Source organism: Vigna umbellata, chromosome 4 (assembly GCF_029865625.1).
Source record: "Vigna umbellata cultivar VRB3 chromosome 4, Vumbellata_1.0, whole genome shotgun sequence".
NCBI classification, from domain to species: Eukaryota; Viridiplantae; Streptophyta; class Magnoliopsida; order Fabales; family Fabaceae; genus Vigna; species Vigna umbellata.
The window spans coordinates 28218845-28290933 of record NC_142168.1 but is presented as its reverse complement, the minus strand read 5'-3'; the positions used below and the strand labels follow the sequence as shown (position 1 = coordinate 28290933).

Sequence of the window (72089 nt, the reverse complement as noted above, 5' to 3'; positions counted from 1 at the left end):
CAGTCTGAGAGTGTTGGAGCTGCAAGAGAATTACTTACATGGTCAAATTCCACCCTTTGATCAACCATCATTGACAAGTTTCAATGTGTCATATAATCATCTGTCAGGGCCTATTCCTGAAACTTCTGTGCTGATGAGGTTCCCAGAGAGTTCTTATGAAAATAATTCAGATCTTTGTGGAGAGCCTTTGGATAAGTTATGTCCTATTCAACCTCCTGCCCCATCTCCAGCACCATTTTCTGCACCACCTCCTTTTGCTATGCCTCCAATTCCAGCAGTGAAGCCAAATAACAGGTTTCAAGCATGGACTGTTGCTGTGATTGGTGCTGCAGCTGCACTGATTCTTCTTTCTCTGATCATTTTTATTGCTTTCTTGTTTCGTAAAAGACAAACAAGTGGAAAAGAAGTAAGAAGAGATGATTCAGCTGGTAAGATATATCTTATGCATATCAACTCTACCATTCACTTTATTAGCAGCTTATTGCAATGCTATTTTGCAAACTTAGAATTTCCTGTAGTAAAATGCAATTTCAGGCTGATTCAGGATTTCTAAAGGTTTTGAATTGAACTCATAAATGTTTTGAATTTTCTAATATAGGGCATGTTTTTGGGGCATGGGCAAAGAAGATGGTGGCTTCTGCTGGGGGCAGTGATGTTTCTGAGAGATTAGGCAGATTGGAATTTTCTAACAAGAAACTACCAGTTTTTGACTTGGATGATTTACTAAGGGCATCAGCAGAAATTCTAGGAAGAGGGAACTTAGGTATTACGTACAAAGCAACACTTGAAACTGGAACTGTTGTTGCAGTGAAGAGACTTAACCACATGAATGAACTGAGCAAGAAGGAATTTCTCCAGCAGATCCAATTGCTAGGACAGATGAAGCATGAAAATATAGCAGAAATAATCTCCTTTTATTATTCAGAGGAGCAAAAGTTGGTCATATATGAATTTACCTCTGATGGCACTTTGTTTGAACTACTACATGGTTAGTTTTGATTCTTTCCTTCCTTAACACAAAAGAATTAACTTAAAAGTTAATACTCTAACATTCATAATCTGCTGGTGCTAGAGGGTAGAGGAATTGGAAGAATGCCACTTGATTGGACCACAAGACTTTCTATCATCAAAGACATAGCAAAGGGTCTTCTTTTCCTTCATCATTCCTTGCCTTCTCAAAAGGTTCCTCATGCCAACCTCAAGTCATCCAATGTCCTAATCCATCAAGATAGTAAAGGGTACCATTCCAAGCTCACGGACTATGGTTTCTTGCCTCTACTCCCAGCCAAACAGAATGCAGAAAAACTAGCCATAAGGAGGTCACCAGAATTTGTTCAAGGGAAGAAGGTAACACGCAGTGCTGATGTTTATTGCTTTGGCATCATTGTGCTAGAGATTGTAACCGGCAAAATCCCTGGCCATATCATAGGTGAAATTGAAGAAACTACCAATGATCTTTCAGATTGGGTAAGAACTGTGGTGAACAATGATTGGTCCACAGATATATTGGATTTAGAAATACTTGCAGAAAAAGAAGGCCATGATGAAATGTTAAAGCTAACAGAGTTAGCTCTAGAGTGTACTGATATGACACCAGAGAAGAGACCTAAAATGAGTGTAGTGTTGATGAGAATAGAAGAGATAGAGAAAATGAAAAAGGAGAGTGACTAAAGTTTAAGCACACTGCACGAAGTGCATCTCAAGAATGTCATTGTATTAATCTGAACACTCAATTCATTTGATAGAAACAAAGTTAGAAATGGCTTAACAACTGCATATAAGAATGTGAGAGAACATTTTTTCCACAAGAGATAAAATCTCTTCTATTATGTCCTTTTGTTTTTTTTATGATTTTACTTTAGAAGACAGCAAAAAAAAAAAACTTTGTAAAAAGGGACATTCTTTTAGCTAGATAGAATTTGTTAAAAACTAAAATTTTTGTTATCACGTTTTAAGATATAAAGTATCAGTTGTTCAAAATCACTTGGTATCACCATTCTGGATGTACTATTTTTTGTGCCGTTTGCTTCGGTTATGCCAGGATTTTGCGGAATATCAGAGTTTGAGCTGTTTATTGAATGAGAGTATGATTATTCTCTCCATTAGATAGATTCATTTGAGAGAAGGATAAGGATTATAATCAAGCATTTTGAGTTTGAAGATAGAATGACACTTTTTAAATATTTTTGTACCTCCTATGTTATTTCTTTATTTATCTCTATCTATTATTTCTCTATCAGATTAAATTATACAAGTTTTTTTTTTTTTTTGTGGAGAACTTGTCACTATGAGTTAATATGAGGAACTTGAACTGGGCCAAAAATATTTGGGCTAATCAAGCTTCTTCACATGGGGTACCTGCTACAGGCACAGTTACGTCCACTTCTTACACAAATAATTTGCATGTAAGCACTGCTTTTGACAAGCAGAGTAAGATGCAACCAAAATGCAGGAGAATACAGGAGGCAACTTCTGGAAATTACATATATACTACTTCCAAATTTTTACAGTTTTGACTTAAAAAGATAATTTGTCAATGTTTTTAATTTTAACCAAATATTATTTCTTAGAATTGATTATTCTCTTTATCACAATAAAATAATAAATTTATTAGAGTGGTATGCTAAAAGAAAGATCTATCAGGTTAGATTTGATCACTAGCACAAAATTTAATCATTGATCAATTAATGTCATGTGTTAACCATGTTAAAGATGAAGGTAATTTTCACTTGTCCCAAGGGGTGCAAGTATCGAGTATCATGATATTATAATTTTAGGGAGATTTTCTAGGCTAAAAAATTGAATTGCATAAGTGTAATATTGTCTCCTTTGTTCACTTAAATGAATTCGGGTGATTAAGTGAATTTGAAGATAATTTTTTGTTGTTGTTTATTTGAGTGAATTTAGAGGTAAGTGAGAGTGAATTTGAAAACAAGAATTCGTGTAAGATTTTGATTGACGTGACAGATTAAAAAAATTTACTTCCAAATTCACTCTCACCTACCTCCAAATCTACTCAAATAAACAACAACAAAATTTATTTCCAAATTCTCTCAAATTCTTCGTTCATTTTCTCCCAAATCCATGCAAGTGAACAAAACCTGAAAGAAAATTAAGTGAGACAAAGGTGGTAGTTAATAAGTTAAATTTATGAAATTCTACATGTAATATAATGTTTAGATTCTGTTCGGTAAAAAGTTGGGTGTTCTAAACAGGAAAATAAATATAGAGATTGAATAATTTAATTTAAAATTAATAGAAAAAGAAAACTCACTTCAATGCACGAGTCAGCCAAACCTCTGAAACCGCAACCGCAAGGCTTAGCTGGTGGCTGCACTTTGGTTTTTGTCCTGTTCAGAAAATGTGGATTGACGTAACACTGCATCACATTGATGTTGATATGTGTAGCAAATAAAGAATGACTCATATTGTAAGAAGCAGCCAACTCATACCAATAAAACCACGTGTAAACCATGTAGCATTTCACGTACCTAGGTGTCTCTCGACTAAGTTCTACTCTGAGTTTCCCCTTATAAGCACGATCACTCCACCTTTTTCATACATGCACCATAGTTTCTCACCTTCCAAATCTCCATTCTGCAAAGAGAAAAAACCCTTTTCAGAAAAACGTAATACAGTCTCAGCTGGCCAAGGATCTTTGATCTTGAAAGGCTAGGTGTGTGACAACCTTAGTTGGTAGTCCTAAGGAGTTGTGCAAGAGTGATCTTAATTTGCTGATGGCAACCCGCAGATATGTTTTTGGAAGGGCTGATGAGGCCACTCATCCTGACTCCATGAGGGCCACTTTGGCTGAATTTGCCTCCACTTTCATCTTTGTCTTTGCTGGAGAAGGCTCTGGCCTTGCTTTGGGTTTGTACATATTCTAAATCTTGGTTCATTCTTGGCATACAAATGTTTCTGAATTGTTTATTTTATGTTTACATGGGCTGACATTTCATGACATAACCTAATCTTCCTTAGCTGACACCTTTTCAGCTTAGCTAAAGGTGCTACTTAACCTTGGATTACCTTATACATGGATGCTAAGAATACACACACACATATATGTGTGCTGGTTTTTTATTGTGTGCTTGTGGAGGTGATTTGTGTGACTTCTCTTTGTTGCAGTTAAGATTTACCAGGATTCAGCTTTCTCAGCTGGTGAACTGTTAGCACTTGCACTTGCCCATGCATTTGCTCTATTTGCTGCTGTATCTGCTAGCATGCATGTATCAGGTGGCCATGTCAACCCAGCTGTGACATTCGGTGCTCTCGTTGGGGGGAGGATCTCTGTTGTTCGTGCAGTATACTACTGGGTTGCTCAACTTCTGGGTTCTATTGTGGCTGCTCTTGTGCTCAGGCTTGTCACTAATAACATGGTAAACTATTTTCTTTTACAAAATTATTTGTATATATCAACGATGATGTATATAACGATGTTACTGTAGATGTTTGTTGTAATGATATCTTCTAACTAGAAGATTGCAAAACTATGGCTTAACCTTAATAATTATTTATATATAAACTATATTTTGATTTGAAGTTTAAGGATTTTAAAAACTTGAGAAAAGTCAATAATCATGTAGGTTCAGCATAATCATTTGAATTTTATGAGCGACATGATAAAAATTGGATTTTTAACTGAAACTGATATGTTTGCGGTTGCTTGTTGTAGAGACCATCAGGGTTCCACATAGCACCAGGTGTTGGAGTAGGACACATGTTTATACTTGAGATTGTGATGACATTTGGGCTGATGTATACTGTATATGCTACTGCAATAGATCCCAAAAGGGGCGCTGTTAGCAATATCGCACCCTTGGCAATTGGGCTCATTGTTGGAGCAAACATCCTTGTTGGTGGGCCATTTGATGGAGCATGCATGAACCCTGCTCTGGCTTTTGGACCTTCCCTAGTGGGCTGGAGATGGCACCAGCACTGGATCTTCTGGGTGGGTCCATTGATTGGGGCAGCACTGGCAGCACTGGTGTATGAATATGCTGTGATCCCAATTGAACCTCCCCCACACCACCACCAGCCCTTGCCTTCTGAAGATTACTAAGTTGTTTCTACCAGTTGTTGCATTTGTGCATCAAAATGTGTTATCAGTTGCTTTTTGTCATCTAAATATAATGGTATGCTTGTGTTTTCCTGTGTTTTTTCAGCCAGCCTTCTACTTGAGTGGTTACTAGGCTTCTGCATGTGCATGTTTATTTTCTTGTTTTGGGGTCACAACTTCCAAAAACCCAGTTGAGTGTGTAGCTGTTGTATTTACACACTGAATAAAATGTGCGAAACCGTATGTTGTGTAGCGATGCTGCATCAGATTATATCACTCTTTCATGTAGATTACTATTACTCTAAAAGTAACTAACAGACATTTAAGTAGGGAATACTAATAAAAGGACTGCAAAAGATAACAGTGGAACCATTCAAGATTTTAGATTTGGCTTGTGTTACAGCAACTTTCACCTTGCAGAGGACTTATATATTGATTTAATCCAATAAAAACAATACAAAAGAGGAATATATAATCAACAAATATATCCAGCTTACTAAAGTCAGTAGTGAAGACTATACATCTATGGTTTCTGTTTGCTTATAAAATCTGGCGACCCAAGGGGCAAGTTGAGTATTATGAGGTGTCCTGGGGTTTGCAGAGTAATAATCAGACCAATAGCAAGGGCTGAGTCTATCAGCAAATTTGTTGTCAGCATAAAGGCAAAACGGTAGCCAATTTTCACCTCCATTCATTCTTCTCTTCCTTTCCCTTGGATAAGCTAAGGGTGCCTGAACATACCTGCAATTGTGTCAAAACCATTTAGCAACACAGCAAGTTTACTCATTTCCACTCCAACCAACAATTATAATTTAAAAATAATAGGCTAAAACACATTTTTGGTTCTTCCTCTCCTTCTCCTTTGATTTTCATTTTGATGTTTCTGTTATCTTGTTGATTAAATTCATCTTTCTTTCATCTTTTTGAAATATTTACTTTAACACAATTGAAACTTATAAGTTTAAGAGACTAAACCGCAAAAAAATAATGGACAGGTGGTATTTTAAACCAAAATACAACTACTAACAGAACACACCTGATACCATCAACAACAGCATCCCAGCAGAAGTGAGTATGACCGAACACATGACAAGAAGACGCATCCTTCTTTCCCTTAGCTCCATGTATGGATCTTATTCGATCCTCAAGAGAGTCTGAGCCAATTATCTTTGGAAGGTTGGGATAGAATAACATCCTCTTCTCGGGACAAAGTTCCTGCCTGTGAACGTGCAGCCATTACCACAATAAATCAATATACTCATCTTTAGAAGTAACACAATCACAAAAGTGTTATTGTTTAAGCAGCTCCTCAGGCACCAAGAGACGTGTATGATAAACTAATATCACGCATGTTTGTGTTTATGAGGAATTATGTAAAGAAAAGTCACAATTTGTACTTTGACATCATGCATTCAAGCATTATAGGCCACTTCTTATTAGTTTAGTTTTGGTGACCACAAGAGCCATGTAACTGAGTGGATTCTAGACTCATTTGGGAATTAGGAACGTAAGCACCATTACACTGACATAAACATCATCTACATAGCAATAAGGACAAAAAAACTTGCAATGCAGATAAAACAAGTGATGTGGCTAAGCAGAAGAACAGTTTTACGTAGTTGGCACTGACAACAACATAGCTACAAGCTTACATCTAAAAAATGAGCGAGGGAGACTAAAAGGGACTTTAGAGAAAATTACCAAGAGGGTTCTCACGGTGAATATCTGAGAATTGGTTTTTTAGCCGAATCCTATAGCGTCGAGTGATTCATGCAATAAATAAGGTTAATTGTTCTTACGGTAGTTGTTATTACCTACATCTTTTCACAAGTGTCAAATCATATATCTTCAGCACAGAATTGGAAGGTTACCTAGCACAACCTTGTGAGTTTTTAGGAATGAGCTATCCTTTACATAATGCAGGGCGAAATTAAACAAGAATAGATGGCTACGGTCAAGCAAAATATCAAATAATCGGTTCTATAGTGTGAGCTATCCTTTACATAATGCAGGGCAAAATATACAAAATTTCCAAGTCAATCATCTGAATTGTTCAACACAATAAGCAGTATCGTGTAACGAGATCATGTGTGATAAATCTATGAACACTAATCAATTTCTCCGGAAAACCTAAGTTCTATAGTGAAAAAAAAAATACTACAAAAGAGAATTAATTAAAGTTTTTCAGGTTGTCAATTAACCACCACAGTGCCACAACATAATCGGTTCCCAGAGATGATTAGGAAAGAACAGCAAAGGAGTAAAGGACTACTGCATCATTTTCGTAACATGATTAGATAGATTGTCAGACCATGTCAGTTCAAACAGCACATCATACATGCATAGAAACAAATGAGTAAACCAGACCAATAAAGCTGCAATTTAAATGATAGATTTAACCACCTGGGAACAAAATGGGAAAAGGTAATGATGTGATCACAGGTCATCTGAACGTCCTTTATTACTTCCATTTGTTTATCATTCATGGCATCAAAATATGAAGCGAGGGTCATATCACCACTTGAAAGGCCCTCTGGCCACTTGCACGCATAGAAGTCTTTACATGCCTAAGAAAAGGGTATAGATTGCCATCAATATCTATCATATTGGAAACTACTTGAAAGTTAGAACAAAACTATAGCAATAGACATATTTGAATACTAAAATGCTATTCAAGAAGAATCTTCCTACCATTATCTGAGCACCTAACTTTGCCCAAAAGCAGGCACAAGGAACTGTAAAAAATAATTTTTTATGTCCGGAGCTAAGTCGTGTATTAGAGTGACACTTTTAACACAGTTAGTTCTATTCATTTCATTAAGGCCAAATTGATGGTATCCCTAATAACCAAAAAAACCAACAGCATTATCTATATTTTTTTACAACTTACTACTTCCCCACTGTGAAGAACAACCTCCAAAAAATGTACTGAATGTCAACGAAGCACGGTCCATTTTAACATATGCTGAAATGTAAGTCTTGATTTTAAAGAATGGTAGCGGCAAGAATCAAACTCTCAAAAGCTAGATCTTTTAGGTGAAGGTTTAAAATTGATTTTACATCTCTAACAACTTTGCATGAAGCTTGCATCACGACAACCAACCTACATTATCTTGGATATATATCATCAATCTAGCGTAATACAGCCCTTACAAAACTGTTGAGAGATATCTTCCGGCTGCGATTCTCTGATTTAGTGCTTTATCTTACGAAAAGAGTGAATAGTGCATTGACTTGGGCAGCCTTTCCACACAATATCAAAAGCTGAGCTACTCGGTTTCTTCTTATCTTATCTACCACTAAAATCTTTGCCTTTACCATGGTCTATATCATGCTTGACTTTCTTCTTGGTTATCGTTTGCTCCTTGCTATTTTGCATTTTTTCTTAAAAAAAAGATATATAGATAATGTCAACCTTAAGAGTGACTCAGCATATTGTTTTATCAGGACTTGATTGGAAATTTCTAGATTCTACCAACTAGCTAATCTTGTTAATCTGATGACCTTAGCATGACTGATATATTTCAGCTCAATTGATTGGCTTAAGTGAAATTGTCCAACAAATATATAAACAATCCAAGAATTGAGACAGGTGATGTGAAATTTTCCAACATATTTACACAATAATTACCAAACCATCACAAGCATGGTATTTCAACACCAGGGAACAATTTCAGGGATCGTGATTATATTATATTTTGTACACTAGTAACACCATATCCATATACTTAAATCACATACATGTTTATCACACAAGACAGAAATTGGCCTCATCCATTATGCAGATAGTCCTTCTCAATCAAGCACTGTAGGAAATCAAGCGCATGATCAGACCATCAACTATTTTTTGCCAAATGGCTTACTAGGAGTTAAGGAGAATAGTCACCATCTCCAAAGACGGGATGCGAAAGCCTGTTATGTCCTTCTCTTTGTCAAAGCTCTGTCAAAGAAGCAGGTTGAGCATTCAAATAAATTGTCAGTAAGGAAAACATTGGATCCAGTCCGGCACATGGTATATAAGATTGAGGAGCTAAAAACTGTCACTATATAAGTAATCACCTCATGATACCAAGAGAACAAAGGAATGATTCCTATTTCATCTATAACCTTTGGGTTTGTCTCCACTCCAATTCTATTACATGCATCAAGCAATTTACTCAGCTTTTCAAGAGAATCAACCTGAAAAAAAAAATAGAAGGAACTGCGTCATACCAAAACTATTACAACAAAGATAGAAGGATTCAACACGTATAAACCCCCGAAATAATGTTCATGGAATAAATGGAATGACATTCCAAAACAAAGTAACAAATCCTGTCCCATTAATTGTTTTCATTTTGGTGTGGAAAGCTCAAAGGGAAACTACGATCGACCGACCCAGAGTAGAAAAACAAGTCACTAATCTAGAACTCATTCAGATATTTAGACCGCAGGAATGTTATGGTTCATTCTGTGATCAAGTATAGGGATAACAGTTCATTGTTTACACTAAAGCATGGCCAAAACCAAATTTAACAAAGAAGCTATAATTCATGATACATAATATTTAACAAAGTCAAACTAAAAGCATACTTTCAAATAATGGTTGGTTGCATAGCTAATTAAGTTGTCAAACAAACAAGTCCCTTTAGAATTGTGACACAGCTTTCTCCTGAAGCAAGTAACATGTGTCTATGGTGTCTCAAATCATAAGCATAGTCACGGACCATGAGAAAAAAAAATCACACATTCAAAGTAAATAATGTCACAAATAGCATCAAGAACCAAACATCCTTGCCTGACAACAAAAACCAGTCATTCAACCCAAAATTCTCAGTAGTTAGTCTGATAGAGGAATAGAATAATTTTCATCTGTAACAAATAGGAGTGTCAATCAAACATCACGTACAATGCACAAACGTGAACCTTGCAATCAAAACCTTACATAATTCTGTCCATCACGGCGGCACCAAAGATCATGGTTTCCAGGAACATAGAAGACATGTTTAAACCTCTCTTTCAAAAGAGACATTGTCAAAACAAACTTGGAATATGTCTCAGCTACATCACCGGCCACAAGAAGCACATCATTTCTGTGCTTCACATTAGACAAGCACTCTACCCACTTCAAATTCTCAGCATAGTCAGTGTGCAAGTCAGACACCACAAACACACTCACCCCCTCACTGTTACTGTTCCCCAAAACTGAAGGCACTATCTGAGGCCGTCCAAGGCCACCCCTTTTCATGTGTTTCCCATAACTGCACCTAACTCTCACTTGCTTGGAGAAATATGCAGTGTGGTGAGGATTGTGATAGAGGGTGAGACATGAAGGGTTAAACCTCACCAACATAGGCACAAGAAGCTGACAAAAAAAAAATGAAAAAAAGAAAAAACCCTTTGATATGATTAAGATCCAAATTCACCAGGGTAAACGAATGAAAAGGGATAGTAGTCAACTAGCTCAGAATAGAAAAATCAAGATCAAATTTGGAACACGAAAAAATACATAGGAAACATCGAACAAAATACCCCAAATCCAAAAGATCATGAGAAACTCACAAAAGGGTGGGAAAGCAATTTCATGATGAACTGACAGCCACGTGTAAGATGTGATTATTTAGGATATTTCTTACTTTCATTGTACTAGATTAATGTTGATTTACACTACTTTTTCTGGGAGGAATTCTTTAAAAGCTATCTTTTTTTTTTCTTATATTTGTTTAAAGTTGTTGTACAGGTTAAGTGTTATTACTAATTCATTTATTTAACTTTAACCGATTAATTAATCTTGATTCTTTAAAGAAAAAACATTTCATAGATTTTATTTTTTTTTGTTAGTTCATCTGTTAATTCTTATGATTCTCATTTTTAAAGATTAGGCATCTCTTCCTATGGAAACTTTCATGAGCAAAGATTAAAACTTTCTATATTTCTTATCAATCAATTCGGGAAATTCTCAAAATTTCTGCCTCTAGATAGAAATTTACAAAAGTCTTTAATTGTATTAAAATTAGTATCTTTTGCTTGTATTGTATCTGATTTCTTTCTATGAATCCAGAACAATGCATATTATATATATATATATATATATATATATGTATATATATGTATATATATGTATATATATGTATATATATGTATATATATGTATATATATGTATATATATGTATATATATGTATATATATGTATATATATGTATATATATATATGTATATATATGTATATATATATATGTATGTGTATGTATATATATATATGTATATGTATGTATATATATATATGTATGTGTATGTATATATATATATGTATGTGTATGTATATATATATATGTATGTGTATGTATATATATATATGTATGTGTATGTATATATATATATGTATGTGTATGTATATATATATATGTATGTGTATGTATATATATATATGTATGTGTATGTATATATATATATGTATGTGTATGTATATATATATATGTATGTGTATGTATATATATATATGTATGTGTATGTATATATATATATGTATGTGTATGTATATATATATATGTATGTGTATGTATATATATATATGTATGTGTATGTATATATATATATGTATGTGTATGTATATATATATATGTATGTGTATGTATATATATATATGTATGTGTATGTATATATATATATGTATGTGTATGTATATATATATATGTATGTGTATGTATATATATATATGTATGTGTATGTATATATATATATGTATGTGTATGTATATATATATATGTATGTGTATGTATATATATATATGTATGTGTATGTATATATATATATGTATGTGTATGTATATATATATATGTATGTGTATGTATATATATATATGTATGTGTATGTATATATATATATGTATGTGTATGTATATATATATATGTATGTGTATGTATATATATATATGTATGTGTATGTATATATATATATGTATGTGTATGTATATATATATATGTATGTGTATGTATATATATATATGTATGTGTATGTATATATATATATGTATGTGTATGTATATATATATATGTATGTGTATGTATATATATATATGTATGTGTATGTATATATATATATGTATGTGTATGTATATATATATATGTATGTGTATGTATATATATATATGTATGTGTATGTATATATATATATGTATGTGTATGTATATATATATGTATGTGTATGTATATATATATATGTATGTGTATGTATATATATATATGTATGTGTATGTATATATATATATGTATGTGTATGTATATATATATATGTATGTGTATGTATATATATATATGTATGTGTATGTATATATATATATGTATGTGTATGTATATATATATATGTATGTGTATGTATATATATATATGTATGTGTATGTATATATATATATGTATGTGTATGTATATATATATATGTATGTGTATGTATATATATATATGTATGTGTATGTATATATATATATGTATGTGTATGTATATATATATATGTATGTGTATGTATATATATATATGTATGTGTATGTATATATATATATGTATGTGTATGTATATATATATATGTATGTGTATGTATATATATATATGTATGTGTATGTATATATATATATGTATGTGTATGTATATATATATATGTATGTGTATGTATATATATATATGTATGTGTATGTATATATATATATATGTATGTGTATGTATATATATATATGTATGTGTATGTATATATATATATGTATGTGTATGTATATATATATATGTATGTGTATGTATATATATATATGTATGTGTATGTATATATATATATGTATGTGTATGTATATATATATATGTATGTGTATGTATATATATATATGTATGTGTATGTATATATATATATGTATGTGTATGTATATATATATATGTATGTGTATGTATATATATATATGTATGTGTATGTATATATATATATGTATGTGTATGTATATATATATATGTATGTGTATGTATATATATATATGTATGTGTATGTATATATATATATGTATGTGTATGTATATATATATATGTATGTGTATGTATATATATATATGTATGTGTATGTATATATATATATGTATGTGTATGTATATATATATATGTATGTGTATGTATATATATATATGTATGTGTATGTATATATATATATGTATGTGTATGTATATATATATATGTATGTGTATGTATATATATATATGTATGTGTATGTATATATATATATGTATGTGTATGTATATATATATATGTATGTGTATGTATATATATATATGTATGTGTATGTATATATATATATGTATGTGTATGTATATATATATATGTATGTGTATGTATATATATATATGTATGTGTATGTATATATATATATGTATGTGTATGTATATATATATATGTATGTGTATGTATATATATATATGTATGTGTATGTATATATATATATGTATGTGTATGTATATATATATATGTATGTGTATGTATATATATATATGTATGTGTATGTATATATATATATGTATATGTATATATATATATGTATATGTATATATATATATATATATATGGGTTTGCTAACGCGCGTACGCCTGTTTTTCAGTTGGTACATTTTAGCAATGTGTACCGGATTTTAGTAGACAAAAATATCCTTATATATTATGGATTCTAAGTTTTAAGGTTAAGGGTATTTTAATAATTTTCATTCTCAAAACTAAAAAAAAAACAAAAGAAACCCCCCAAACCCTTACTCACCTCTCTCATTCCTCTCAACCCTTTCTCTTTCCTCTTTCTCACTCCAATCTTTTCTCTGTCATCCCTCTCATTCCTCTCAATCCTTTCTCTTTCCTCTTTCTCACTCCAATCTTTTCTCTGTCATCCCTACTGTAGCTCCAATTGAAAAAATCAGAAACACTGTTAAACAATCTTACAAAAAAATGATTTTATAATGAGTTTTCATCTTATAATTTTTGTCTTATCTAATTTTATCCAATTTTCACAAGCATAAAGGAATTGGTAATTGACCTGGAAATAATTCAGAAATACTCGTTGTTAAACAATTTCTTACAAAAAATGATTTTATAATGAGTTTTTAGTTTATAATTTTTGTCTTATCTAATTTTATCTAATTTTCACAAGCATAATGACATCAAAGGAATTGGTAATTGGCCTGAAAAAAAATCAGAAACACTCAGTTGTTAAACAATTTCTTACAAAAAAATGACTTTATAATGAGTTTTCATTTTATAATTTTTGTCGTATATAATTTTATCTAATTTTCACAAGCATAATGACATCAGAAAGAATTGGTAATTGGCCTGTAGGGTTTTTTTAGAGATGATGATTCAACAAATACAGATGATGAAATTAGAGAGGTTAGTGAAGATGGTGAGATTGAAGAGATCTTGAATGAACCTTTGCCTTAAAGGTGAATATGTCAATGACTCAACTCTTTACAAAGGAAAATTTTTTAAAGGCATGTGTTTCTGATTTTTTTCAATTGGGGCTACAGTAGGGATGACAGAGAAAAGGTTGGAGTGAGAGAGATGAAAGAGAAAGGATTGAGAGGAATGAGAGAGGTGAGTAAGGGTTTGGGGGTTTCTTTTTTTTTTCTTAAGTTTTGAAAATGAAAATTATTAAAATACCCTTAACCTTAAAACTTGGAATCCATACTATATAAGGATATTTTTGTCTACTAAAATCTGGTACACATCGCGCATTAGCAAACCCCATATATATATATATATATATATATATATATATATATATATTGTTTTGGATGTGAAGGGCTGTGTTCGTCCAACGTCTTCACCTGCTCACGCTCCGTACATCGGATTCTCCGTATTCGCTCCTCAATTTTCTCTTCAGTCCGCGGGTGGGAGACCAGCGAAAGATTCTCCGATGCCAAAGTCAGTTGAGAGCTATGGCGTTTTTCTTAGACAATAATAAATGTGCAGTAAATGCAACCTATCTACCACTCACCCTGAATCTGTATTTATAGTTTTCGCTATGGGTTTGGGATTAGTGAAAAGTTAATCACGGCCCAAATCAGCCCAATAGCTTTTAAACCCCTACTTACCTTAAGCTAAGTTGATTAGTAACGCGGGCGACCGTCCTCGCGGGAATTATCCTCATGACCGGCCGCCCTTAACGGGTCCCCGGCCTGGGCGGCCGACTTTGGGCGAGTTGCTTTTTCCCCAAGTGTCAAGCGGTAAGGTTGCATGGTCATGGGCATATGGGCGTCTGGCCTACCATGCCCAACAGTAAGTAGAAGGGTAGTCTCCTGGGTCCCATACGGTGATGTGGGCGTCCGGTCCGTTTGATGGTCCAATGACGTTGGTGTCCGTCCCGTACGACACTCGGTCCCTGCTGGTATATATATATATATATATATATATATATATATATATATATATATATATATATATATATATATATATATATAATGTATTAAAAGGAGGTAACCTTTTGTAACCCTAAAGAGTAACCAAAGTTTAAAACTAAGAAAGGACCTAAACTTTACCTTCCCAACACACTCATACAATGCTTATAAAATCTATGAAGTTCTATATTTCACCATTCATTATAAAAAGTTAGCAAGAAATAAATATAAGTTGAGGTATGATTTCGAACTAAAATGAATGTAACTTTAAAGGTTTTCTTTTTATATCCAATAAATATTGAGTAAACTGATGGGGTTCAGGAAGTAAATGTGACTCAACAAGAATTTAAGGCTTTAATTTTTCACCAATAACATAATTTCTAATTGCACCTCTTTTTCTATATATATATAAATTTTTTTTATGTAATATATAATTATATCTTGAACAAGACTGTGTCCAATGGATGTAAAAAACCTTTTAATTTACTGTGCTCATGAAAACTTTTCGTTAGTAAATTATTTTATATTTTATGTGATTATAGAGTCTCTTACACTTTCGGATTTCCTAATGAGAATGTAATTATTATGCTATGTCTAACTTTTAAATTCTTTTTGTTCCACCAAATTATTTGAGTGTGTTTTTCTTTATTTTATGTTTAAGCTTTTTCTTTCCTTTTCAAAGCTATAACTTTTTTTTGTATGTATCAGATCAAATTTTACTCACAAAAATTAATTTGTCAACAAATTCAAATTTGTTGACGAATTTTAAAATTTAAATTATTGATGAATACGTCAATATAATTTTATTAGTAATGAATTTAATGATAAATTTTTTTGATAAATTTCATTAATAATTTGTGATTCTTATTAATGATGAATATTTTTATTGATAAAATAAATAATACGTTTTCCACCAAATTTAATGATTCTTTTTAGTATATTAAGAGGAGATAGGTGAGATGAATAATAGAATAAGGAGGAGAGGAAAAGAAAGAATGAGAAAAAAGGAGGAGAAAGATGAGGAATAACTAAAGGTAACAATAATGATAATGAAGTGTAAGAAGGTGGAGAAAAAGTTGAAAATGACAGTGAGATAATCACAATGAAGTAAGAAAAGGAAGGGAGGGTGAAAATGAGAGGACGAGAAAAGAAAAAGAAAAAAAAAGAAAAAATTAAAGATTTTATTGACAACTAAAATTCATTGGTAATTATTGATAAATTTGCGATTATTAATAATTACTAAAAAAATTTGTGATTGTTCAAATTTTTGTTATCTAACAAATTATCAACAAAAATTTTTGTTATTACCAACAAGTTATAACTATTAATATTATGTAATTTTCCTTAGTGCAATTTATTATTTATGAAAATATTTATTTTTTAATTAATTTATAAAATAGACATCTAAAATTATATAAAAGAGATATCTTACTTGTTTAAATAAAAAAATAAATAAAAAATTATATCTTTTCAAATATGGATATTATTTTGAGAATATATAAACACATTGATAACATATGATAAGTTGTATATGTTTTTAATAAATATATATGATAACTTGTGAATTTTCTACTATTGTGTACGGTAATTTTTCTTTATATATGAATTTATCCAACATATATCTAATGTTGTATAACAAGTCCCTTTAAAAAAATGTATAAATAAATATATTTTTTCAGAAAAGAAAATAAATAAAACCAACAATTTAAAAATCTAAAATTATATGCTGGTTATGTCTCTATATTAAAAAAGAAAAGGTTTAATGTCTCAATAGGTCCCTATTTTTGTTCAAAATTTGAAATAGGTCTCTTTATTTTTTGGCGTCTCAATTGGGTCCTTATTTTTGTTAATTTGATGCAAATAAATCTTTTCCGTCAATTTCATCAAACGGCGTTAATGAATGTGTGACGTGACCTTACACGTGTCAATACTATCCTCAGGCCACGTCACACATTCATTAACGCCGTTTGATGAAATTGACGGAAATGATTTATTTGCATCAAATTAACAAAGATAAGGATCCAATTGAGACGCCAAAAAATAAAGGGACCTATTCAAATTCTGAACAAAAATAGGGACCTATTGAGACATTAAACCAAAAGAAAACTATATTTAGAATATAACTTACTATATGGTTTTTTTAAGGTTTAAATACTTTTGATTATTATTTTCATTCACTTTGTTTAATGTAAGATTTTTTTTGTGTATTTAATATGGTGTCTATTTTGATATATTATGTTCAATTTAGTCATTTCTAATGATATCATCTCAATTGTAAAAGAAAGACTAATAATGTGTCTGTGTGTGATTTTTTTAATATTTTTTTAATTTGTTCATAATTTGAAAAAAGTTATCAAGTCAATATTGTGTCAATGATATGACAATGTTAGTATCACATGACAAGTCAATGTCAATTATGTATCAGTATCAATTTCTTATATTCAATTCAGTTAAATTTGGTTAATTTTGTTCAATTTAATCTCAACTTTTTTAATTTTATTCAATTCAGTTTCAATTTTTTTCCTCTACAAACTTAGACCAGATTTATTTATTTTTCTAAAATTCACATTTTATTAAATAATTATTTTTAAACTAACTCTAACTATATTATTGGAATATAATTTTTATATTTATGTTTAATCTTTTTACATGTAAAAAATAGGGTTAAATTAGATTTATAAATAACGAATAATTTTTATTCTATTTTAAAAATAACATAAAATTTTCCTTCTATTTTTAAAAATAAACTAGAATTTTCCTTATAATTTTAGAAATAAATTAAAATTTTACTTTTCATTTTAAAAATAATGAAGAATTTTTCTTACAATTTTTAAAATAATGAAGAAGTTACCTTTTAATTTTAGAAATAATAAAAAAATTTCTTTCTAATTTTAAAAGTAATGGAGAGTTTGCCTTCTAATTCAAAAGTAACGAAGAATTTTTCTTCTAATTTGTAAAATAATAAAGATTTTTTTTCTAATTCTAAAAATAATGAAAAAAATTTCCCTCTAACTCTAAAAATAAAGAAGAATTTTTCTTCTAATTTTAAAATTAATAAAGAATTGTTCTCTAATTTTAAATATAAACTAGAATTTTCTTTCTAATTTTAGAAATAAATTAGAATTTTCCTTACAATTTAAAAAAAAATAAAATTCCTTTCTAGTTTTAAAAATAATGAAGATTTATTCTTATAATTTTTAAAATAACGTAAAATTTTCCTTATAATTTTTAAAATAGTGAAGAGTAATACACTTTGACATTATATTGATAAAATAATGACTGTTTTAAAATTTAAAAATATCATGAAGTGACTCATGACACATACATTTAGATAACATTATCAAAAGTGACTAAATTAAAAGTAATTTACCAAAATAAATACTACATTAAATATAAATGAGTTTCGCATTAAATAAAGTCGAAAAAATAAAAGCATATTGAATTTTTTTTAGTTAATATAAAAAATTTGGAACGTTTCAATTTTTTTGTGTGTTGATATTAATTTTTTCTTTTTTCTTTTTTAAAACAAATTTAATACTTCTATCGAATTATACTTTTAGGAAACTATAATAAAATCTATAAAAATGGTAAAGTTTAATTTTTTATTTTCATAATCGAAAGAAATATTTAAATAGTTATAAAAAGTTAAGTTTAACTTTTGTATTTTCATTATCAAAAGAATATATTTTAATAGTTAAGTTTAATTCTTCCACCTTAGTAAAGTTAACCATATTTTGTTAGTTTATTAATTATTGTCTTCAGCTAAATTGAAAAACCTCATTGCTAATTTAATTAGAAAAACTTACCTATCGTATTTCTTTTGTTAAATTAAAATTTATATACCAAACTTACCGAAAAACAGTAAGTAAAAAAGGGAATGTAGCAATTGTATTAGTAATTATTGGAAAGTCAAGTCAAACAACTTTAATAGCTTACTGGTTTTCAGTTTAGACAGTTTTATTGTTTTCTGATATACTATTTTCTCATACACTTTGTATATAAACATTGCGTTACACTTCAGTTCAATAACAGACTCTCTATTCTTCATTTTTCTCTTCCAAATTCTCCAACAGAATTGGTATCCAGAGCGTAGGTTACGAAGAAACCTGAGGCGTACTTTAAGAAGACCAAGAACACAATGCAGTTTTTTTTTGGATCTTGAAGCAAGAAGAATGGCAGGGAGTGATCTTTCCATAACAAACCTTCCGATACTCACATAAAAGAATTGGACGAGATGGAGCACACAGATGAGGGTGCTGTTCAAGTTTCAAGACGTAAGTGATGTTATTGAAGGTGATGACCGAGAGATTGGTCTTGGTGCAACGATTGACCAGAAAGTCGCGTTCAAGAAGAAGGATAACAAGGCCCTTTTCATCATTCACCAGTGCGTTGATGACACCCATTTTGAGAAGATTCAGAATGCTAGTACTGCTAAAGAAGCCTGGAGCATTCTAGTACGTTGTCACACAGGAGGGGAGAAGATCAAGAAGGTGAAGCTTCAAACCCTCAGAAGGCAGTATGAGTTACTGCAGATGGAAGACAGCGATAGGGTTGGTGAATATTTCAACAAAATACTCACCATTACGAATCAGATGAAAGGATGCGGGGAAGTCGTCAATGATACCATGATCATTGAGAAGATCATGAGATCACTACCAAGGAAGTTCGACTATATAGTAGTCGCGATAGAAGAATCGAAGGATCTTTCGATGATGAAAGTCGAAGAGCTCCAAAGCTCGCTGGAAGCCCATGAAATGAGATTGATGGACAGAAACCTAGTCAAGAACGAAGAACAGGCCTTGAAAGTGCACCACTCTAAGCATGATGAGAAGAAGAAGTGGAAAGGAAAACGATCAAAAGGGAATTGGAAATCTGATAAGGACAAGGCTGATCATGGGTCTGCATCAGTGGAGAAAGATGGGAAGCCAGAGAAGAGCCATTATTCAAGGAAGGATAAAAGAAACATCAAATGCTTCAACTGCAACAAGTATGGACACTTTGCGTCTGAGTGTCACGCGGAAGAAGGAAAACAAAAGCGACATCAAGGCACAGAAGCGCATATCGCTCAAGAGGATTCAGACTTTGAACCTCTAACCTTGATGGTGACCACTTTAGGAAAAGGCTCAAGCTCTCATGCTAACATGTGGTATCTGGACTCCGGGTGTTCGAACCACATGACGTGTCATCAAGATTGGCTGATCAACTTTAATGCCACGAAGAAGAGTAAAGTCAAGTTTGCTGACGACAGTACTCTGAGAGTGGAGGGCATTGGAGATGTAGTGATACGGAGAAAGAATGGTTCGCATGCAATGGTCACGGGTGTGCTTCTTGTTCCAGATATGAGATGCAATCTGCTAAGTGTAGGACAATTGATCCAACGAGGATTTAAGGTGGTGATGGAAGACAATAAGATTGAGCTATTCGATAGCGACAAAAATCTGATCTTGAGAAGCAAGATTTCCAATAACAGAACCTTTCAGGTTAGCCTGGAAGCAGTGGAAAACTTTGACTGCATGACTTCAATAAAGGTCAATGAAGAAAGTTGGCTGTGACACTTGCGATATGGCCATCTGAACTTCAAAAGCTTACAGCAGCTCAGCGCAAAGGAGATGGTTTATGGCCTGCCCAAGATTGCATTACCAGGAAAGGAATGTGAAACATGTATTGCTGGAAACAGACAAGGAAGCCTTTCAAAGCTGAGTTGGGTAAGAGGGCAAAGGCTTGCCTAGGAGTTGTACATTCGGACATTTGTGGTCCAATTGAAGTACCTACAGTTGCTGGAAACAGGTACTTCATCTCGTTCATCGATGAATTCAGCAGAATGACTTGGGTATATTTGATTAAGGCGAAAAGTGATGCACTGGAAACCTTCATTCGTTTCCAGACACTTGCTGAAAGGGAAAGCGGACAACTGCTAAAGATATTAAGGACAGACGGAGGAGGAGAGTACACGTCTGATGCCTTCAAGAGCCACTGTTAGTTGAGTGGGATTACACACGAGATCACCGCCCATACACTCCTCAGCATAATGGGCTTGCGGAGAGGAGGAATCGAACAATCTTTAACATGGCGAGAAGCATGTTGAAGGAGAAAGCACTACCACGGAAGTTATGGGGCGAGGCAGTATCCACAGTTGTCCACCTGCTCAACAGGTGTCCTACGAAGAAATTAGAGGGTAAAGTGCCACTTGAGGCGTGGAGCGGTGAGAGACCGACAGTTGGTAATCTGAAGGTGTTCGGCTCACTCGCATACATGCACGTCCCAGATCAGAAGAGATCTAAGTTGGAGGATAAGAGCAGAGTAATGTTGTTCATCGGGTATCATCCCACTGGCGCGTATAAACTCTTCGATCCAATTGAAGAGAAAGTCACTTTGAGCAGAGATGTAGTGATTATGGAAGACAAATGCTGGGACTGGAATCAGAAGCATATCAGCTTGATGAAAACCAGAATGGCGGAAGATGAGGATAACCTAATCACAGCAGAGTCAACAACGATGTCAGAAAACAGGCAGCGAGTTCAGTGTGATGAATCTGATAGACCAAGGAGGCAGCGAGTGCAACCGCAGAGGTTCGGTGACTGTAAGGTCTATTCAGATGCGCAGATAGGTGATGAAGGTGATTTGGTGCACATGGCTCTGTTGGCTGGAGCAGAACCCATAGACGAAATCGAGGCGTTAAAGGAACCTGTGTGGCGAAATGCTATGAGAGAAGAAATAGAATCCATCGAGAAGAATGGAACCTGGCAGCTTGTTGACCTTCCTTCTGAGAAGAAGAGCATCGGAGTGAAATGGGTGTCGCAAGCTGAGGCCTGATGGATCTGTTTCCAGGTACAAAGCACGATTGGTTGCAAAGGGTTTTCTCCAGAGACAAGGTTTTGACTTCAATGAAGTGTTTGCACCAGTCGCTAGGATGGAGACCATTCGGTTGGTGATAGCTGTAGCCTGTGCGAGACGGTGGTCTTTGTTTCAACTTGACGTGAAGTCCGCGTTTCTCCATGGCCCATTGGAAGAAGAAGTATATGTACAGCAACCACCTGGGTTCATTAACAAAGGCAGAGAACAGCAGGTGTACAAGTTAGAAAAGGCGCTATACGGACTGAGGCAAGCTCCCAGAGCGTGGAACAAATGCATTGACTCGTTCCTAATGAAACTCAACTTCACCAAATGCGTGGTTGAGCATGGTGTTTACGTGAAAAAGGGTGAAGGAGATGAACTGCTGATTATTTGCTTATACGTGGATGATCTACTCATTACTGGGTCGAATCCAAACTGCATAAACAAACTGAAGAAGATGATGCAGTTAGAGTTCGAAATGACTGACTTGGGAGAGCTGAACTATTTTTTGGGCATGGAGTTCACCTATACTGAGACGGGTCTGATTTTGCATCAGAGGAAGTATGTTAAAGAACTGCTGGAACGATTCAATATGTCTGTGTGCAACCCAGTAAGGAGTCCAATAGAAGTGAATCTTAAGCTGATGACCGACAAGGACGAAGCTGATTCTGAAGAAACCTTGTTCAAGCAGATCGTAAGTTCTCTACGATTCTTGTGCAATAGCAGACCATATCTGTCATACAGTGTGGGGTTGATAAGTAGGTTCATGAGGAAGCCAAAGAGAACGCATATGCTCGCAGCAAAAAGGGTGTTGAGATATGTTAAAGGCATTGCAGACTTTGGTATATTGTTTCCATTTGGAAATCGCAACACTGATGAAGGAAGCTTAGAACTTACTGGGTTCACAGATTCAGATCATGGTGGAGACTGTGTTGAAAGGAAGAGCACATCAGGCTATATGTTTATGCTGAATGGATCTCCCATTTCGTGGTGCTCGAAGAAACAGCCTGTGGTGGCTCTGTCCAGCTGTGAAGCGGAGTACATAGCAGGCAGCTATGCAGCTTGTCAGGGGATCTGGTTGGAAGAAGTATTGAGAGAGTTGATGATTCCAGTGAAAACGCCTTTTCAGTTGAAGATAGACAATGTGTCTGCTATCAATCTCTCCAAAAACCCCGTGAGTCATGGTCGAAGCAAACATATAGAAGTGAGATATCACTTTCTCAGAGATATGGTGAACAAAGGAAAATTAGCTCTGACTTACTGCAGCACTGAAACCCAGCTTGCGGATGTTTTTACGAAAGCAGTGAAGATTGAAAGATTTGAGTGGTTAAGAAAGGAGATCGGCTGTGTGAGTTTGCCTTGAAGGGGAGTATTGGAAAATCAAGTCAAACAACTTTAATAGCTTATTGGTTTTCAGTTTAGACAGTTTTATTGTTTTCTGATATACTATTTTCTCATACACTTTGTATATAAACATTGCATTACACTTCAGTTCAATAACAGACTCTCTATTCTTCATTTTTCTCTTTCAAATTCTCCAACAGTAATACCTTAGGTTAAAATCGTATCCAATAATCTTCAACCCATAATGAAATTGAAAATTAAAATTTCTTTTTTATCATATATCTTACTCTTTAACCTAAATTTTAGAAGAGATTAAAGATACGAAGAATATAATAAAAGAAAAATTGTTTCTTAGGATGATAGAAAAATATGTTCAGTGTAAAGTTAAAGGAAAGAAAATGTAATCATAAAATAAACCATGGAACCCATAAATTATCATATAAAATTTTAACTTGAACAATAAATTAAAATAAAAATAAAAATTAAAGCATGAGGTTAAGGGCATAAATCCAAAATAAGATACGTTTTATTTTTTTGTTTATATACAATCTTCAACAGTTGTAAAGCTAATATTTTGGTTGCATTTCCTTGTTTCAACCATACAAGACATGAAAAGTTCAAGGGATTTATCGATAGTAAAATTATTTTTATACTACCTTAAAAGTGAGTTTCTGTACTAAAATAATATAATTTAAAAATTAATAAATAAATATATTTATAAAAAAGTGATTATTTCTAAGTTGAAGTTATTATGATATTATCATTATTTATTATTATTATATAGAAATAGTATAATTATGTATTTTACCACATAATAAAATTATTTAATTTATTAAAAGGTAAAATATATTACTAAAGTACACCAAAATAGTTACAAAAGTCATATTTTTTTTTCATATATAAGTAAAGAGTAAGACACATTATACATGTACTATTTTAAAATTTCAATGATAACTAATTTTGTGATTTTTCAAATTTTGTTACCTGGATTTGATTGAAAGTGATATGGTTTCTTGTTTTCATCTATGTTGAGAATACATATAAAAATACAGCAAAGCAAATGGTTATTAGTACTTATGTGGGCCCGTTCATTTAAGGTTTATTAAAAATGAATTGAATTTTTTTTTTCAAAATAAATAATATTTTTAAGTTTGTATTTGATCTATAAAACTTTGTGGATAAATGTACCACGTGTGTTTGAACTAAAGAGTAATATGAGAAAAATGACTAATTTATCAATATTTTAAGAACAATTATTTTTTCTTCTTTTATTTATTAGGATATAATTCATTAAACTAAAATGTTACTTTGTTAATGAGGAAATGAAGTTTAAATTTTATTAAGAAAAGCTGTTTTTAATAATTAGAGACGATATGGAATATTCATTATTGTGGCATCCCAACTATATAGCAGATATATATGACATCCCTAATTTATAATATTAGAAAGCAGTTAAGAAATGTACTTAAAGTATTATAGGATTACAGTCTTCCAGAATTTTCTAAGAAATTAAAACTTCAAGCACTAGAGTATTCCAAAATATGCCCAGAATTTGAAACTTAAAACATAACAACGTTTCTTCAAAATGACATAAGAGAACTAAGAATTCCTAGTGAGTCTAAGCTGCAACATCATCTTCATTTCTTTCCAATGTTGCCTCCAAAGAAACCTCATCTTCCTCTGCTCATATCCAAGTGGATGATCATTGCAAAAGAAAACACATACAACAAGCACACAAACAAGCAAGGGTGAGCTAATTATATAAAAGCATGCATCATATCAAGCACATAACATACAAGAGTTAACTTAAATCAAAGCAGTTTAAGGCATACATCCTAGCATGTTATCTTCTAGACTTGACTCGTCTGGACTTTAGAATGATAGTCGAGCTGTGGCGGATCCTGCACTCGTGGTGACTTATGAAACTTGGGTTCCCCACCCTGCCACACTCACGAGGTTAGCCTGTTCTGGGCCTTGAGGCATACTGGAAGCCCCCAAGACTAAGACCTCCTGCTACTCCTCATCACATGGATTAATCCCTCTACTTGAGTATGATTAGCCATTGGAGTTTCAGAATAACCCCCAAGACTGAGCTCCTACTTTCATTCTAAAACACTAAGGATCTCACCAAGAGATCCTACACAGATGGAACTTGATTTACAACTTGGATCATACTTTCATCACTTTATAATCATATACTTTCTGCCACAATCAACATATACACAATCTCAACAATATACAATACTCACCACTCACAAATTATAAAAATAACATCTCCACAATTGAATCTAAGTTAATCAATACCAAGAACCAAACAGCTCCAACTAACCCATAACAGCTCATAAAATACATCAATTTATACATACCTACAAGTAATATAATTATTGATTAACATTCACGTTTCAATATAAGAAACAACTATCCTTACTTTATTTTATATATATATATATATATATATATATATATATATATAAAATACGTACAATATCTTGTAAATATACATATTTATATTATATTAGAAGCATATCAAACTCTCTTTTCAGGCACCTGTTTTGCTGCAATCAAGGCTACTCTGGATTCTAAATTAATCATAACTAACTGTCCACCCTGTAAATCATAAAGTGCAAAAATGGATATTGGAGTTATTGTTTGGAAATACCAACGCACCATTAAACTAATATATATATATATATATATATATATATATATATATATATATATTACGTATTTTATCTTATAAATAGATATATTTACATTATATGTTTAATACCCAATTTTGTCCCCAGTTTGGTTGGCAAATCTCAATTTAGTCCATCGTTACAAAAGTGTTTGAAATGAGTTCTTACTTTTAAATTTTTGAGTCAAATTAGTCCCTTCCGTTAAATATAATCAAACGGAGTTAAGAGATTGATTATCTGGCAGAATGCAGTGATAACGTGTCATTTTTATATTAGTTTTATATTGTATGCGGTGACATGTTAAGTTGTCAAAGGTTGAGCTGTATATTGTTATTTTTAAATTGTCAAAAATTATATTTTCTGTTACTCACCCTTCCAAATACGACATCGTTCGCCCCGCTTTCATCACACTGCAGCCACCACCCACTACCATTTCGCCTCTGCCTCCTTTCGCCCCCGCTTACATGACGTTCACTGAATTTGTCCCGAGAAGATGGGGCAGCCAAATTTTGTCTTTGATTCACTTCCCAATTTGGGAACCTCTCTTTCAGCTTCCCCTTCCAAATCCAAACCTAGAAAAATTCTGAACCTTCTCTTTCAACTTTCCCTTCCAACTTTCCCTTTCAACTTTCCCTTTCAACTTTCAACCTAGACAGGTGTTGATTCCACCTGTGCTCAATGGGCCACACGTGTCCCGCGAACGCCAGCACAAATGGCGGCAGAGAACCCAATTCTTTGATCGGTCGCTCTTCTGGATCTCCATCCAGCTCTCTATCCTTCTACTGTAACCGAGTTTCCGTTACCACACCAAATTTATCACCATCACACTCGTGTTTCGCAATGTCGTCTACAACAACTAGATCTGAATTTAGATATATAACCCCCACGTAGCTCTCGAGAATCAAGGTATTCTCGGGAATGAAGGTTCGATTAGAGGCACATTTGTCGGCAATGCAGAATGGGGTGGCGCGACAAAAGGAGAGTGGTGACGTCTGGAGCGAGAGGCGGAGGACGACGTCGAGGTGGGAGGAGCCACAACATCTCCTTGGGTGTGAAGGGAAAATATAGAAGTTAGGGTTGGGTTTATGTGAGGCAGAGTGGGGATGGGAATGAGAATCAATGCCTTTCTTAATTGGAGAGTGGATGATGCCGTGGGGTCGAAGCGAGCGAGGAGAGAGAAAACGATGGAGAGGAATCCATGCTAAGGTGCGCACTGTTTCCTCTTCCTCCCTTCCTATGCTTCTGCTTTTTTCTCTCCAGTGATTCTCCATGAAATGTGTGTGCTATTGATGATCGTGGATGGTTCAAAAAGAGAGGTGAAGAGTTTTGTGTGTGGAATTGGGTAGTTTGCAACTTTGATTGGTGGTTGTGGAGGTGCTCTATGAGTTTGGGGTTTGGGTGAATGAAGGTGATGAAGTATTTGTATGTGGAGTGATGAATGAGTGCTGGAATTTGTGGAGGTGGGGGAGACATATGTGATTAGCATAAAAGAAAAGGCCCTAAATCGATTTTTCTCTCATTTCAAATACTTAATCTTTAATATCCAGTTTAACTTCTAACACGTCATTCTGCATATAATATAAGAATAACACGTTATCATTGCATTCTGCCACATCATCATCCCATTAACTCCGTTTGGTTATATTTAACGGAAGGGACTAATTTGACTCAAAAATTTAAAAGTAAGAACCCATTTCAAACACTTTTGTAACGAGGGACTAAATTGAGATTTGCCAACCAAACTGGGGACAAAATTAGGTATTAAACCTACATTATATTATTATATATATATATATATATATATATTTATTTATTTATAAATGGATCCTTACTTTAAATTCCAAACACAAAGTGACCGATTTTCTAAAATTATAATTGACTAGAAATTAACACATGATAACTTTATGCATCTACAATCAACTTGTTTTATTTTATTTTCATCCTAGTAGAGATCTTTCTTTACTCCAATTGGTCACGAGAGAGGACCCAGATGTCTGAACGCATTAAACTCACCTTCGACGCAGCACATATCACTAGTCACAACTGACTAGACCAGGCCAGGGCTGTTCTATGATCAGTATGTGCCAACTCAGGTTTTTAAGGTTCCTCTATCCTACCAACAAAGAAAGGCTCTCAATGAACAATTAATTTATTTAAATTATCTATCATGTTCTCTTATGCTCTAAATCTGAAATGCCTAATTTTAATATTTTCACTTCCTCTCACAACAACCTCAAATAGTACATATACATCTATTTAATACCCATATACATGCTATTACAGAACCCTTACTCCAGACCTTCCAACAAGATCAATTTCAGCCAACAAACTCATTCAAAACACATTAAATTCATCACATCACAACATGCACAATTTCACAGTTTTCAGTTATAACACCCAATACAATAAAAGTCATAAAACAGTTTCACAGAGCACACCAGTTCAACATTCATATGTATATAGTTTTATAAAATAAATTCATACAAAAATAATTAGCTCCACTTACCTGGAAAGCTTAACAGTACCACTCCTAGGAACGCTCTATCAGTACCTCCTCACAAAGGCGAGTTTGACAGCAGCTATAAGCCACCAAAAATTGGTGCAGAGCACATTTCTTAGAGTTGGAAGGGACAAAAAAACTAAAGGAAAAACTACCAGTAACAGGCAACCAGCAAGTTGCATGGCTTAGGTTCAAGAACGGTTGAAGAAAAGGGAAAAACACTTACTGGTCAAAATGGAGAAACGTTCGGTTCAAACTGAAGCCCTTGGTGTAGCGAGCGCGGAAACACCAAATCAAAATTTGATGGGTTCAGTGAAGAGAAAATCTAGAGAGAAGGCAGAGAGAATTTTAGGACAAGGATTTTAGAGAGAGAAAGAAAGCTGGCAAATGAATGAATTCTGATATTTAGAAAACCCCTTCCTAAGGTCATGGGTCCTTAGCTTATGGGCTGACTGCCTCAACATAAGGCCCAATAGCCTTATTATTTTCAGGCTCTTACATTATTCGATATATAATATAAAAAAATCAATTTATTACTTATTTGATATTTATTTAAAAATATATGTGAATTTTTTAAAACCCTTAAATATATATATATATATATATATATATATATATATATTTGCAAATAATTTAAGAAAATTATAAAATTATAAAATAAAATATAAATAAAATTATAAAAAATATAAAATAAATATAAATTAAATTTAAATTTAACCTAATAAAATATTTTAATTTAAATTAAATTAAATTTAATAGAATATAAATTAAATTTTAATTTTAATATTTTTGTCAATAATATTAGCTTATAAATGAAAATATTAAAATACTCACAAATAATAAATAATTGTATATATTAATTATTTATCACATTTTATTCATATATACTCGTAATATTTATGAGACAAAAATATTTTAATAAACCAATATTTTCATTGTGATAATATTATTTTTAAAAGTAAGTTGGTCCATTGAACCAACCATCACTTCCACTACTTATTGCTCTTTAAATTGCAAGTTACTCTTCTAAAATAACTCCATAAATTGAACTATACTCATGGTAGCTTAGCTCCCACCTCTTGCAAAGTTTCTTTTCCTTCTTCTTCCTCTCAAATCCCTTTCAATAGCTTTTGGCACATTCAATACCACCCCATATAATAAAGATAAAAACTTTACACATTTATATATTCATATAGTGCATAGTTTGCAACATGGCACTTCAAGACTCATCTTCAAGTTGGAGATTGAAGTTATCCATGATGGGAAAACTTGCCTTGTGCTTCCTTGTGTTGTTGAATAGTGCAATATTTTCATCTGCCAGATGTTTGATGAATAGAACAAGAGAAGGAGGGTTGATGAATGTGAAGATGATGATGTCTAGAGAGGAACATAGAAGAAACCTGGTTGAGAATGGACTTGGCCAAACGCCACCTATGGGGTAAGTTTCTTTTTCTTCACTTTCCTCACCAAACTTTTCTGGTTTTCTTCCTTCCTTGTGAACCCTGTCTCCTTTACCTTTTGCATCTAACTAACATGCTCAAATAATTGAATACTATTTAACATGTGTGTGCAAAGTCTAACATTGATTTTCACATGCATGGTCTCATCTCAGCTAATCATTGTAGGATAAGACTAATTAAATTTAACTTTACAGCTATTAAACTTGTTTAATATCATTTTCAATCAAAATCAGAGTTTTACTTCGTTATCTAAATTAATCTTATTACAATTACTTTTCTTCCTATGTATTCATCCTACTTCAAGAGAGTACTTGTGATGTTCATTGCTCCATGATCAGTATTGGGAAATTAGGAGAGGCAGTGAAATCAAAAGGGTCTTTAAAATGAGACAAATTTTTGTCATGTAGAAGTTCAAACACAAATTTCAATAGAAAGTAATAAAATAATATTATTATGTCTCATCATGATCTGATTCTTCATTCATATCAATGAATAATTTATGGTGGCACCGTCAAGTTCTGCCACCACATCCAGCTTGCATAATCATGAGTTGAAGAAGATGATGTGAGTGCTCCAAGGCATGTTCATGGTGGTGCCCTGATTTGTCTTTTAATTGGTTAAGCTTTAATTATGATTGTTGTTTGGGGTTTGTGGAATTTGCATTAGTTGTTTAGCTTCTCCAACCAGTTGGCACTTGGCAAAATGAAAAGGACATTTGATGACTTTATTGATTCAAATAGGCACAAAATGTTAAGAAAAAGAGTTACTATTGTATTTCTTTGTTTTACCAATTTCTTAACCTATGCTAATTTTTGTAAATAAAAAAAAAAAATCCTAGGTTCTTGTTTCATCTTTATTAATCGCTTTCATCAATCATAAACCAAGAATTTATATAGTATATAACCATTAACATAAATAAATTAGAATTGACTAATGATGGTATGTAAATAGATGTCACAAGCTTTCAACTCAACTGAATTTTCCATTGACATTCCAACCACTTTTTATTATGGTTAGGGTAGGCCATTAATGATTTTCTAAATGATCTTATCTTGAACTTTAGACCAATTTTTTTGTCACGATCACTTCTATAATGTTTACTTGATAGATTGTTTATTTTTTATTATATTACGAAAAAACCCAGCCAGCAAGAAATGGGAATTTATCATGGAAATTCAACATTTTAGATTGTGATTACATTTTATACCTTTATGAATAAAAAAATATAACTGAAAGGAAATGGTAAAAGAATTTCTATGATTTCATTATGAAAATTTTCAAATATATGGAAGTAAATGCACAGTGATAACTTACTGATGATAAAATTCAGATGGAATAGCTGGAACCATTTTTCCTGCAATATTAACGAAGAGTTAATTCAAGAAACAGGTACTTAACTATTTCTACATGAATTTTGAATTTACTGGAACTGTATTTAGAATACTAGACATATTCTTGTTAATATATGCTGTAAATTTTGCACAGCTGATGCTATGGTGTCAACTGGCCTTGCTGCTCTTGGTTACCAATATATTAACATAGGTAATTCATTTTGTATTATAAAAATTATTATTGCCATTAATAGTACAAAACTATGACACATTTGTTCACAATAAAAAAATAATGTACAACTCTTTTTCAAATGCTCAGATGATTGTTGGGGAGAACTTAATCGAGATTCGCAGGTAATTATGTTATTTAGTTTGAATAATTTCAATTAGAAAGGTGGATTAGACACTTTGGTTCATTTTCCTAATTAACAATATGCTCATGATGATTGCAAAATTTGAATTTGAACATAGGTGCCTCAAATTACTGACTAATGATGAATTTAACATTTTTGATACTTAGTATTTTGTTCAAAATCCTACCTCAATCAGAGACAAGAGTAAATTATAGTATATTATAAACTAGTTATATTGCGTTAAACTTAAATTTCAATCGATATCAAATTTATTCTAATAAAATCTATTGTTGGGGGAGATGTGTTATTTCAATCGATATTAAATTGCTATAAAACCATTCATAAGTATTTAGTCTTATGTTAGAGATCTTACATGATTAAATGTAATATAAAAGTATAGAATTGACTTAAAATTAAAGTTTACTTATCAACATGTGTAGTCTTCATGTCACAATATATATATCCACTTTCTATGATATTTAATTTGGCTAATGTAAAATGGTGGCAGGGAAATTTGGTTCCTAAAGCCTCAACATTTCCTTCAGGAATGAAGGCTCTTGCTGATTATGTTCATAAAAAAGGTTTAAAGTTGGGGATCTATTCTGATGCAGGGTATATAACAAATTAGAATCTTAATTTTGCATCTCTGTTATTATTCAACCTTTTTTCAAACTCTCACAAATTCTTGCAGAAATCAAACATGCAGCAAAACTATGCCCGGATCACTAGGACATGAAGAACAAGATGCAAAGACATTTGCTTCCTGGGTAACATCCATTCATTTCAAATTCATTTCACATTTGCATCAACCTCTATCCTATGTAATTTTACTAAGAACTACTTCCAATGTTACTTTAGGGGATTGACTACTTGAAGTATGATAATTGTGAGAATAATAACATAAGCCCCAAAGAGAGGTATTTGTGACCTTCAAATACACATAAACAATCTACATGCCTCCATAATTCAGGCATTGATACATTTTGTAACACAGGTACCCTCCAATGAGTAAAGCTTTGTCAAACACCGGAAGGCCAATTTTCTTCTCTTTGTGTGAATGGTGAGAAAATTTGTGACCATGTTTCATAAACATTATTCTGACGAATTTGACTCTTCATTTGAGGAGTTTATACTGCTAGAAGAAAGTGTAGCTGGGTTTTCTTCAACTCTGTTATTCCTCTAAGCCAAAAAACTCACAAGTATTAATTGCTTTCTCAAACATAGGGGATCAGAAGATCCAGCAACTTGGGCCAAAAGTGTGGGAAATAGTTGGAGAACAACAGGAGACATTGAAGATAAGTGGGATAGGTAAGCATGCATGATATGATGCAAATCTATTTATCTTCAATGTCAATGTGATATGAATCTAATTTGAGGAGTTTCATTATCTAGTACTCAATTTGAAAAGGCCATGATAATTAAGTTATATCTGCATCACATTCATCACTTTCAAGGAATTCATTTTCTTTCATTTTCCACATCAAAATCTGAGTTATTTTCTCCACAGTATGATATCTCGGGCAGATCTGAATGACAACTGGGCTTCTTATGCTGGACCAGGAGGATGGAATGGTAATAATCTTCACCACACACTAGTTTTCTACATAGTAATCAATCTTAGATTGCTTTGTGATTGAAGAGACAAGTTCTTTAACCAAAATAAATAAATAACTATGACTATGTACAGGTTTTTTTACTATAATCATTGTGTTTTCTACAGACCCTGACATGCTAGAAGTTGGAAATGGAGGCATGACAACAGAAGAATATCGTGCTCATTTCAGCATATGGGCACTGGCTAAGGTATAAGATGAAACAAGGAAATTATCAGATTTAGGCTTTTGCATATAATAATGTAGTTTTGCATATTGAGTGCGTTTCTTTCGTACATATAGGCTCCTTTGTTGATTGGTTGTGACATTAGAGCACTGGATGCCACCACAAAAGAACTGCTTAGCAACAAAGAAGTTATTGCAGTAAACCAAGGTATGGAAGTACCAAATTAACATTCTTATCCTTTCTTAAAAAAGAGAATGCTTTTATAGCTAATCATCCTAGGCTTTTGCAGACAAGCTTGGAGTTCAAGGAAAGAAGGTGAAAAGTAGTAATGATTTGGAGGTAGCTTCCTTTTCTTTTTGTGTGCAGTGTGTTTCTTTTCCACTAAAATTGATCATAAGGTTGACATCTTAATTTATAATGATTTTTTCAAGGGATGATTAAAAAAAACACAATACTAACACTACAAAAATGTCTAATTTTACCAGGGGTTTTTTTTTACGTTACCGGGGGTTTTAACCCCCCCTAAATATGTTTCCCGCGGTTGAAAAAACCACCGGGAAAAACAGCGTCACAATTACCGACGGTTTTCAAAACCGCCGGTACTAGCAGGGGTTTTCATAAAAACCGCCGGTAATTATTGAGGTTTCCAAAACCGCCGGTACTTGCAGGGGTTTTCACGAAACACCGATAGTTACCTGGGGTTTTCCAAAACCGCCGGAAAATCATTTTTTTTTAAATTATATATTTATATTCATTCAATCTATTTTCTGTATTATGACATTCAATCAATCTATAATCATTATACTCTCATAACAAACCGATTCAATTGAACAAACAAAAAATTTATTTCATACATTAAATTGTATAATAAGATTTAATACATTACATAAAACTATATATCTTAAAAAATGCAATAGTAGTTGGAAACAAAATGAGTATGTAACCTTAAAATCTCATCCACCGAAACGGTGAGAATGAAATTTTACCTAAACTACGCAACTATGTTAGTGGGATGAGCATTAGAGCCTCCAAGGGTCTTGGTTGCATTTAGAATGTTTTCCCTGTCGTGTGATTTGAGTTCTTTATTATATAGAGGGCTTCCACTTTGTTTCATGTGCAACACGAGCTACTCTTTCAATTACTTCAGGGGTATCCCTCTCACCACCACAGTTCCTTCTGGGAGTAAAATTCGATCCAATTCCACCATCAAATCAATAAGGTTACATCTGCAATGAAATCATGAAGCAATCAGAGTGAGTTCATAACTTATGTGAACAGTTGTGTTTGCAAGGATGATACAATTAATATGATAAATATTCTCACTTTTTTTGTTAGTATCTGCAACTGAGAACTACATTTGACTATAATCTTTTGTTTATTAAGTAGTAAAACCATGACTGTATACACATGCATTCTTGACTTTGGTACAAAACTATGATGAAACTAACAAGCTACACGTCAATTAAGGTAGTAGCAAGTTTTTGCTAACGCTTTATCCAATTATTCATGTTAACAGATATTTGAAAGCATCAATTGAAATTTAAAATTCATAAACAAAAATTCAATCACATCATCATGACCCCAAAAAATGTATAAGAAAGCCAAGTCTGTGAATTCAAATTAGCACTTTAGAATGAAAATACCTGTTTTTGGCAGAGGCAGGATCCTTTATAAGTGATTCGATGTTTGTTGCATGGATCAGATCATAGATGCGAGGATATGTTGACAAAGGTTCACACCTGGAAACATTAATCAAACAACTCACATTTCAAATAAGAGTTTAAAATAAGAGGTGAGTTACTCCAGTTTTCCTTTTTATAAAAAAAAACTAGAAGATTATCATTATTTTTTAAAAGAAAACTCTCTAAAATGCAAATAAACAAAATATCCTCATTAGGTATGTCACCTAAAAAATAACAACACAGAAGAGAGTTTTACTAAGAAAATAACGACTCAGGGACAATAAAGAATCAGTGAAATGACATAATAGTAGTCATGTTTTACTAAGAAACCTTTCCGATTCACCTTCTGATTTTCTTGATTTTCTTGATTTGGGACTGGTGTGAAGTAATTATGTAATACTACACCTAACAATTACTACACCTAAACGCACTTTATTTCCCATTAATTCGCACTTTATTTCCCATTAATTCGCACTTTATTTCCCATTAATACTCTGACGTTACAAAAAGAAAAGGACAAAAGGAAACCACGTAACAATTCAAATTCAAGTAAAACTTACTTAAAAAAAAGCATTTGTTACGTTAACATGTCTGCACCACTTAATAAAATAACATTCATAAATTCACCTAATAAAATCTCTTTCATAACTATAAAATATCAAACGTATATATCTAATATAATACGTTTATAACCTACATAATATAATAACTTTAACAATAAATAATAAAATATCATAAAATTGGTGAAGTTCTATGTTCTGACCTTCTTCTGGTTATGCAGAGTTTGACAAATTTATAGGAAAAAAGTAAAGAAAGTAGCAAAAGGATAGTTAATTTTGAGAATGAATGAGAGAAAATTTTATGAAACTTTGAGGGAGAAAAGTTTATGAAACTTTGAACATAAGTGCTCCACAATAAACCAGGCATCTCAATACTGCGGACAACCTCTCCCAGCTTCTTCATGTCGGTCTCATCATCCCAAGGCTTGACATCGAGTAGGATGGAAGACTTGCCCCCTATACAACGTCATTCAGTTACAGTTTCCAACAATTTCAGCAATGAAGTAAAATCTAGAGATAAGAAAAAGCCCCTGTATGTGACAAGTTCTCATAAATTTCAACCATTGTTCTACTATATAGCAACATGCCTAGTTTCTAAAGTTTCCCAAATAGCAAGACAATTTTAGTTGAATTAAAAAAAGTCCAGAAGAGCTTCCATCAATATTTTAGTTATGGGAAATGTTTCATGGACCAGAAATTACTGTCACCATGCTCTTAAGAAAGCTTACTCTCTTTTATCTTGACAGACTTTTTAGCAACCTCCCTTTCCTCCAATATTTCACTTTCTCTACTCAAATCCTTGGCTTCTTCACCTTCTCAACAATCTTCTGCACTACTTTCAACTAAGATTCTTAATTAGGGAAGACCGGATTACAAAAGTATATGTTGCATATGCTAATAACTTTAGAAAGACATATACTAACCAAGTTGTGCTTTGATCAGGCCAAACCACTTCTCGATGCAAAGCTGGTCAAAGAATTTGTAGACCCCAGATTAGGAGCTAATTATGATCTGGCCAAAATGAAGTTTTTATAATAATTTATTTCAGTTTTTACTATGTTGAACGAAATACTAGGGAGTTACATCACTATAAAGCTTACATCTATTGTCAAAATATTTAAAAGAGTTGTTATCCAGGGCGAAGCACAAAACCTGATTTTTAGAGGAACACAAATAAATAAAGCTCCCAGTATCAAATACATTTTTTTATCACTTTTCATGTAATTAGCTGGTGTGTAAATTCCAGAACTGGAGAAGAAGTTGAACTTACCTGCAGAGAGGAACTATCTCCTCCTCAATGTCACAAGTCCAAAGGGGCACTCCATTTGAAAAATATTGATGGGATTAACAACATGTGCTCTCGTAATAGTATACATCCAATTAAAACTAACCCAATTCTAACCAATTCATAATTACCTGGTGTAGAGGGCGATTGGACCTCGAACTGATTCGAACAAACCAACCTAGGGTTTCTGAAATTGCAATTTTTAAACTTTAAAGAACAAAGAGCAAAGTTGGATCAATATAACAACAAACACAAACCGACATTAATCAAAACTCACTCCAACCTTCGATTTCTCACCGCGTTCAGAAGTCAACGACCAAATCCAATCTCCTTTGACACACAACGCGATACGAGCGATAGAGAAGAAAGAGTGACTCTAGTGTGAGCAAGAGAGACCACGATGAAGACGACGCCAATGCTTCAAGGGCTTTTCGAGAAGGTGTAGAATTTAAACCAGTGGTGGTGAGCGCAACTTTGGATTATGCGAGAAGATAAACCCTAAATCAGAACAACTTTGGCATCGCCTCCGTTTTCTTCTATGGCGTTTTTCGTGTCTTGGAGGATCTGTTCCTCGAAAAAGTAGAACGCCTCTCAGACCATCGGATTCCTCTCCTTCCTTCGCATCCCTCACCACTGCCATTCCAACTGTCTGCACATGAGTCCAAGCAAGGAATCGTTAGATTTGATGGTCTCCCAATCTCTAAGAGAAGCGCGCGAGGGAGGGTGGGGTTCCAAGGGAAAGCCAAGGCAGGAAAGGTATGCGGTTGAGGTAGGTGAAATTATACAAGTAAATAACACACACTTTTAAAGAGACCAAACAAATATGAAAGTAGTAAACAGCAGCAGATGGAAGAAGGAAAAAAGCAAAATTAAAATTTCGAGAATAAGATATAGGAGACAAACGAATTGGAAAGATTTCTCGCCAGGATTCTAAGCCGCATGAACGAATCTATAGTTTAATTTCCCAGGGAGAACACGCTAGAACACCACGATGTCTCGATGACGAACACAATGCTCAGCCCAAGCAAGAGAAGAACAACACGAAGATTGGTGCAGGGAAGGGGTTGGGGAAAATGACTATGTGCGAGGAAATAGGGTTTGGAAAAAAATTAGGAAAATAAGAGAAATGATGAAGGCACGGAGAGGGGGTGAATAGATATTTAGGGATTAAAACTTATTCTAAAAATTTAAAAAACCTTTAGCGGCGGTTTTGGTTAAAACCGTCGGAAAGTTTTGGGGGTTTCCGAAACCGCCGGAAAATAACCTCTGCTAAAATATATTATTTTTGTAGTGTAATAAGATATAAAGTCAATTTATGTAAAAAATTATATAACTTTTAATTTAAAATCTTAAAATAATAAATTTATAGATTTTTTTTATATATAGTACTCAATTTTTTGATTTTTTTATTCAATATGAAACTTAGATTAATATATAAATTTTTCAACAATTTTCTACTAAGTGAGTTCAGAAATTTTAGATACATATTTTTCAAAAGTTACACAAATTATTCTGTCACTAATTTGAATTTATCTTGTTTCTCAAACTACTTAGTAGAACTTCTTAAAAGAAAGCAAGTGTTGCAGGTTTGGGCTGGTCCTCTCAGTAATAACAAGTTAGCAGTGATATTATGGAATAGAAGTTCATCCAAAGCAAAAGTTACTGCATCATGGTCTGATATAGGCCTCAAACCAGGAACTGTAGTTGATGCAAGAGATTTATGGAAGGTGAGCTGCATAGTTTGATTCATTGTGTTCTTCACAATGCAAATTATCTAAAAATAGTTACAAATAGTTATGAGCTATGCATTTCATTATTTGTTTTGAATTTTGCAGCATTCAACACAATCATCTGTCTCCGGAGAAATATCTGCTGAACTAGATTCTCATGCTTGTAACATGTATGTCCTGACTCGTACATAAGTTGTTGATTTCACGAGGCAGAAAATAAGGTAAAAACAGAAATCAAGAGAAATAAATGCACTGACAATAATTGGGTCTTCCAGAGAAGGAAAAGGAAATCAACAAGATATTTCTTTATCAGTAGAAAATACAAAAAAGATACCTATTAATTGTTATCTCTCCAAGACTTCAATATTAAATTATACATTATGATTGAGGTCAAGTTATATATTATGTTGCAAGCTCACGAATGAAATAATATCTATCATTCCTTCTAAAGTATATTCCTATTTATAGTTTCAAGTTTCTAGTACTTTAATTTTAAGAGGTGTCTAAAAGATAAATATATATATATATATTTAATTTTTTTTTCAAAACTTTTAATCGGTTCGAGATTATTAAATATATTACATGTATAATGACGGTTAAAATAGAACTATATTCAATTAAAGGGTTTTTTAATCTCTTATTTACGTATTAATTAATAAAGCTGTCCAAGATACAAACTACATTTTGATAAATTTTTCTCATCCAATCATGATTAACTTATTATTGCCATGAGTAATTGTAACTGGAAAAAACTTGTCCTCACCAATGAGGCATTTTATAAAAAAATGTACAGTTTGTAAAAAAGATTTTGATACTACAATGTTCAAATAATAGTGTTCGTTAAAGAATAAATATAACAAAATTTTGTGCGTGTTTAAACTCATTTGATTATTTTGTCTTTGAGTGTACAGTAACTCTAGCATAATTAGTGGGGTGCAATGAAATCTTATGAGTCTAAGCCAATATTGGAAAATCAAAATTACTTTATGCCTTTTAAAACAATCAGAGATAATTTCTAAGTGATTGGTAAATTTAAGGTTTAATTGCTTCCTTTGTCCCCAGTTTGGTTGAATTGTGTCAAATTCATCCTCATTTTTAAAAAAGTTTCATTGTCATCCTCACGTGGTGTAAAAGTTTCATTGTCGTCCTCACGTGGTGTAAAAGTGTCAATTGAATCCAAAGATAGAAAAAATTTGTGTCAAAGTAGTCATTTTTCCTATATATCTGTGTCTTCCTTTCATACAATCAAGTACAGATATTCATTTTACCTTATCCAATTTAAGGCTTTTCATAGCTCCAGAAAAGTGACATATGAAAGGAAGACACAGAAATATAGGAAAAATGACTACTTTGACACAAATTTTTTCTATGTTTGGATTCAATTGACACTTTTATACCACGTGAGGACGACAATGAAACTTTTTAAAAAATGAGGATGAATTTGACACAATTCAACCAAACTGGGGACAAAGGAAGCAATTAAACCTAAATTTAAATATTAAATATGTTTTTAATATTTAAAATATATATATATATATATATATATATATATATATATATATATATATATATATATATATGGGTTTGCTAACGCGCGTACGTCTGTTTTTCAGTTGGTACATTTTAGCAATGTGTACCGGGTTTTAGTAGACAAAAATATCCTTATATATCATGGATTCTAAGTTTTAAGGTTAAGGGTATTTTAATAATTTTCATTCTCAAAACTAAAAAAAAAAAAAAAAGAAACCCCCCAAACCCTTACTCACCTCTCTCATTCCTCTCAACCCTTTCTCTTTCCTCTTTCTCACTCCAATCTTTTCTCTGTCATTCCTACTGTAGCCTCAATTGAAAAAATCAGAAACACTTGCTGTTAAACAATCTTACAAAAAAATGATTTTATAATGAGTTTTCATCTTATAATTTTTGTCTTATCTAATTTTATCCAATTTTCACAAGCATAAAGGAATTGGTAATTGACCTGGAAAAAATTTAGAAATACTCGCTGTTAGACAATTTCTTACAAAAAATGATTTTATAATGAGTTTTTATTTTATTATTTTTGTCTTATCTAATTTTATCTAATTTTCACAAGCATAATGACATCAAAGGAATCGGTAATTGGCCTGGAAAAAATCAGAAACACTCAGTTGTTAAACAATTTCTTACAAAAAAATGACTTTATAATGAGTTTTCATTTTATAATTTTTGTCGTATATAATTTTATCTAATTTTCACAAGCATAATGACATCAGAAAGAATTGGTAATGGCCTGGAGGGTTTTTTTAGAGATGATGATTCAACAAATACAGATGATGAAATTAGAGAGGTTAGTGAAGATGGTGAAATTGAAGAGATCTTGAATGAACCTTTGCCTTGAAGGTGAATATGTCAATGACTCAATTCTTTACAAAGGAAAATTTTTTAAAGGCATGTGTTTCTGATTTTTTTCAATTGGGGCTACAGTAGGGATGACAGAGGAAAGGTTGGAGTGAGAGAGATGAAAGAGAAAGGATTGAGAGGAACGAGAGAGGTGAGTAAGGGTTTGGGGGGTTTCTTTTTTTTTTTTTAAGTTTTGAAAATGAAAATTATTAAAATACCCTTAACCTTAAAACTTGGAATCCATAATATATAAGGATATTTTTGTCTACTAAAATCCGGTACACATTGCTAAAATGTACCAACTGAAAAACAGGCGTACGCGCGTTAGCAAACCCCTATATATATATATATATATATATATATATATATATATATATATATATATATATATATATATATATATATATATTATTTTCTTTCTTATCACATCTTTTAGATACTTTTTTTTATCACAAATTTTATTTATTACAATTTTTTTTCAAAGTTATGTTCAAATTATGTATTATTAATTTAAGCTATAATTTTAAGTATTTAATTATGTAAAATATTTTCTTCTTTATTCTCTTTTATACATAATTTTTGTTTCATTTAAAAAATAATTACTTAATATTTAAACAATAAAAAAATAAATATAGAATATATCCGATCCGATAAGAATAAAATAAAAATCATTACACATGAGGAGGACAATAATGAAACTGGTATTGGACCATCTCGTCCCTGATCAGAACACCTTGTGAAGTAAGGTTGAATTCGAGAACATGGTAATCAAAAACAGAAAAAAGAAAACCAGAAACAAAGAATTGGAATTGTTTCCCTGGAAGCACCAAAAAGAAAAGAAACAAAAGTGCCTTCAAACTGAGAAGAAGTAAATGTCATTGGTTTCTTCATCCCTTGTCAGCTTCCGAAGACCACTTTACCTATGGAACTTGATGATTCGAAACTCCACCAATAATGGCTTCTTCATACAAACTTTAAACATATACTCTTCCATGGCACACTCTGGTGTCCATGGCAACAACCTCACCTACCCTTTGCTCCTCAAGGCTTGTGCTAACCTCGCTTCCATTCAACATGGCACTGTGCTTCATGGCCATGTCCTCAAACTTGGGTTTCAAGCAGACGCCTTCGTTCAAACTTCTCTTGTTGATATGTATTCTAAATCCTCCCATGTTGAATCTGCACGCCTTGTGTTTGATGAAATGCCGCATAGAACTGTTGTCTCCTGGAATACCATGGTTTCGGCTTATTCTCGTGTGTCTTCAATGGACCAGGCATTGAGCCTCTTGAAAGAAATGTGGGTTCTTGGTTTTAAGCCAACTGCTTCAACGTTCGTTTCAATTTTGTCCGGTTATTCAAACTTGGATACTTTCAAGTTTCGTTTGCAGGGTGTGTCGATACACAATTGCTTGATTAAACTTGGGATTGTGCATATGGAGGTCTCTCTCGCCAACTCACTAATGGCTATGTATGCCCAGTTTTGTAGAATGGATGAAGCAAGGAAAGTTTTTGACTTGATGGATGAGAAGTCTATAATTTCTTGGACAACTATGATAGGGGGTTATGTGAAAATTGGGCATGCTGCTGAAGCATTTGGTTTATTTAAGCAAATGCTACGGCAAAGTGTTGGCATAGACTTTGTTGTGTTTTTAAATCTGATTTCTGGTTGCATACAAGTAGGAGAGCTTTTGTTAGCTTCATCTGTTCACTCTCTTGTACTTAAATGCGGGTGTGATGAAGCGGATTCCGTTGAAAATTTGCTTATTACCATGTATTCAAAATGTGGTAACCTTACCTTTGCTAGAAGGATATTTGATCTGATCATTGAAAAGAGCATGTTATCGTGGACATCAATGATTGCAGGATATGTCCATTCAGGGCTTCCAGTGGAAGCACTGGATCTGTTTAGAACGATGGTAAAGACAGATACTAGACCAAATGGGGCAACACTTGCGACTGTTTTATCAGCTTGTGCTGATTTGGGATCACTGAGCATGGGACAAGAGATTGAAGAGTATGTTTTTCTACACGGGTGGGAATCAGAGCAACAAGTCCAAACGTCTCTCATACACATGTACTCCAAGTGTGGAAGCATCAAGAAAGCAAGAGAAGTGTTTGAAAAGGTGACGGATAAAGATTTAACTGTTTGGACTTCCATGATAAATAGTTATGCAATCCACGGGATGGGGAATGAGGCTATCACCCTCTTCCACAAAATGACTACTGAAGAAGGGATAATTCCAGATGCCATTGTCTACACTAGTGTTTTGCTGGCCTGTAGCCATTCCGGATTGGTTGAAGATGGGTTGAAGTACTTCAAAAGTATGCAAAAGGACTTTAGAATAGCTCCTACGGTAGAACATTGTACCTGTTTGATAGATCTTCTCGGTCGAGTTGGCCAACTTGACTTAGCTTTAGATGCAATTCAGGGAATGCCACTGGCAGTCCAAGCTCAAGCTTGGGGTTCATTGCTTAGTGCTTGTAGGATTCATGGCAATGTTGAGTTGGGAGAGCTTGCAACTTTTAAGTTATTGGAAACTAGTCCTGGACGCTCTGGAAGTTATGTTTTAATGTCTAACTTGTATACCTCTTTAGGCAAGTGGAAGGAGGCGCACATGATGAGAAATTTGATAGATGGTAAAGGATTAGTAAAAGAATGTGGCTGGAGCCAAGTTGAGGTCTGTGGTAGCCATGATACATTAGCTGCTGGAAATTGATCACATCTTGGCTTATAAAACACTAGAAGATCTAAACTTTGTTCTTCAAGAAGGTGCTATTCAGTAGAAGTAATATCAGAAAATGACCAAGTTTTTACTCATGATTCTGTTACATTCTACTTCACGTGTAGTTCAACTTCTTCACCATAGGATGAAAAATGTAAATTAAAAACACCATGCCTTTACTGTCTTTTCTGCCAGACACTACATTCAGTTACTACACCGGATTAAATACATCATTCTTACAAGAGGAAGATTACTCGATTTAGTCACAACCATCATCTATCCTTTTTGCATATTGCATAATTTCTTTAGTTGATCTTTATTATTCTCAGTAAAAAATATTGCCTTCATTCATGCAAGTCCTCGTTTTGTTTTCTTTTCTTAAAAAGGGATATCATCATTATCATTAAAACATTCGAGAAGTCAGTTAGGATGCAAGACTTGTGCTTACCTTAAACGTGATAATAGCAACTACAAAGATCAAATTTAAAGACAGATGTGTGGAATAATCTCAACTACGTTCCACAATCCACTTCGTAGTTTCAAAATACATGCAGATGGCTAGTTAAGAAAGGCATTAATTGCAAAGTGATGAAAGGAAATATTCCTCAAATGAGAACTATAAATGTATATCTTTTTTTCTGTAACAACATTAATTCGTACACAACAATTAAATGTGTATTCTATCTTAGCCTGTGGCCATTGCAAATTTACAAGTGGATTACGTCAGTGTTGTGGAACTCCCCGTGGAATGCAATAAGAGTATTTTCTGTGATGCGTATATCTAGTTCCATTTGATCTTCTAACCTCTAAAAATATACAACTCATCAATGAAATAATGCCTAGTATCCCACATTCTTATTTATGAATGGCACTAATCTCTGACATGGTAAAAAATCAGTAACAAATATGTAAGCATTCTGACATTTACTTCGTATATATTTCTCATGGTCCTCGCATCTTCTCAACAATGTTCCTACCCTTTTCTTCAATGTTGCGCTTCTTTTCTTCAAATTTCTCACTCATCTTTTTTTTCAAATCAAGAATTTTTTCCCTTCTCCCAATTTTCCTTGGTCTTGAATTATCCCGTTCAATTGAACTATCCTGTTTGTCCATCACCACGTCCCTGCGAGGTGATTCACTAACAGAAGTATCCCCCATTTTCACCAATTCACCAGTTTCATGTGTATTGTCGTTGTGCAATGAAGCCGTTCCAAGTTCTTGTAAATCTCTTGTTTCTTGTGGTTTGCCATACTCTAAAAAGGGTCTTGTCAGTTCTTCCGAACTTTTGCTGCCCCTTAATATTAATGCACAAGAGGAAATAGGTGGAAACGCCAAAGAATCTGATATCCTAGCTGGTTCCTGACTAGATTTGGTACACTTTGGTGGTTTTTGTGGTTTGAGATCTGGACCATCTATTGAGGTCCCTGCGTTAGCTTTCAATCCACCAGAAGGTTGATTATGGGTATCAACCGAGGCTGAAGCCTCGTTTCCAGATTCATGGTGGATCCATATGAACGGAGCAACACTCCTAGGAACCCAATCATCCTTTTCAGCTAGCATCCATGAAATGCAAATGCTTTCACAATTTGGGAGCACTAAAGTATCCCGGATGGCCGCCTGCAGGAGAGAACATAAATTAAGTTTGCAAGTGAAAAATGTTGTAATCCTTTTTAAAAGGATAGGCAAAAGAGGGCTTCAGTCCAGAACTACAATAGATTACAACAGAGAACACATTGGTCTAAAGGTGAAGGTGACGGATTTAACTGATCCGAAATTAGTGTAGGCTACACAAAATAATTTATTTACTAAACCTTCTGGATGGTGTTATTTGTTGAGAAACAGAGAGAAAACCAAATGTATCAAGGAACAAATACTCACAAATCCAGATTTCTATAGCCACAAACTCGAGAGAATGGAAGCCACTCACAATAAAAAACATGGGCACTTGAAAAAGCTAAAGGAATTTGCCCTTACATCATTTCCCAAAGAAATTCTCCTCATGGAACATAGTAACCAATACTGGACGTGCCTATGATTTATTTGTACATAGATTTAACAAAAACATAGAAATGAACAACATAAAGCTTGAAAACCACATCATCTGCAGGGAAATAGTAATTGTTCATCAACATCCCGTAATAACTAAAAGGGTAGAGGACTATCATACCTTGAGCCGATTGACCAGAAACAGAGCTATGTGTGAATTCGTTATCTTGTGTTCTCCAACATATGATTCCAAGCTGAAGTCTATATCAGGCATAAATGTGAAACCAAACCACACTTGATCAGAAGGAGGTGGTTTTATCTGCAAACGCAATGTCCCTTTGAGGGATGCTATCCTTACTCCCAAGGTGAGAGGAACCTTTTGATAATGAATAATCCGTTAACTTCAGAATAACACAGCTTAAACTATTTGTAACTGTATGGATAGATAAAATAGCATAACATCTGCGCATTATTATAAAATATAAATTAGTATAACATCTATGCATTATGAAATACTGATATGTGTCTCGATGTGCATCTAATTGACTTGAAAATGCTCCAAGACATGATTCACATTATACTTCTTCTGATAGCTTATTGTTAGAGATGGCAAAAAGAAATCTCCAATTTTACCTAAAGGCTTAGATTTTTGGCACAATGATTTTAGCACATCCTTTCAAAAAAAATTTGGATTTTTATTGCAAGGTAGGTAAGGAAGCCAGTGCGTTGTCCTTCAGGACTGCAAGGTCTTGTGTGAAGGGATATTAGGGTTGTAAAATAAAAATCATTTATGTATCTTTTCCTGAAAGCAGTAGCTTTCAGCAGAATTGAATTAAATTTATAATTGTGGAAATTAAATATGTGACTTGACTCTAGTTAAACCCAAATGAATATTGCTTATTGGGCTCCCTTTCTTCCAGTTTAGAGACTCACTTGATTTTCATAACACCAACTTACACAGTTATGAACTAATGCTAACATGCTATTTTCATGACATTTCACCATATAATAAATTTTCTATGCATGACAAAAAAGAGAGTACCTTCGATAAGAACCCATGCAGTCCTAATTTCTACAGTCATAATTTGCAGAGATATGCTATTGTGAATAAGCCAAGGTAAGAAAAGTAGAGCAAAGTATAATCCTCCAAAAGGGTTTCACAAAGCATATGCAGACATCACATCTAGTTTCATATCATACAAAGATCTCCTTTGAAATTAATTTTTTCATTGAAAAAAAAACATGTGATATCATGTTTCTCGAAAAAGTTTGCAAACAGGATATATTTATCAGACAGAATTATAATAGGTAAGGCCGGTGTAATAACATGAAACTGGATTTGAGCATGGGTTTGGAAAACCGCAACAGGAGGTTACTGTAACGTGCCTAAAAATCAAAGTTATTTCTCAGCAACAGAATAGAATTAAACAACAAGACTGTGCATTAAATAAACATGACAAGAGAAACTAAACAAGAATTTAGCTAAATATCATTAAACTACAAAGCAAGTATATATATCTTTAGCCCTGAAGAAAACAAATCATAACACACAGAACCACGCTTAATACCTCATACAAGTACAGCCACACTAAACAATAATATAGCAGACTCCTAATAGTGAAAGAACAGCTGAAAAATTGAAGTGGGAATAAATAACAAAGTGCTACCTGTGAAACATGCTTGGCAACAGAATGTAACATAGACTTCCATCTTGATCCTTGAGACGAGGAAGATGTACTGTGCTTAGAGCTCTTAGACCCATCTGAAAAACACAGACTGGAATTCTCAATATGAATGCTTTTGCTGAAAATCCGACTTTGATTAGTGATATCACCAAAATAATACATAGAAGTGGAAGGTAACCCTCCCCTCATGAACTAGCTTTCGCGGTTTAGTTATATAACAATATCTAACAATATCTAGATACAAGAAACATTTTAACATCGTCCAACCAACACACACAAATCAACTTTGAAAACTCATCATCTCTAGGAGAAAAGGACTAGAAAGGGCTGAAAGGATATTCTAGAGAAAAACACAAAAAACATTAAAATGACCACTGTTTCATTACTCCTAAAAATATAAAAAAAAAAAAGATTTAGTACTGTAAGAAGACACCATAGTCCATGGGTACGATGTAGAGATACTATTGGAATTTGGAAGGCATCTTCTGTCAACCTAGTATATCAAGATCCAAATTAAAGTAGATCACATATGCATGGTTATCGTAGAAAGTGATGAAACCTTACATGAAAAACCGATATCCTATGAAGCAATCAAACAAAATTAAGAGTATATTCTCCTTCGATGATGATATAGAAACAGTAGTCCAATAGCAGCCAAAAGAAGTTTCAGTATACGATATGTCCAAAATATTCAAAGACTCAATCTTTAAAAGCCTAATTATTAGAATGAGACCAATGAATGGTTTTAGTATTCAAATGTGCCAACTGGACAAAAGCCGTTTGAACTTGAGATGTGGACAATGCACAGACAATCACTTTATCTTGTGAAGAAATAAAATTTAATATGATGAAATTGGAAAGAAAGGATTGAACTCCAGATCAGTTGATTATAAAGGATTTAATACCATGTCAAAGATACACTATTTCAAAAGCTGAAAATGTTTCACAGAGGCCCAAAAATGGTTTTATATCTTGAACAAAAGCTACTACCATGGTCCTCATTAATTCCATTTTTATGTGGAAAAGAAATCCAGTATAATTTCAACAAAGCACCATGTAGAGAAATTGCATAAATAGTTGGATTTGTCAGCACAACGTACTAACCAATTATCCACTCACCATCTTCTTTTGGCTCTTGTAAATCATTCATTCCTTCTTCAAGATTCAATTGCTCACCCAAATATTCAAATCCTTCAAAAATATCCGATGGGACAGCCTCATCATTACTTGATTCTGGATTTGAGTCCTTTGTTTCCCTTTCGAGCTCTAGTTCTCCTACTTCAAGCCTTGTTTCAATCTCTAACAATGCACCACCAGAATATTCAATGTCAACCTCTAAGGCACACGCCTCACTCATTTCCATTGGAAGAACCCTCATTCGAATTATACAGGGTGGAACGTTTCCCAAGTTGATTTCTGTACAGATTACTTCCCCTACATAACTGGGAGTTCTCATGTTTCCCAATGTCCTCTGTAAAAATAATATAGAAAAGAGCAACAATTATCTTACAAAACCAAAACAAAATGACGTTTCTGTAGGATGTTCTGAAATAAATCGTGCATGTGTGTGTGTGTATAGAAAAGTGAGAAGGGATTAATTCTCTTTTAATCTAATGAGTCTAAAGAGTAACACACCTTTAACAATTAGATTAAAAGAAAATGATGGGTTGATAAAGAGTAACTTGATCCCTCTTACATTCACACACACACACATATATATATATAAACAGACTTAATGACAAGCATATTAATATCATCATAAGGGAACTTTGTTACCTGAATCCTTTCTTGTATGGATTTCTTCATTTGCGCATTTTCTTTTACATCAAAAAAGAGTCGAGAAACCAACAAATTCCAACATAATGTTCCTTCATCAATACCTAACTTTTCATCTGCATCTACATCGGAGAATTGACTCTGGCTTGCTGAATGAGATAATGTTGAAGATGATGGTGCAACATTCTCTAACAAGGGAACTTTTAGATGGTTTGCTGCTGAAGTAGATTTCATGTAACTAGTGGCTAGAACTGCATCTTGACAAGAACGGAGCTTCTCAGTGATCTTTCTTTCTTCACGGCCTGACAATGAAGTCCAAGCTGATTTATTTTCCACGCCAACTCGGGAAGATTTTTTTGTAAGTTTTTTCAAAAATTGACGAACCTTAGAGGAACCCCCATCAGGCTTACTAGCCCTTTCTACTGCATCAGCAATTGATCCTACCGATGCTTTCATATGAGAATGATATTCAGTATTTAATGATATCAAATAACTGTGAAAGTTATCTTGCAACTGGGCAAACCACTGGCGCTTTTCTTTTTTATCAGAAGACGCTAGGCGGAGGGCCTTACACCATGCTTCTTTTTCACATGCAGTCTCAAGATATATGTAAACTGTCTTGCTTCCATGGTAGATCATAGACGTCTTGGAATCCACTTTGATGGGGTATTTTTTCGCCCTATACGATTCATTACATTGAAGCACCTAATTTCTTCAGTAAATAAGCAATAATATAAAAAATTTATCTATCCATTATCATTTGAAGTAAGACAACCACAAATCAAGAAATAACAAGCTACTTCATCAGAGAGGAGTGCTAGCAAAACACCTAGCAGTTTTAAGAATAATTAAGAACCAAAAAATTAGGAGGTAGAAACATTAAATAAGAAGTGAGACCTACAAAAAATTGTGATTTCCAACAAACTGCAAATAATAGGACAGTGTGTTCAAAAAGAGCATGCTAGAGGATGTGTTACTCGCATTCCTCTCATTAGGAAGTATGCATGACAAAGGAAATGAGACTTCTCCATTTTCAATTTAATAACAGGAAAAGTTCAAAAGAAAATTCTTTAATCTGTGAACCCTATGTTGAATCAAAATGATGGGCATTTCAATATATATCCTATTGAAAGAATAAAATAAAGTTGTTGTATAAGAGGAACTGAGTCTACCATACAGTTGATTGCACTGATTTGACATGTATTATACCTTTGTGTTGAAATAAACTTAAAACCAACTACAGCTTCTACACAGTACCTATTGTTTAGAATAAGGTATCGGCTAGAGCAAGTCTAATACGACTAGTACAAACCCAGCCCAGAAACACTCCTAACACAACAACAATTGTAACTAACTTTGTGAATTACTTCCCCTCAAAATAGCCTCATTTCCCAGTTTGCATGCAACATATAAACACACTTATCTAAAGAAGGGGACTTCAAAAACATAATGTAGTCCACCAACCATGAAGTGAAGTCACATAATGCAAGCAGTTAACCCAAATGGAACCAAACCAACGCCACCATCACGACAACAAAGCCTTATTATCCAATTAGGTGACGTCGGCTACATGGATCACACAGGGGACTCAGTTAAAGACCAGACAAATGAAAACAAAAGTGTTGCTCTCTCCACTTTAACATTACAAATTACCATTTTTTTGAAGGAAGACTTGTTGCCGAAACAGCTTCCACTGAGCACCCGTTAAGCTGAATGGTGGTGTGAAAGCCATCAGCATCTGTGATCACAAGTGACTGCCCATTGATTTTCCCATACTTCCTAACCGGAGTCACTTCCATCACATCTTTCTTCTTTTTCAATTCTTTTGAATGTTTCTCTACCCGAAATTTCGAAACCTTGTCAGGCTCCAAAACCCAAACCACACCCTGGAGATAAAACAACACAAAAAGCCAAACCCATCAACAAATTAAACCCCCAAAACAAACAAATACAAAACTAAAAAAACAGATATCATCCGGAATCAGAAAGTCACCTCCTTCTTTAGCATCTGCTGATTGGAATCACTTTGAGAACCATTCAGTTGCGTTTTTGACGCGATTTTAGCCTGGTCTCTGTCGATCCTTCTACGCAGTCGTTTTACCAGCCAGAACAACCCAAAAGCTTCGGCGGCCACAACCACCACCACCCCAAGAAAAAACCCGAGGAGAATCAAAACTAAAACAATAATCATTTCACACCTCAATTCTCAATTTTCTTGAATCAGAAAAGAACCAAAGAGAGCACAATGGGACAGACCCAGGTTGGGGAAACCAAAGAAAAGCCGGGGGAAGATATGCCCAGATACTCAAAATGGAAACTTCCAAAAGAATCTGATGCCAAACAAAGTGGCAAGCAATGATCACTTTTCTTCCTTAACGGTTATAGAAAGAGAGAGAGAAAGCGCGTCCGTGTAAGTTTTGTTTGCGGGGAAGGGAACAACAACAAAGGGGAACGTGAAAATAAGGGTGAGAAAAAAAAAGGGAGAGAGATGAAGGGATTTCATTGGTAAAAAAACGGGGTTTTTGAGTTTTCCAGAATTTGTGTTGTGTACATGCAGAGAACGAAGAGTGGAAGTTGAAGAAACTGAAAGATGTGGACATTGTGATTAAGCATTGCAGTGGGTCACCATTTTATGGACACCAAATGAATCAAAGTTGAGTTATTCATTCTTCTTCACGCATGGGATTGTGGGATTCTGATCCAAATAATGTCTTTTGGCCACAGCTTTTAACCAATTTTCATTCACCTTTTGTTTCATCATCCATGAATGTTTGTCATAAATCTCTAATTTCACCATGGATCTTCAAAGATCTTGAAATGGAGAATATGATTAGAAAATAAGAAAATATAATTCTTATTTTGTAAATTCTTTTACACAATATTTTAATATTTTTAATCTCTCTGTGTTTTACCATTCATCGTTGATAAGAGACAAGTATACATGGTAATGAAAAAAATTGAAGAAAAATGTGGATATAAAAAGATGATGAAATGGTTATAATAATATTATTGATTATAGGGTTTATATAATTTACATGGTGATGATAAAAGTTTTCTTTTTTTTTCCACAATTTTTCTTCCTCGGTGTTAATATAATTTACCTTTTTCAAAATTTGTAGTCAACTTATAATAGGATTATGATTTAAAAACTTTAGTATACTCTTATTTTTAGAAGATATTCATATTTTATTCTTAAACTATTTATTTAGGAATTGGTCTATGTCTAGAAGAAAAAAGAATTCAAAGTTTCTAGTTCAGAATGATCTCTTAATATAAAGTGGTCTTAATTGTCATCGTTCTTTCTTAATTCCATCAATTTAAGGAACTTATCATTAGAATAATGAACTAATCTCTGAACAATGATTGGAGATAGACCCTTATGGAAGTAAAAGTCACCTTTTCATGAAAAGATGCGTTTGGAAGTGCAAAAAGTGGGTTTCTTGATATGGTAAGTTCTAAAGAATTAAATCAATTTAGTTTAATTAAAATTTTCCATATTGAAAAAGGATCTTAAATGAATTCCTTATGAAAAAAAAAAAAAAAAAAGCCTAATGTTCACCTCCGCAGATTATACTATTTAGAAGGAAAGGTTACGATGGATTTACAAGATACTGTGTTCATTTCAACCTAGGAGATGGATTTAAGTTGATTTGCGGACTATGTACTTTTTTATCACTTCGCTAATATGTTTGGATTAATATGTTCAGATTTTCAGTGATTTTGATTGAAATCTCAAAAATACAAGCGATTACGGCGTAAAAAGGCAGGAAAACTCATGTCACTAGGTAATGGTTTTTGTGAGTTTTTTCTTGTTTTTAAATGTTGAAACCATTTGGTTGGAAAGGAAGACCAAGAAATAGCTAAGAAAAGACTGATCTATGCTGTTTATTAACTACCTTGGTGGATGAAGATGAAAAAAAAAAAAGTGCTTCCACACGAAGCCTTAACACACTAAAGTGAAAGAGGTTGTATTCAATTCCTCTTACTTGTATATTCAATTCCCCAATCTTAGTGTCGCTTCCATTCTATTGTATTCTATTACTGCAAACAAAGTTTCAGAGTAAATTAAAGATTCAAGCAATGCATCTAAAATATTTGCTATTTATAAGGATTGCTGTTTAAAATAATATATATATATACATATATATATATATATATATATATATATATATATATATATATATATATATATATATATATATATATATATATATATATATATATATATATTTATAATCAGTTTTATTTAACGTGGAATTTTTAAAGATCAGATACATATCATATGTATGGAGACTTTTTTATTTTACTACTTTTTGTTGGTATTGTTTTTTAAGTTATAATAAAAATTTATAAATATTTATAATAAAAGGTAACGTTTATTAAACATTTATAATAACAGAAAATAAAATAATCTAATATTTTTTACAAATTAAATTAGGTTATTTATGATATAAAATATTTTTAGAATTTGAGTTAAATATGTTTTTAGTCCTTCAACTAATCAAGTGATTTTGTTTTTTGTTCCTCTTTTAAATTATGTACACTTTGATCCTTCTTCTTAAAGAAACCATAGTTTTTCAATCTCCAAAACTAACGGCGTTAAAATTCAGTTGAGCTGGCTAACGGTGGTGTGTCACGTTATTTTTTTTTAACTTTTCCCAGCTTTTCTCCGTCCTTCCTTGCATCTTCGTCCATGTCCACCACTACCGCAACCTCGTCGACCATAACCACCACAAACCTCCGTCCCCATCCTCGGTCACCATCTTCCACATCGATTTCCTCCGGCTACTCCCCCCTCAAACGCCCCTCCCCGAATACCTCAAATACCCATCAACCTCTTAACATCCATAGTGATTAGTGCATTGTAATTAAAATTTATTTCATACATGTATCAACATGGTAAACTAAAGTGAAGAAGAATTTACCAAACCTTAATTGATCCTTGTAAGAAGAAAATGGTTCCGAAACATCCTTAGGCGATGCATTATCCTTCATAAGTTCTTAATACACTTTTATTATGTCCATGCAGATTAATATAACTAAAAAATATTATTAAACCTTAATCGATACTTGTATTTTTTTATGTCTATGCAGATTAATAAAACTAAAAAATATTATTAAAATCACGGAATTCAAGAAAAATACATTGTGAGAAAAGAAGAACGTTGTAGAAATGTTTCTTTGAAGCCATTTGTTTTGTTACATCGTATAAGTTCAAGTCTCGCCTTAAACTACAAGAAAATGTTTAAAAAATTCTGCTATGCTACCGTATAGACCTGAACCTAACTAAGTTATTGAAAAACTCTTTTAAATTTATATTATTAATTAACTCGGTCACACGAAATAATATATAAAGAAAATCAACCCGAAAAAAAGATGTTAATGAAAAATGTAAAAGAAAGAAAAGATGGAAAAAAATAAGTGAAAAGTAATATAAAACTACTAAAATGAAACATTACATAGATAATGATATAACAAGAACTACAGGTGAATAAAAATTTCACCTGAAGAACAAGATAACTACTTATACTATCAGGTTCACTTTCCCCCTTCAACTGCTCTAACTGAAAAGACTGGTATCCCTAAGATCACACCATTAAGGTGCTCATCGCAAAAGAGAAATAACATACAAAGACAAGCTACAAAAAAGCAAGGGTAAGTTAGAGTAATTTAATTTATTACAGTTATCATGCAAATTAAACAAATACATAAGCACATGTCAATCGAACATTTTAAAGCATACAATAACCGACCATACATTACAGGCAATGACCAAACACTTGACATGACCATCCGGATTGTATGAATATTTAGCTTTGGTTGTTCGTGTACTCGTGGGTGTAGTAACTGGAAACCCATCACCTGTCGCACGAGGTTAGCCCGTTATCCTTCACCTAAGGTGTCCCCCCTTACACTAGGGCCTCCTACTATTCTCACGATATGACTTACCCATCTCTACTTGAGACTTGGTAATAATTAGAATATCAGGATGAACGTCGTGGATTTCGCTGTCCATATTCATACTTTACCACCACCTTGATAACCAATAACTGAGACATTCCTCCTTGGAATTCTCTTTCATACCAGTTGGAACATCATACCATACTTTCAATTTGACACCCTTATGATAATGCATACATCAACCATCAAAGCAATTGGAACAATTAATTATCCTAACACATTGGAATAAAATATAAGTCGAATAGAAATAACCAAACACATATGAACAAGACCGAACACTCTGTGAATGTTGGAGATCGATCGTTCTCTCACTACCTAAAAAACAGGATCGAACGATCAATAATAGATACAGCTGAAGAGAAGGCCGAGCACTATTACTGACCTACAACTAGAGGATTCCGAGTACCACCACATGACCGAATACTACCACCATACCAAGTATTAAGTTTGGACCAAACGCTTATGGCTTAGGCCGAACACCTATAGTTGGCCGAACACTTAGAGTTGATACTCATTACTAAAATACAAGTACGAGGTCGAGCACTAGTACAAGAACGAGCGCTACTAAGAGACCACACAATTTACTAATAACGATCGCTACTAAGAGACCACACACCCACTATGACCGATCGCTACTAAGAGACCACACAACCCACTAACACCGATCGATACTAAGAGACCACACACCCACTATGACCGATCGCTACTAAGAGACCACACAACCCACTAATAACAATCGCTACTAAAAGACCACACACCCACTATGACCGATCGCTACTAAAACAGAATACTAGTACAAGACCGATCGGTCATTAACTGAAAAGCTCTACAAAAGTGGAACTCAGTTAAAACCAAGCCGAAAGGTTAATGAGTAACACTCGACGATCTGCATAATTCTGCAGCATAACTGCAAAATTATGATCAACAACTATCTTCACCAATTCCTACCACTTCCCAACTTCTAATCCTCCAAACATGATTCATATACCATTTTAAGCCTATCCAAAGGTACCTAAAATCGTTCTAACATAATCCCAAAGAGTCTCATGCCAGATTTCACTCCCAACCCCAAACTATCATATTCACATACCCATTTTCTTAAGATTAGAACAGACTGAACACTTATGTAGAGAAACTCCAACCAGTTCACAGGTTCCAACATTCACAGATTCAACACAATTCAATCAAACATTCAAGTTACAGACATGCAACCATCCAAACAATAATTTCATACATAAAAAATCACAATTAAATTAACTAGTTTCCCTTACCTCTTAACCGAACAGAAATCTTCTACCCTTCCAGAAATTTACTCACACTTCCAGAAAATCCCAAGAACACCTATAGCTCACTGATTGATGAGGATAGACCACCAAAAGACCAGAAATGTAATCAGAAATGAGAAGAAGTTGATGAACACATGCAACCAAAAACTTGGCTTGCATGTGTCAAAAAGTTTCGGAATCTCACAAAAGCTCAAGAAATCGAGACTAACCAGCTCTAAACAAAAACTTTGATCGGTGGAAAAGGATGTTTTTGACTCCAAGATTACTTAAGCCCGGTCTGATTGAAAATCAACTGAAGTAAGATGAGAGAATTTTAGAGAGAATGATGAGAAAAGAAAAGAGAAGAAGATTTAGAGAGAAATGGTTGTATCAGAAAATGGGACAAACATTTGAAATTTCCTTTATATAATATTATTATTTTAATATAAATCATTCGATCTCATTATTCTCACACATCTGTCAACTCCAAAATCTTTAAAATTCGTTCTTACATAATATGTCAAACAATCAAATTTAGAGTTTTGTGTTTGTTTATTATCTATATAATTTGTGGCATCTTTCCAACAATTTATATATTATATTTTTAATTGAATAATTAATTTATTATTATGTTTTCTCATTTTGTCATAATCATGTTGTGACTCGAAAGTTAGGAATAATTTATACTTATTATATATTTTCATATTGTAACAAACATTTATAAATAATAAGATAATATGTAAAGTCTTATGTTTCACTATACCTAAATTTCAAATTTTGTAGTATTTGAAGTTTTTTGTTTTTTTTTTTGTTTGTACTTTTAGAAGTTGATGCAAATATATTGTATTTTTTTTATAGAAACATATACGAATTTGATTTCCCTTATTTTAGTAAGAACTTTTATATTGAACTTATATACCTACTAATCAATGCTTATGTGTATATATAGTCTAAAGGTGTTTTATTAAAAGATCGTCAATTCATATTTGTTTAGCTTTTCAATTTGAGAAATGTGATTTTGTATCATGTTCACTTAATTTCATAGTTGTCTCTTGATTTTTATTTTTCTTTTTTGTTTCCTTCTTCGTTAATGGAGAATTATTAAGTTTTGAATATGAATTGTCAAGGTTACATTGTCTCTAATTTTGGATTTGTAGTCTGTGACATTAATTTATGTCTTGGTTTTAGAAATCAAAAATTAAGAATTGATTATATTTTTATTTAATAATTATATGTGGATTATATTGAATGATATTTTGATTTAGTTTAATTATGTTTTTCAATTGAACCAATGACTACTTGTTAAAACTTGAATTTGAATCCACAAAGAAGTTTGATAAGAGAAATTGTATGAATATTAAATGTGTGAACTGAGCTTTTATTTTCCAATTTTCATTTTCAGTCCTTGAATTTTTGTAATATCACCTTTCCAATTCCATTACATTTCAATCTTGTTTCATTATAAAACTCTCAAAATTAATTTCTACAAAAAGAATATTAAACACAAAAATTAATATACATGTGTCTTTTGATAATCAATTTAGGTTGTACTTTTATATTACAAAAGTTTTAGGCTTAATAGAATATTTGATTCCAATATTTGTTAAATTTATTTAATATAACTTTTTAATTTTTTTTATGCTTAATTCAATTTCATTTTTATATAAAAGAATTCAACATTTCTTCTATTAAATTGATTAAATGAATTACCTGTGAAAGATTTCAATATTTTTTTCATTAAATTAAGTTTATGTTATTTAATTTTTATGTTAATTAAATAATGTAATTATTATTGTATCCATCATTAAACAAGATAAGGATATAAAATAACAAATAAGGTACTTGCTTCATAGAAAAATTAAACAACATATAAATTTATTAAAAATTATTTTTTTTAAACTATTTTAATTTTTTAAGTAAGCATATTCTAAACTAAAATATAAATTTAACCATTTTTTAAAATAATATCCTTTTACCTTTTAAAGTAATCTTTTATTTAAATTTAATTTTTTAAATTAAATTAATTATATCTACGACAACAACAACGAAAAAAATACATGTGGAAATGCATATATTTCTACTAATTAACAATAATAATTTTAAATTATAAAACCTAAAATACAATATCTAAATTCTTAGTTTCTAGATTATATAATAACAAAACTTTCTAAACTATTGAATCTAGAATCTTCTCGAGGGAGAGATATTTTTAACATGTTGTATAGTTATGGAGGTGTCGGAAGAAATTATGAAGTTGCAGAAGAAACCGCCGCCTTCGCGGGACTGGGCGTTTCCAATTTATGTGTTGAATACTAAATTTTCAACCTTTTCTTTACAATTCTTTTTACATGCATAATCACATTTATTTTCCTGCATTCAACAATTTTATATATTTAAAAATCAAATTTTAAGATAATTTAAATATTTTATTTTAAAATTAAAATTGTGATAAAATTTAATTTATAGTATATAAAGACATGGTCATATCTTATTTTATCATATTTGGTTATCTGTCATCATTTATAAGAAGGTCCAATACACACGTATATTTCCATTTTGAAAAAATATTGTCCACTTATTTGTTTTTAGTACCAAATCTCTTGTTAATTGAAATATCTTATGTATATATAAAGAGACATTCATCGTTTATTTATATCCAAAAATAACAACTTTTAACTATTAATTAACATTTCAACTTCCAATTAACTTTTTGATCTTGAACTAATTTTCACAAACACAATCTAAAACTTGAAAAGTCTTGATGAAATTAAAGAGTAGATAGATAAAGTTAATGAGACAAAGAAGTCATAGGTGCAGTGTGGCTTATGAGCCACAATCGTCTTGGCCAATAACATAGTGCCATTTTCCTTATTCCTAATGCCTGGTGAACACCAATGACATAGACAAATACCTTATTTTGATTTTCTCATATCATGTTGCTCCTCTTGTCTAGGTATCAAATTAAAAAACTTTACATTGACAAAATCCACACACATGTCAAAGTGACAATCTCCTGCCCTCACGGGTTAATGCTTCTTTCAAATTCAACAACTAATAATTCAGTTACATACTTAAGGTTTTTATTTTAATTATTTTTTTATATTTCTTTTTTACTAATTAAATTTCTATCTATTATTTCTTAAAGAGTAATTGGAACATTCTAATTTTCATAATATTTTATTATAATATTTCATTATCATTGGATTTCTCACATCTTCAATAATATAGAGAAGCTAATTTAAAAAAATTATATAAAATGCTATTATAAATATCTAGATAATATTTATAATAGCAAAATATATATACACGATCGTGCACTATTATGAGATATTGCATTGAATTAAAAGTGTAATAGGTTTTTACAAAAATCGATAAAAGTGCAACAAAACCTTCTAGTTTATGCCTATACTTCATTCCTTCCTAACACATATACATCACAGACGTTCTCTAAGCTCACATCATTAAGGTGGTCATTACAAAAGAGAAAACAAGTACATACAATCAGACAAAGACAAAGATAAAAAGGTAAGCTAAAATACCAAAGAACATTCATACAATTTAAATAATTAATATATCAATAATTGTTCAAATCAAACAATAAAAAAATAAACATATCAACTTTAAACTTCAACCATCTGGATATATATATTGATGTGTATGGTGAAGCAACTCGCTTACCTCAAACTACCACTCTATCAAACTACCACACACCAAGGTTAATTAGTCAATCTAAGGTCAATACATAACCATAAGACTAAGGATCTTCTCCTACTCTCCATGACATAATTATTCATCTCTTATTGAGATTGAGAGTTATTGAGAGTGTTAGAATCATTTTCTAATCTTAGAGTCCCTACTTTAATACACCACACTACAAAACAACAATAAGAGTTCCCTATGGAATCCCTTTAACAACATATTTAATTCATACACTCATCCATATTTATCATCCATAAAGCATCCATTAATTCCACACAAATAAGTATTAAAGCTATATAAACCACTCAACCAAACAAGGAAAACAAAGGAAAAGGAAACAACATAAGAACTTGAAACAGGGCACCCAACAAACAACTCTTCTCACCTAACGAGCCAAGCCCTCGCCTAGCGAATTAAAGAAGAAAAAGAAACCAGACCTGCAGAGGAAAGTGGGGCTTAATGCCAAGAAACCAAAGGCTCATTGCCTTGGACAACGCTCAACGTCCCAGAATACCGCTCAGTGCCCAAAAACCAGTGACTCACTGACTTAGGCAACACTCAGCGTCCAGAAGCACCGCTCAGCGCCCAAGAGTCAAAGGCTCGCTATTTTTTCTAACACTCAACCCTATATCAGTATCATTCAACCCTATACTAGATATCAACAACTTTGAATTTTGATTTGGTTGCATCTAAGACCACTAGTAAAAAAACTGGTTTTAAACTCGCGTTATAGGCACCGGTTTAGGTGAAACCGAAGCCTATTAAAATACGGTGGCATTTTTGTAGTTTAAGCGAACTTATACGTCTCGGTTCAAAATCAACCAAAGCATATAAGTCATAATACCTCGATTAAAGCAACGACCGGAGCCTAAAAGCCCACATGTCCCCTGACAGTCTTTGAAATTTGAATTATGTGCAGAGCCTATGACTTCGGTTCGTTCAGAACCAGTACGAAATAGTGTTTATGCCTCGGTTTAAACGGAAACCGAGGTATATAGTCATTTTATTTTTTTTTTTTTCATTTTTTTCTGAGGACTATATGCCTCGGTCAGGTGTAGAACCGAGACCTATATGCATGTATTGTTTCGGGCGAGAGAGAACCGAGTCATATGTGCACGTATCTTAACCAAAAAAACGTAACCTTTCATTTCCTTCTTCCTCCAGATCTGACTCCCACCCTCGCTCCCTCGCTCTCCCTCCTTTCCTTCTTCCTCTAGATCTGACTCCCTCCCTCGCGTCGTCCAGTCTCGTTCTCGACCATTCCATCGGCGGCATCATCTACTTCGACTACGGCCTCGTCCCCGACCGCGCCACCGGCGACATCGCCTTCTTCGACTGCGGCCTTGTCCCAGACCACTCCACCGGGGACATCCTCTGCTCCGAGTGCGGCCTCGTCCTCGAGTCCCACTCCATGGACGAGATCTCCGACGGGCGACAACGACCCCAACGTCCTTGAGTCTAGATCCCGTCGCGACGATGACGGTCACGGCACCCACACAGCCAGCACAGCCGCGAGATCGGTGGTTTCCGGCGAGAGAGAAACGATGGTGGACGCGGCGACGGCGAGGACGCGGCGGCAGCGACAATTCCTTGATCTCCCTCACCATCTCTGTTTTCTCTCCTACCGTTTGAGTTTCTGTGATTTGAGTTTGGTTTCTTCGATTTGAGTTTGGCTTCTGCGATTTGAGTTTGGTTGTTGCAATTTGAGTTCCGTTTCTCCGATTTTTGAGTTTCTGGGTTCTGTGTGCAGGTTGGGGTGGAGAAGATTGAATCATGGAGGCACGATTGGGTTTTGGGTTGCTGTTATGGTGGTTATGGGTTGTTGTTTTGGGTTGCAGGTTGTTGTTTTGGGTTGCTGTTCTGGGTTATGGGTTGCGCTTCTGGGTTCTGCAGTTGCATTTTTGTGAATCTCGGTCACCAAATCCTCCTGCTTGAACTGAACTCGGTTACCTAAATTTTTAAAAAAAAAGTGTTACGGCCTCGGTTATGTAAAATTCGGGGCATAATCTTACCACTTTTGTCTCGGTTCATGACCGAGGCATAAAACCTATATTTTTTTACCTCGTCTGGTTATGCACCGGTTGCAGAACCGGTGCCTATAACCAATTTTAACCGGTGCTATATCCTCCTCCTGTACTAGTGGACCCATCTAAATGATCAAATTGATATCTTTGACACTAGAATTGATTCAAAAGCATGTTTATGACCAAAATGAATACCATTTTGCTCTTTTGGCTAGGAATTAGGTGCACCAAACCAACCCAACACTTCAAAAAAACTCACATACCAGATGTTACACATTTCAAACCAAATTTTGATGAACTCAGCGACTAAATAAGTCTTAAATGACCCAAAAACAGACCATAACCATTAGGTTTATCCCCAAATCAACTTCTCTAGAAATTTACCCGTCAAAACCCTAACTTGGACCCAAAAACCACCAAATTCTAAACCAATTTCTCACCATCATTCTAACCTATTAACAAAACACAATTCAATAGTAAAAGACCAACCTAAAAACAAGTTTTCTACGATGCCAACCCATCCAAACCAGTTTCAATTCAACAAGTTATCTACAATCAGGATTCACCACACTATCACATAATTCAACATAGATTCAATAATGGTTTCATACAATTTCACATACCAAATCAGATTATCAAGTTACTAAAAATTTTAAAACAAAGTATTTCATTTCCCTTTCTTACAAAAGACCAAACGACTTTATTAAAACATCGATGACCTTTCAGACAATCTCTGGTATTCAAATAAATGAACAGGAGATAAAAACTCAAAGAGAAATAAAAAAACTCTAAAATAATTGTTTATAATGAAATAATATATTTTAAAATTATAAAACTTATTCATAACAAAACTATTTATATAAAAATTCATTTAATATTAAAATAATTTTCTCACTATTTTTAAACCACTGGATCTTCTAAAATGTCATCTTCTAAAGTTTTACATTAATCCTTTAACTAAATTAATGTTAAAGCATTAAACTTAGGTTATCTTTTACATTTGGAACTCCAATTATTTTTTTCAGGTTTATTTATTTTCTTCTTCCATCCTTTTTCACCTTTAACAGATAACCTTCCCTCTTTTTTTCATCTCTTTTCCACCATTGCCCTTTCATTACCCTTTTGCCTTTTCTTTATCTGTTTCTCCACCACCACTTTCCTATTTTTTTTTTCTTTTATGATTGTTATGATTTATAGATTGTTGTTAAAACTTTAGTACAAGTTGCATGTAAGTTGATTATTACCTACTTAAAATTTAGATTTGTGAGAGATACCCATGCGATGCTTGAATAAGTTTTTGATGGTATTTAGAAGAATTGAGCTAGATGGAATGATTCTTTATAAATAATAAAGAAAGATGAAAGGAGATAATAAAAAACAAATCAGAAAGATGAAAGGAGATAATAAAAAACAAATCAGAAAGAAAGAGAGATGATTCAAATATAGAAAATAATTCAAACTCTGATAAAAAGACACATTCAAAATTTAATAGAACAATGTCTTTTTTTAAAAAAAAAAATTCTATTGAGTAGGAAAATAAATTTAAAAAAATATATTTGAAAATGATTTTAAAATTATTGAAAAGACTAATGACATAGAGAGAAAAAAAAAGTAAAAAAAATATTATTAAAATTCTAAGTCAATTTATTAAAAGGAACAATTTTCTTTAGGAGGAGATAAATAAGAAGAAAGGGAGAGAATAATAACATTCCTTTTTTATCAATAGTGGTACTAAATAAAATAGAACTTCCCAATGTTTATTACAACCATTTTATTAAAACTAAATGTCCTGTTTTAAGTTAATTTTTTATTCTCTCGTACAACATACACTTCCACTTTTTATAATACTTTTTGGAATGCACCAAATATAATATAAAACATCACATCACATTCCATCCTCCTAAAATATCCTTCTGGCAAATACTACCTTAATCTCGACATAAGAAGAACATTTTTCTTTCTTTCAAAATACTACATTTTCAAGAATGGTTGTTCTTTTTAAGCAGCAACAGTTCGACAATGGGAAGAGAATAAAACAACAGATTCTTCTCTAAAACTAACAAGTGCAGAAAATAGCAAAATATACAAGATTGTGATTGATCAAAAGTTTAGAGAAGAAAAGGTATATAGTACAAGACACTTATGACAGTTCAGTAACCTAAAACAAACTGTTAAAACCTTACTCAAAAAGAGTACTATTAAAAAAATGGTAGGTAAAAAAACTCACCCCCTTAACAAAACTCTACATTCTATGGGGTTATACACTCTCTTTTGAGATATAACTCCTCAGTTTGTGAATGTTTCCAGAATTGCTCTCCCAGGGGAACCATTTTTTCTTAGGCCGGTGTCAGAGTTCAGAGCCTAACAAAGTGATGTCAGTGAAGGATGAAGATGGTGATGGCTCAGCCAATTTACATGGTGGAATGTAATGTGAAGAAGTTGAAGTCATGGTGATGAACATTGAGCTGTTTCAACCAAGAGTCTGCTGCACTGTACAGACAGGATATGCTCTCATTGTCATAAGGGTCAGTGTTTAGCCAAACATCTCCTTGCATTTTGTATGTAGCCAGTCCAAAGGGCAGGAGAGATACATGGTCATTTTTCTGTTTCTTGCAGTTCTCTCCTTCGTTGGAACAACATAGATCATTCCCTATTTCCATTTCATCACACTCCATTGCACAATCTGCACACACATTTGATGAGATCATATTCACAACATATTATGTGAACCAAAAACAAGCCAAGAACCTTATGCGTTATGCAATGCTCATCATTCAGTTTCTCTCAAAATCATGTTTAACTTTGTCATATACTGATAAGCCAAATGAAATTGTGTGTAGCACTTACCTCTTCACATAGCTTTTAGAAAGAAATATAGTATAATCTACTCTTTGGCATGCTTGTCTGATCATATATAACTCATTTGAACACAATCCGATACTATAATGTTTGAAAATACTGCAATTTGAACAATACAATTATTGATTGGAAAAACAAAAGATTGAGATACCTTCGAAAGATGATGACAGAGTATGGTAAGTGAGGAAGCATGCTTCCAATTCCTTTTCATTGTTTCGGCTTGGGACAGTATAAATTGGGTACCTATTCAATGATGAAAATTCAGTATAACATCTATGTACTATGGAAATTAACAGAGGCTAATCATCTGATAGAAAGTAACATAAACAAGATAAGATGAACTTTGCCATGAGATCAACCACAATATCACATGACATGATTCAGTTCAGTTATATACCAAATCTTCAGAGATAGCAACAAACTATGCTCACCAAGAAACAGCCATCCAACTTGCTGGGGAAAGATCAACACTCTTCAATGTCAGTAATGCAGGATGGGTTCGAGCTAACTCATCAATCTGAAACACGAAAACCAAAAACAATGTAACAGGTGAGTTTAGTGACATACAAATCCAAATATGTATGTCATTTCCATTGGTAAAAACTGCTGCTTGACAAAATAAGAATACCTTCTCAGCAAGAGGAACCCTTGAGTAAGGAGAAGCCATCTCAGTGTACTGTAAGTAAAGGTAGCCAAGCTTGTTATCCCTTAGCCAGGAACCCTCCTGATCACAGCATGAATCCTCAGAAACAGCATCCTCCCAAGATTTGCTGGAATTGTTACTCAATGATCTAGAAAGGTTATCACTTGAACTATCCTCACTCCAGGAATCACTTTCAAATTCAACTCCATCACTATCCTCTCTCCGGTTGCTGCATAACACAAAACAGAAACTCAATTACACCCTTTTTTGACATGTTTAGCACATATACACTAGGCTTTGTTGTCTCCTACATACCGAGATGCTGCAACAGACTTGTTGCTGTAGATTTGGATAGCAGATAGGTATGGAACATAGTACTGAGTCACAGTCTCACCATCCTCCAACATCACTGGAGTACCAGCACCATACGCACTCCATTCATAGTAGCAGTCCCAAAGGTCTTGAAGAGTGAAGTATTCAACTTTCTCCTTGCCAAGAGGCTGCCAGAGTGGATTTAGATCATTAAAGCAGCTCTGCAAATTACATGATAAAAGCAAAGAAAATTAAGGATACCAATCACCGGGTAATGGTCCTTCTTCCTTCTAATAAATTAATCAATAGCAACGTTTCTTAATTCAAACACATCCAGCACTAACTAACACAACTTCACTTCCTCCAATCTTTTGACTATAAACAAAAGTAGTTTATTACAAAAGGACAACTAATGCAAGAGTAGACGGTATATACACTGAATATGTAAACGATGTTATCCTGTTAATCAATAACAAAGTAAATTTGTTCAGTTTTAAAATAGCAGTGGTTCCCAGTGACAAGTTCTCTATAGCAGCAATGCATGTAAAGTAAACTAATTACACCGTCAAATATTGCAAAAGAGGTTATGTGTATGAAACTAGAGTTAAAATGAAAAAGACACATTCCTTATTTCTTCTACAGTGATGTTTATAAACTACCAATGAATCGAAATAGAGTTTAGGCCAACAGAATATGACAAAATATAAGGAACAGCAGACAAAAAAAAGTCGTTAGCCAAAAAGCAGTAACAGCTTGAAAAGCATCGGTTTTGGTAGCACCTAGCATATTCCAGAAAACCCTGTTTTCTTTTCCTTTCCATCATTTGTCTCCCTTATGGAAATCCAAAAAGCATTGACTGATTCTCCAAACAGCAGATGCTGATGGAAAACCACTCAATAAATGACATTGTAACAATAAGGCAAGTTTGAAAACGGAAGTAGGAAAATCCCAGAGGACATATCTTCCTCAGTAATAGATTGTCACAAAAAATCAACTATTATAATACTAGTATGAACATTTTTTCACGAGACGACCAATCAAAACGTTGGCTTGTGCCCACAAATTCTGCAATTACCAATTTCCCCGTCACATACGACACACGATGTAAAGTAGAAGCAGCCACAAACACAAGCTCATCTCATTAATGAAAAAAGATGATTTTATCTTAAAAGTTTGGCCCTTGTCCCTTGAACCACATGCCAAGATTGAAGAAGAACCCTATATTTCTCTCCAAGTCAAATCAAGTATCATAATTTCCACGTAAAATCATGTTGGCTATAAACAATTACCCAACGTTCATGCCTAATTAAGACAAAAGCCATCAGAATTCCCTCAGAAATATATTAATGATCCCTCTTTCTGAAAATTTGCCTTCCTAATCTAGATATTTTTTGAATTTTCTAATCAAAGAATGATTAGGGTAATGTCATCAAATTTGAATTCTACAAGCAAAGTATATAAAAAAATGCCTAATTAATTATTTACTTTCAATTTTTTTCAAACTGGAATTGCGGAAAGGATAATGGGAAATCTCATATCCAAGTAGGAAGACTAATTTCATGCAATTGGGTTAAAAAAAGACAAAATAATAAATGAAATTTGTAAAGAAAAAAACATATAATCTGACTTTTCTAAACTAAAAAAAGTAATATATAGTAATAGTGGTTTGGAGGGTATATTTTAGGTATATAGTAATGGATTTGTGTAGGGTATATTTTAGGTACTTTTTTTTTTGTTTTTTAAGGATATTTAATACAAATTATTTAAAACAAATTATCATAAAGAGACCTTTTAAATCCCCTTAAAAAAACAAAAAAATACCTAAAATATACTCTACACGTATCCATTACTATATACCTAAAATATACCCTCCAAAACACTATTAGTATACATTACTTTTTTGAAAAATTAATAATTATATAATAAAGGTATTTTTTTTGAGGCAATAAAACACTGGTGTCAATGTCAACCATGATTCAAAAATTACTTTATGCACCATAATAATTATAAAATGACATGTGGACAAAGATTTTTCAAAGGGCATCAAATGGATATTCCCTTACACAAAACAAAGGATTAATTTTACGACATCGTTTTAGCCTATTCATAGAAAATATGCAGAATTATGAAAATACTAGTGATAATAAGATATTATTTTTTATATTAATTGTAAAATAACGGATATATTAAGGTTATTAATTCAATATAAACGTATTTCATCAAACTTAAAAATTTAATATTACAATTAATCTGACAGTTAGTATTAAATTCTTAAATGAAGGAAGTTAAAGTCATTAATGTTATACCAGGTTAACAAAGACCCCGCTAAAACAAAACACATACAACAAAATAAAAATAACTAATATTTCTGATAAAAAAAAGTAAATAATATCATTATTTTTAAATAGAAAAGTAATTTTCTTTCATTTTGATTATTACAAAATTTCATTCACAAAACAAATATTATCCCACAGTTCTTTTGAGAGAAAAAAGACACTGATATTCTCATTTATTAGCTGAGTTCGGATGTTGAAAAAACAAAGCTACATCTTTAATTTTTTATTTTTCGTATCCACTTTTGGAAATTCCAATAATTAAATTAATTTGTTTAAGAAAAACCTCTAATATCAATCTTTCTATCATATTCTCATAAATAGCGTGACAGGTACAAATATTTTGAAAACCGACAAAAAAAAAAACTATGCACAGTTAAAAAAAAAATTTAATTAAAATAATCGGTTATCCAATTTTTTAAATTTATTATATAAATTTAAAAAGTAATACAAAAATCAATTAAATTATGACAGATAAATTTCTTCTAAATGGCAATGTTTTTATATGTGTAATCTTCTAAATTTATTAATTATTACTATAATTATCTTAAATTCATTCCAAATCCGTCAAACAGATAAAATTGTCTAAAATTATTAATGCAAAGTTATTAAATATAATTTTAATTAAATAACATGTCAAAAAAGTCAATGAAAAAAGTATTTATTCAAAGTGGAATATTAATTACTTATTCTGAAAAGAATTTCTTTTAATAAAATTTATCATAAGAAGAATATTGTTTTTATTTTTTTATTATTTAATAAGTTTCTCTCTCTTTGATTTAATGATAAAAAATGTATTAATGACACTACTATTGTGCAAATCGAAATCAATGACATTTTTTGACATTTTATAAGAATTAAAAAATATTTCACCTCCCAATGATTCATTCAGATAAAAAAACGAGTGGAAAAGGAAACAATATAGAAATTGAAGAAAGATCCAAAAAAATATTCCACTTTCTGTGTATAGCAATTGCAGAAATTAAAAAAATACAAAATAGATGAACACAAATGAACAAACAAACGCACCGTCCGATGAACCGGAACAGAGATAATCAACCCAGAGGACAAAGAATGGACCTTGAACACAACCCAGAGAAATAAAACGCACAAAATCAAGATTGAGATATAAATCAAAACAAACGAAAGAATTACCTTCGGTAGAATCTGAGAAGGAACACGAGGAGTGACACATTGAAGAAAGCGTTGCAGGTTGGATGGAGAAGTTGCAGAGAAGCACGTGAAGGAAGAGGTTGAAAAGGAGGAGGAAGAGATGGAAGAGGGCATTGTCGTTTGTGAGTGATTTTCTCGAGAAAGTGAGAGAAAATGCAGAGAAAACAGCCGATGAAGCAAATGGGGTTTAAGGAGATTTTCTGTTTTGGATATATGGGAAGCTCTCAAGTCTCTCTCATTGTAAACAAGAGAGTGACACACAAAACACAAAAGATCATATTTTTATTTTGGGTTATGTTGTTCAATCAAACAAGGTGACCTCTGCAACTAGATTTGGAACATTTTTCATGGAAAGAGGAAAATCAAGAGCAAAATCTGTGAAATTGAAAGGGGTGGAGGATATGGACAAACTGCACCAACTCAATATTTTAAGCTAGAAAATGCAAGATGGAATTGATTGACACTTCTGGGTTTTATAAATGCTCCATGAAACTAAAAAAGTTGAAGTTTTTTTTTATGGTCCAAGATAGAGAGAATTTGGAGTTGAAGAAGAAAAAGAAAGAGGAAGAAGAGAGAAAAAAATGTAAATGGTTTTGGTATTAATTGAAGGTAAGAGAAACGGATTTTGGGGAGTTTTGTTCTGATTTTTTTGTTGACAAAAGTGACACAGAAGAGAAGATTTATAGAGAGAGAAAGAAAGATCTGTGAGAGAGAGAAAAAAAGAAAAACAAGAAAAGGAGAGTGAAAAAAAAAGTATGTGATGGCGCGTCGCGGTGATGAAGGAGAGAGAACTCGCTTCGCCGCGTGTTAAGGTTCAATTGTTGTCAGTACTTGTTGTTTATTTTTTTTAAGTTTAAGACCGTACTAAACAAATTTAGTTTTATTATTATCATTTGAAAATATATAATTTTGAGAAATTTGTTATACTAATAGAATATCCTGTTTCTATGAATATTTTGTATTAGTATTAAGTTTTATTGTTTTTATCTTAAAATTATTCTACTTTACTTTTTCAGAAAATTTTAAATTGACTGGTTTTCTTCATTTTTATAGATTTTTTTTCTTAATTTAATTTTAAGTATATTATGCTTATATTTATATTTATAAGAATGTATAAAAGTAATATATTTATTGAGATGGTGTAATTAGGTGAATAAAATAACATTTTAGCTATAACATTAACATGAATAAAACCATATAAATAACAACTAATTTTTTTTACTTAAAGTAGAAATTTTGTATTGCGATGATCATGATAATATTTGAAGAAATTATACAAGATTCAAAGTTTCAGTTATGGCTGAGTAATTAATGCGTTATTAATTGTGATATTATATTTATTAATAACTTTATTAAATACTTTTATTCTGATTAATGCTATTAATCAGTTATTAATTTAATTTTTTATACTTGAAAATTTTTGAGTTTAATATTAATATTTTTTATTTATGAAATTTTGGGTCCAACATGATACACGTGTCAAATTTGTTTTGGGATAAGATGAGTGGGGTCGTAGAGTTTTTTTAATGCAACTAAATTTATTACCTGTAATATATTTATTTATTTTGTTTGTTTTTTTGTCCATTGTCTGTAAGGGACATGCATGGTTCATTGTGTACAAATCAAAGCATAATTGAATGGTGATGACGATGAGATGAGTAGTCATGAAAAATCATTTTCTGGATTTATCACTATCACAATGAAAATTCTAATAATGATAATTTATTTTCAATCAAATATAGTACGTAAATTATTACTTTGTTTAAAGTTTAAGATTTGTATGCATTAGGAGATTGAATATATTAATTAATTAAATAATTAAAATAATTTTTAATATGTCATGATAATTATTATAAATTAATAGATGTAATACATATTTAAATTTATAATTACTCAAGGATAAAAATTTAAACCATTAGCATATGTATTATTTTGCATTTATTATTTTTGAGATTTCTGAATACAGTCCTCCTTCAAGTTTTAAAATCTATAAGATTTTTCTTACTTACAACTTTTATTATCTTGAGTTGAGAAAATATGTTAAATTACTATGTAACAGTGAAATTAGATTTTTTCTTTTTTTTAAATGGGTGACTCAAATAGTTTAACATTAACCTATTATACTAATTCATGGTCAACTAATCAAACTGATCTAGAAATTAAAAACTAAACTAAAATTATTAAAAAGTAGTAAGTTATCATACCGCTGGTAACAGAGAAAATATATAAGAAAATAACAAATAAAAATTGATATTGAAAATAGTTTTAATTAATTTTTAAGTGTATCATAAATTT

At 32.5% G+C, this 72089-nt stretch overlaps 7 protein-coding genes, 1 long non-coding RNA gene and 1 pseudogene across 19 annotated transcripts in view; 5 read left to right on the top strand and 4 right to left on the bottom strand.

Moving 5' to 3' along the window:
- The window catches only part of LOC124821620 (putative leucine-rich repeat receptor-like protein kinase At1g68400), a 2266-nt gene extending 479 nt beyond the window's left edge, over positions 1-1787 (top strand). Inside the window, exons 1-3 of the mRNA XM_047293536.2 lie at positions 1-428; positions 599-988; positions 1073-1787. The exon at positions 1-428 is cut by the window's left edge and continues 479 nt beyond it. Coding sequence (XP_047149492.1) covers positions 1-428; positions 599-988; positions 1073-1671 — 1417 coding nt within the window. The 3' untranslated portion in view covers positions 1672-1787. The remainder of the gene's footprint in view (positions 429-598; positions 989-1072) is intronic.
- Positions 1788-3555: 1768 nt separating this feature from the next.
- Positions 3556-5313, top strand: LOC124821613 (putative aquaporin TIP-type alpha). The gene is made up of 3 exons (XM_047293527.2): positions 3556-3870; positions 4129-4379; positions 4676-5313. Exons 1-3 carry the CDS (start codon positions 3738-3740, stop codon positions 5060-5062), a joined length of 771 nt encoding a protein of 256 aa, XP_047149483.1. The 5' UTR covers positions 3556-3737; the 3' UTR covers positions 5063-5313.
- A 104-nt stretch (positions 5314-5417) lies between these two features.
- Positions 5418-10636, bottom strand: LOC124821612 (uncharacterized). The gene is made up of 6 exons (XM_047293526.2): positions 9984-10636; positions 9119-9238; positions 8946-8999; positions 7463-7626; positions 6096-6278; positions 5418-5800 (listed from the first exon to the last, which is right to left on the bottom strand). The coding sequence occupies exons 1-6, from the start codon at positions 10389-10391 to the stop codon at positions 5575-5577; spliced, it is 1155 nt and encodes a 384-aa protein (XP_047149482.2). The 5' UTR covers positions 10392-10636; the 3' UTR covers positions 5418-5574.
- Positions 10637-19687: 9051 nt separating this feature from the next.
- LOC148199773 (uncharacterized) lies at positions 19688-20992 on the top strand. Its single transcript, XM_088112778.1, has one exon. It carries the CDS (start codon positions 19688-19690, stop codon positions 20990-20992), a length of 1305 nt encoding a protein of 434 aa, XP_087968904.1.
- An 8846-nt stretch (positions 20993-29838) lies between these two features.
- On the top strand, positions 29839-39381 carry AGAL2 (alpha-galactosidase 2). The gene is made up of 15 exons (XM_088112003.1): positions 29839-30234; positions 31587-31645; positions 31742-31798; positions 31907-31941; positions 32449-32552; positions 32632-32707; positions 32799-32857; positions 32935-33000; positions 33165-33248; positions 33448-33512; positions 33661-33743; positions 33836-33926; positions 34009-34058; positions 38833-38973; positions 39082-39381. The coding sequence occupies exons 1-15, from the start codon at positions 30008-30010 to the stop codon at positions 39166-39168; spliced, it is 1284 nt and encodes a 427-aa protein (XP_087968129.1). The 5' UTR covers positions 29839-30007; the 3' UTR covers positions 39169-39381.
- On the bottom strand, positions 34546-38375 carry LOC148199772 (uncharacterized). Of its 10 annotated transcripts, none has more exons than XR_015785703.1 (7): positions 37544-38375; positions 37378-37433; positions 36885-37280; positions 36690-36793; positions 36347-36417; positions 35363-35458; positions 34546-34945 (listed from the first exon to the last, which is right to left on the bottom strand). It is a non-coding gene; the product is annotated as an uncharacterized LOC148199772 (long non-coding RNA). The 10 variants fall into 10 exon arrangements; XR_015785696.1 differs by having other exon boundaries at positions 36885-37433; positions 37544-37895; positions 38150-38375; XR_015785698.1 differs by having other exon boundaries at positions 36885-37433; positions 37544-37895; positions 38170-38375.
- Positions 39382-42021: 2640 nt separating the features above from the next.
- On the top strand, positions 42022-44320 carry LOC124825707 (pentatricopeptide repeat-containing protein At4g19191, mitochondrial pseudogene; annotated as a pseudogene).
- Positions 44321-44667: 347 nt separating this feature from the next.
- Positions 44668-52222, bottom strand: LOC124825705 (uncharacterized). 2 transcript variants are annotated; one of them, XM_047298385.2, is made up of 7 exons: positions 51519-52222; positions 51179-51411; positions 49526-50204; positions 48869-49220; positions 47732-47826; positions 46246-46440; positions 44668-45695 (listed from the first exon to the last, which is right to left on the bottom strand). In XM_047298385.2, exons 1-7 carry the CDS (start codon positions 51714-51716, stop codon positions 45021-45023), a joined length of 2427 nt encoding a protein of 808 aa, XP_047154341.1. In that variant the 5' UTR covers positions 51717-52222; the 3' UTR covers positions 44668-45020. The 2 variants fall into 2 exon arrangements, with proteins under 2 accessions (XP_047154341.1, XP_087969879.1); XM_088113753.1 differs by lacking the exon at positions 51519-52222 and having other exon boundaries at positions 49526-50237; positions 51179-51306.
- A 12325-nt stretch (positions 52223-64547) lies between these two features.
- LOC124831965 (uncharacterized) lies at positions 64548-70468 on the bottom strand. Of its 2 annotated transcripts, none has more exons than XM_088113707.1 (6): positions 69777-70468; positions 66292-66509; positions 65962-66205; positions 65765-65850; positions 65485-65576; positions 64548-65157 (listed from the first exon to the last, which is right to left on the bottom strand). In XM_088113707.1, exons 1-6 carry the CDS (start codon positions 69906-69908, stop codon positions 64886-64888), a joined length of 1044 nt encoding a protein of 347 aa, XP_087969833.1. In that variant the 5' UTR covers positions 69909-70468; the 3' UTR covers positions 64548-64885. The 2 variants fall into 2 exon arrangements, with proteins under 2 accessions (XP_087969833.1, XP_087969834.1); XM_088113708.1 differs by having other exon boundaries at positions 66292-66476.
- Positions 70469-72089: the final 1621 nt, after the last annotated feature.

What these genes read in the sequence shown, in the direction of transcription:
- LOC124821613 (XM_047293527.2), top strand. Translation starts at nt 3,738, where the DNA reads ATGGCAACCCGCAGATATGTTTTTGGAAGGGCTGATGAGGCCACTCAT. An exon ending in AGGCTCTGGCCTTGCTTTGG is followed by an intron (nt 3,871 to 4,128) that starts GTTTGTACATAT and finishes TCTTTGTTGCAG; the next exon opens with TTAAGATTTACCAGGATTCA. An exon ending in GGCTTGTCACTAATAACATG is followed by an intron (nt 4,380 to 4,675) that starts GTAAACTATTTT and finishes TGCTTGTTGTAG; the next exon opens with AGACCATCAGGGTTCCACAT.
- LOC124821612 (XM_047293526.2), bottom strand. Translation starts at nt 10,391, where the DNA reads ATGTTGGTGAGGTTTAACCCTTCATGTCTCACCCTCTATCACAATCCT. An exon ending in TGTTCTCTTGGTATCATGAG is followed by an intron (nt 9,000 to 9,118) that starts GTGATTACTTAT and finishes CTTCTTTGACAG; the next exon opens with AGCTTTGACAAAGAGAAGGA. An exon ending in TTTTCCCATTTTGTTCCCAG is followed by an intron (nt 6,279 to 7,462) that starts GTGGTTAAATCT and finishes GCACGTTCACAG; the next exon opens with GCAGGAACTTTGTCCCGAGA.
- LOC148199773 (XM_088112778.1), top strand. Translation starts at nt 19,688, where the DNA reads ATGAGGGTGCTGTTCAAGTTTCAAGACGTAAGTGATGTTATTGAAGGT.
- AGAL2 (XM_088112003.1), top strand. Translation starts at nt 30,008, where the DNA reads ATGGCACTTCAAGACTCATCTTCAAGTTGGAGATTGAAGTTATCCATG. An exon ending in GGCCAAACGCCACCTATGGG is followed by an intron (nt 30,235 to 31,586) that starts GTAAGTTTCTTT and finishes GATAAAATTCAG; the next exon opens with ATGGAATAGCTGGAACCATT. An exon ending in AAAGTAGTAATGATTTGGAG is followed by an intron (nt 34,059 to 38,832) that starts GTAGCTTCCTTT and finishes CAAGTGTTGCAG; the next exon opens with GTTTGGGCTGGTCCTCTCAG.
- LOC124825705 (XM_047298385.2), bottom strand. Translation starts at nt 51,716, where the DNA reads ATGATTATTGTTTTAGTTTTGATTCTCCTCGGGTTTTTTCTTGGGGTG. An exon ending in AGTCTTCCTTCAAAAAAATG is followed by an intron (nt 50,205 to 51,178) that starts GTAATTTGTAAT and finishes TGAATCGTATAG; the next exon opens with GGCGAAAAAATACCCCATCA. An exon ending in CCATACAAGAAAGGATTCAG is followed by an intron (nt 49,221 to 49,525) that starts GTAACAAAGTTC and finishes TTATTTTTACAG; the next exon opens with AGGACATTGGGAAACATGAG.
- LOC124831965 (XM_088113707.1), bottom strand. Translation starts at nt 69,908, where the DNA reads ATGCCCTCTTCCATCTCTTCCTCCTCCTTTTCAACCTCTTCCTTCACG. An exon ending in AAGTCTGTTGCAGCATCTCG is followed by an intron (nt 66,206 to 66,291) that starts GTATGTAGGAGA and finishes TGTGTTATGCAG; the next exon opens with CAACCGGAGAGAGGATAGTG. An exon ending in AGTTGGATGGCTGTTTCTTG is followed by an intron (nt 65,577 to 65,764) that starts GTGAGCATAGTT and finishes ATCATTGAATAG; the next exon opens with GTACCCAATTTATACTGTCC.